The sequence below is a fragment of the Zingiber officinale genome, chromosome 9A, assembly GCF_018446385.1.
Source record: "Zingiber officinale cultivar Zhangliang chromosome 9A, Zo_v1.1, whole genome shotgun sequence".
Classification (NCBI taxonomy): Eukaryota; Viridiplantae; Streptophyta; class Magnoliopsida; order Zingiberales; family Zingiberaceae; genus Zingiber; species Zingiber officinale.
This window is the reverse complement of record NC_056002.1, coordinates 46,557,744-46,629,832: the sequence shown is the minus strand read 5'-3', so window position 1 is coordinate 46,629,832 and position 72,089 is coordinate 46,557,744. Positions and strand designations below refer to the sequence as shown.

Here is a 72,089-nt window from a genome sequence, read left to right as displayed (position 1 = left end):
TCAGAGTATCTGATAGTGGGGTATTATATTTCGGTGACAGGCTATGTGTTCCGGATCAGGAGGAACTACGTAGGAAGATCCTAGACGAGGCTCACAGGACTCCTTATGCGATGCATCCTGGTTCCACCAAGATGTACCAAGACCTAAAGAGACATTTTTGGTGGCCTAGAATGAAAAGGGACATCGCTAGATATGTCAGTACTTGTCTGACCTGTCAGAGGGTCAAGGCAGAACACCAGAGACCAGGAGGAGTTCTGCAACCTATTCAGATTCCAGAATGGAAGTGGGAGGATATTTCCATAGATTTCATAGTGGGACTACCCAGAACCACGAATGGTTTTGATGCCATCTGGGTAATAGTCGACAGATAGACTAAGTCAGCCCACTTCTTAGCTATTAGGATATCCTACTCTATGGAGCAGCTAGCTCAGTTGTATCTCAAGGAGATTGTCAGACTGCATGGAGTTCCATGGACCATTATCTCATACAGAGACAGTAGATTCATGTCACACTTCTGGGAGTGTGTACAGTCAGCATTGGGCACCAGGTTAAAGTTTAGCACAGCTTTCCATCCTCAGACAGATGGTCAGACGGAGCGAGTAAATCAGGTACTCGAAGATATGCTCCGAGCATGTTCCCTAGACTTCAAGGGAAGTTGGTGCAAATATTTGAGTTTAGTAGAATTTGCATACAACAATAGCTATCAGGCCACTATCGGTATGACACCCTACGAGGCTCTCTATGGGCGGAGGTGTAGATCTCCAATCTGCTAGTATGAAAGTGGTAAACAGAAAGAACTAGAACTTCAGACAGATCTAGTGGCAGATACCACGGCAGCTATACAGCAGATCCGCCAGAGGATAGAGACAGCTCAGAGCCGCCAGAAAAGCTATGCTGATACACGACGTCGACCCTTAGAATTTTCAGTTGGGGATACAGTATTTCTCCGAGTGGCTCCCATAAAGGGAGTAATGCATTTTGGGAAGAAGGGCAAATTAAGTCCCAGATATGTGGGACCCTACCTTATCACTAGAAGAGTTAGCAAGGTAGCATATGAGCTAGAGCTACCCCAGGAGATGTCAGCTATTCATAATGTATTTCATGTCTCTATGCTGAAGAAGCATATCCCAGATGCCACCCAGGTGATTGAGCCCCAGTCGGTACAAGTCCGTGAAGACCTTAGCTATGACAGTCGGCCTATTCAGATAATAGACCGAGCAGTTAAGAAATTACAGAATAAGGAAGTACCATTAGTAAAAGTTATTTGGCAAAATCATACAACAGAAGAGGCAACTTGGGAGACAGAAGCTAGTATGAGACATAAGTACCCAGAGTTATTCTAAGTTCGAGGATGAACTTTTTATAAGGTATGGGGGATTATAATGCCCAAAAATTCTCAAATTAATTTTAGAAATATTCTATTATTTTTCTGAGATTTTAGAACATTTTTATGGAATTTTTGGAGTAGCAGAAGTAGCAAAAATAAATAAGGACGTAAAACAGCATAAGCGGGAATTGAACCCGAGACCTATTAGACTCTACGAATTTTATATGACTCTAGTAACCAAGAAGCCCCAGCAGGGGTGTGCTGAAAGGAAAGGAGAACAATTATATTTAAGGTTTAGTTGGGGTGTATTTACCACTTAATATAAATAGGGAAATTAAGTGGAGAATTATTATCTCGAACGATAATTTCCCTTAAACCCTCACCGCCAAACCTCCTCCTCCTCACCCTCTCGGCGCCCAAGCCCAAGAGAAACCTAGGGTTCCACCCTAGGGTCGTAGGAGTACCTTCCGGTGACCACTCCGATACGAGGACGCTCCCCTCCGCGAGAAGGAAGAGTAGACGCAAGAGGATCACCAAAACGATTATCTTCTCCGGGAATCTAGCGATCGGATTGTAAGAATATCTAGTGCAGGATGTAAGTAACCCCTCACCTGCAGTATAAGTAGCTAATTGTAGGTTTTTATGCCCTTAGTTCGCATTTATGTTCTCAGTTTAGCCATATGCAGAATTAGAGCACACCAAGTGCTCGATAAAATGCCTAGTATTGTTAAATGCTACAGTAGGCATTTTAATAGCTCAGTTAAATGGCTAGATGCATTTTTAATAGCATACATAGCCTTGCTTCAGTTATATAGGACTACGGTCCAACGGGTGGGCTCCCATAGTCGCCTCTAGGTTCAGATAACCTAGTAAAAGCAAGATATGATAAATCAGTTATAATCAGTATTTTACTTTATCAGTGGCACTGTACTGGACTTCAGTTGTCCTTGGGTTGGGATCCCATAGTCGTCCCTAGATTTAGATAACCTAGTAATCCTACTAGATTTGGGACTTGCTACCTCGGGCCTAGTTAGGGATGCGTGCATAGCAAGTACAGTTGTCGGGCCCATCAGCAACATGTTTAGTATTTTTATCTATTTATGAAAATAGTTTTCAAACTTCACGAAAAAAATATGTGAATAAAGCTTAGTTTCAGTTTAGTTCTTATTGTGATGATAATTAGCTTAGCTCATGTATCGGTTTAGTTCTTATTGATACACAAATAGCCATGTTTCGAAGTTGACTGCCATGTTTAAGTATTCTAGTGTGATTCTCATCATGTTTATTAGCACAACATATTTTAAAAGAAAGCATGATTTCATTTAATGCATGTTTTTGTGAAGTAGATGGTTTCTTACTAAGCTCTCAAGCTTATAGTTTCCCTTTTTCCTTATGCTGCAGATAAAGGTAAAGGGAAGATGGAATAGGGAGGCTGGAGGCAATGCGATGAAGATGTATGTGAGAAGGAACTTGGAGAAACTAGCAAACCTTCAAACTTAGCATTTCTTTATGTTGTTACTTTTCTGCAGTTTAGGATGTTAAGTACCTTGAATCATGAAAGTCATGCTTAGATTACTTATTGTTTGGATGTTAGATAGCTAACCATGAGTAATGACAGGCCTAGAGGTAGTGTTGTGTTTGTAGTTGCATTTCTGAGGATTCTGTACAAGATCGGGTCTGATTTCTGCAGAAATCAGAAACCCAATCGATCAGCCGATCGATTGAGCAGTCCTCAATCGATGAGCCGATTGATTGGAAGAAGTCCCTGCGTACAAAACACAATGGAATTGATCATCTGATCGATTGAGGAGCCCTCGATCAATCAGCCGATCGATTGGGAAGCGATCTGCAGAGTACAGAGAGCTGATGAGTCGATCTTCTGATCGATCGGCCATGGATCGATCAACCAATCGATCGGGAATTTAAATCCCGCGAACAGAGAGCTTCTGAATCGATCTCTGGATCGATTGGCCAGACTGGATCGATTAGCCGATCGATCCAGATGTGACTCTCGTGCACAGTAGCACGTTGAATCGATCAGTGGATCGATCAAACCACTCCAATCGATCAGCCGATCGATTGGAGAGTCTGATCACAACCAGAAGTGTCTGATTTCAGTTTTGATCAAGTAGGAAGGTTAGGTTCCCTTCTTAGCATATGTATAACTTCAGAAGTGTAATCTGAATGTAGAATTCCATATTTGGTAGCAAATAGCAAAATATTAAATTAGTCCAGTTTTCCGCACCTTATAGTTCAGTCTAGCACAATGATTGTAACCCCTAGCCTCACAGCCTAGACAGTAGGAGGCGGGGCGTTATAGAATGCCCCTTCATGCAGCTCAAGGAACTTTTCCCACAGTTCCTTTGCTGAGTCGTAGTTGCCGATCCGGTTGACTTCTTGTGGTGGAAGGACGCTTAGCAGATGGAATTCTGCTTTGTCGTTTGCCACGTAGTCGGCCTGCTCCTTTTTAGTCCACTGATATTTTTCTTTGCCCTTCAGTACTACAAAATCGAATTTCATTACTACAAGTAAATCAAAGTCAGTTTTGAAAAATACCTGCATTCGCTTTTTCCAGCTGGCGAACTCTCCCTCGAACTTCGGTGGGTATATGCTTGGTCCGACCATTTGTTCAGTGCTTCGATCGGCGGTTAGTCCTCCTGAAGCATCCTGGCTCTGATACCACTTATTGGACTGCGTTGGGTCGGCTAGAAGGGGGGTTAAATAACCCTGCACAAATTAAAAGCAAAACCCTTCTCGAACTTTTAAAATAACACTTGCATATAATTAAAGAAAGAACTAAAAAATAGAGGCACATGAATTTTTACTTGGTTACAACCAGGGAGGTTGTTAAACTAAGGAATGAATCGCACTAGTATCTCCTTCAGGCGGAGAAGCCTCTTACAACAATAACGTACAAGAAATGAGAAGCTAAACTAAACAAGAGAAGCACACAAGTGTAGAATTTACAATTGCTTGTTTTGATTAGCTTTTTGGACCAAGGCTATATTTATAGCCTTGGTCGGGGCACCTGGAAGCGTTCCAGGCACCTAGAAGTGGATAAAACTTTATCCCTTTCGCATAGATCATGTTTGACTGTGATTTGGATAAAATCCAGGTCCGGGCGCCCCGGACCAAGAAAGTCAACAATGTTGACTTTTTTCGGTCTGGGCCCTCTGCTCCGATTCAGCTCACCTCAGTCCGAGTCTTCCGTTCCGGCTCCTCTTGCTTGGGTGATCTCGGCCATCCGGAATAGGGCTCACCCGAACCCAACTTCTGGGCTTCTCGAGCAACCTTCCGCTCCGACTTCTTGTCCCTCGGAAACGCCGCGTGCCTCCTTCTTGTCCGCCCGCAAACACTTCCGCAGCACCTCGTCCCTCGGATGCACTGAGTCCGTCGGCTCTCTCCCGTGCCGTCCTTCTCGCTAGCTGCGTCTTTTGCTCGACCCCCTATGCTCCTAAGCTCCTGCACACTTAGACACAAGGTTAAAACACCACAGGACCTAACTTAACTTGTTGATCACATCAAAACAAAATTGAGGGTTCCAATAGTTAGTGCCGCTGACACTGGGCATGGCCAACCAGAAGATTGTATGGCGGAAGTTTCCACTGTCACATCAGAGATATGCTCGACCTGTTAAGGTATTGTGTTAGGGATACTTTACTGACAAGTCTTTTCAGGAAAAACTTGGGGAAGTGTGCTCGCCTAGGGGAATGTGCACGCATGCTATAGGAGCTCTATATAAAGGGGGGTCTAAGTATCAGCAGAGGTACGCAATAGACACTATTGGATCGTGAAACGTCGATAGAGGGGGGGGTGAATATCGATTCGAAAAACAGCGTTTAAAAAGAGTTAAGCGCAGCGGAATAATAAAAAAAAATAAGACAAATGAACACGGTGTTTTTACTTCGTTCGGAGCCTGTGACGACTCCTACTCGAAGGTCCGTACTCCGTGAGTACTTTCGTTGGGCAATTTATTAGCAATTCGATAAGATAAGTACAAAGGCAGTACAAGAAATGCTAATAAACAATAAAACAAAGCTATACCGACAGAAGGAAAGCTATAAAGAAAAGATCGCATTGTCGGAACTTCGTTAGCTTCGTCAAAGCGTAGAGCAGCAGAGCAAGCAGTCTAAGAATTCTGAGTTCTGAATTGATCTTGAAGCTCCACCCCTAGGGCTTCTTTTATATGCTGCTCCGGGCGCCTGGATCCCTTCCCGGCGCCCTGGTACGATGTGGCAGGTCTAATCAGTGAACTCCACGTGACGATGACTTGGTTTGGATAAAATTCACCTCCGAGCGCCCGGACCTCCTATTTCCAGAAATTCCTTCTCCTGCAAAATAGAGTTAGTCCGAGGCAAATATATATCCTGTAAAATAGATTGTTAGCACAATTAAAGTTCAACAAAGTAATAAAAAAGAGTATGACTTAGATTCCGTCTTTTCGAGACCGGAATCTAGTCACGATCTCGACTTAGATATCTGAAATGGATCTAAGCCGGATCGACGCCTAATGTTCCCTTCCCGGGAACGCATCCTCGCAGTCACTCCCCTCTAGTGACTTACCTCACTTACCTGCCAGACGTCCGGTCAGCCCGTCGACCCATCTGGACTTCGTGCCAGCTATCTGGTCAGCCCGTCGACCTAGCTGGACTTCATGCCTAAGCGTCCGGTCAGCCCGTCGACCCGCTTGGACTTCGTGTCAGCTATCCGGTCAGCCCGTCCACCTAGCTGGGCTTCGTGCCAGACATCCGGTCAGCCCGTCGACCTGTCTGGACTTCTCCTGCACACTCGATCAAAGTGTCAGACAACAACAAACTAACTTAACCTGATTTGTCATTCATCAAAACCTAGGTTAAATCGTTAGTACTAACCGCACCAACAATCTCCCCCTTTTTGATGGAATGACAACCTGGTTAAGTTAGTGAAAACATATGCAAGTAACAACATGCATTTATGTGGTTTTAAAGTTAGTTTGTATTTTTTAAATTGGTTTAGCTAACTTAACCACCTAACCCTCCCTCTTTGGCATTCATCAAAAGTAAGCATGGATTAAGTAAGCATAAATACAGACTTCAAACAAAGTCAAGTTAATCTGGGGGAGTTTAGAACATAGATTATTTAGCTTTTATTTCTTAAATCTTTTTAAAAAAAACTAAGTCTTGAAAGATAGCTGATTTTTCAAGTGTAGTTTATAAGGTCAAAGTTAAAAATTCAAGTTTTCAAACATAAGTTTTCAAAATCAAAATTCCAAAACTAAGTTTAAAAAATTTATTTTTCAAAATGCAATTTTCAAAATTAAGGAAAATGATTTTGAGAAACTTAGTTTGTAAACTTAAGTTTTGAAAAATCTAATTTCCACAATCTTTAATAACAAAGCAATTTTTAAAACTAATTTTTGTAAAATTTAACTTTCAAATCAAAATGTCAAAATTAAGTAAAGTCAAATTTTAAGAACTAGAGTTTTAAATTCAATTTTCAAAACTAGGTTAAATTTTCAAAATCAATTTTCAATAAAAAGTAAAACTCAATTCTTAAAAACAGCTTAGTTTTTTAAAAATAGGTTTAAGAAATTTTTAAGAAAATATTTTTCAAACACAAATTTTAAAATAAAGGGAAAATTTTAATTAATACCTCCCCCTGAACCTAACATAACATGTTGAAAGTATTTGCTAAAAATATTCAAAGTAGAATAATTTTTAAAACAAAGGAGTTTTCAAAATAATTTTGTAAAATTCTTTTTCCAGAATCAAATTTTCAAAGTTCAAGAGTACTAGTTTTAAAACCATGGTTTAAAATACTTGAAAAGTTCGGTTTTCAAAGATTAAAAAAAATTTTGTGATTCATCACAAAAAAAATTTTCACACTTTTAACCAGGTTGATTTTAAACTTTGATTTTCAAAATTAAGTTTAAAAATAAATTTGAAAAACTGAAGTAGTTTTATTACTCCCCCTGAACCTGGCATTAAATCAAATGTCTAACCAGTTTGTTATTGACTGACTTATCAGAAGATAGCAGCTTTCACTTGGTTAGTCAAGTTAAGTTTAACCTTAACTTGATTAATGTATATTTTGTATTTAACGCCCAGACTTATATCGATGCACTGAAATAAGCATCTTAAGTCTTAGGCAAGTGGCCTATACATCTCACCCCTTTCTATGTTCGTCAAACACAAGCAAGGTAAGCCTAGGGTTTTGGTGAGATGCTCAAAACTAGTCCTATGGGTACATGCTTTCTAAGGATTTTGAACTAGGCTAAAGCTAAAAATATTTTTAAAGACTAAAAATAGGAAATTTTTGAAAATGAAACATGTTTTAACCTATAATTTGAGAATAATCATTTTTGAAAATATTTTTGAAATTCAAAACTCCTAGTCTATTAAGCACATTCCTAGTTTTCTACGCAAATTGCTAAATTCACTTTCAGGGAGTGGTTTGGTGAATATGTCAGCTAAGTTTGACTTGGACTCAATGTATTTGAGCTCAATGTCACCCTTAGTAACATGGTCCCAGATAAAGTGGTGTCTGATTTCAATGAATTTGGTTCTTGAGTGATGCACTAGATTTTTTGTTAAATTGATTGAGCTAATATTGTCAATTAAAACTTTTACATTTGTGATTTTTAAGTTGAAATCTTTTAAGGTATGCATCATCCATAATAATTGGGCTACACATTCTCCTATGGTTATGTATTCTGACTCAGTTGTAGATAGTGCAACACAGTGTTGCTTTCTACTAAACCAGCTGACAAGTGATGAGCCTAGTAGTTGACATCCACCACTTGTGCTTTTGCGGTCTAATTTGCATCCAGCATAATCTGAGTCAGAATATCCTATTAATTCAAAGTTATTGGTTCTAGGATACCAAATTCCTACATTTGTTGTTCCCTTAAGATATCTAAAAATTCTTTTGACTTGAGTCAAATGGGATTCTTTAGCACAGGTTTGGTATCTAGCACACATACTGACTGCAAATAAGATATCAGGTCGGCTTGCAGTTAAGTAAAGTAGACTACCTATTGCACTTCTATACTACTTTAGATCTACTGGTTTTTCATTTGGGTGATTGTCTAAGATTGTGTTTACTGCCATGGGTGTTTTTATTTCTTTTGTATTTTCCATTCTGAATTTTTTAAGTAATTCTTTAGTATATTTATGTTGATAAATGTAATTTTCTTCATTTGTTTGTTTGATTTGTAATCCAAGGAAATAGGTCAATTTTCCTACTAAACTCATTTCAAATTCTTGTTCCATTAGGTTAATAAATTCTTTTAAAAAATCTGAGTTAGTTGAACCAAAGATTATATCATCTACATATATTTGTGCTATAAATATGTCGTTATTTAGTAATTTAACAAACAAGGTTGGGTCAATTTGACCTTGGTTGAATCCTTTGGATGTTAAGTAAGATGTTAGTCTTTCATACCATGCCCTGGGTGTTTGTTTAAGTCCATATAATGCTTTCTTTAACTTAAAGACATAATCAGGGTGTTCTAGATCTTCAAACCCAGGAGGCTGACCTATATAAACTTCTTCTTTTATCAGTCCATTGAGAAAAGCTGACTTAACATCCATTTGATATAGTTTGAATCCCTTATGTGATGCATAACTTAGTAACATTCTAATGGATTCTAATCTGGCTGCTAGGGCATAGGTTTCATCGTAGTCAAGTCCTTCAACTTGACTGAACCCTTTGGCAACTAGCCTAGCCTTATTCCTAGTAATTTCCCCAGTTTCACTTAATTTGTTTCTGAATACCCATTTTGTTTCTATTATTTTCTTATCTTTAGGTGGTGGTACTAGATCCCAAACTTCATTACGCTCAAATTGAGCTAGTTCCTCTTGCATAGCGATGATCCAATCTGGATCAAGTAGGGTTTCAGCTACAGTTTTGGGTTCAATTTTTGAAATCAGGGAAATTTGACTTAGGTTCCTAAAGGATGATCTGGTCTGAACCCTTAGGTCTGGATCACCAATTATTTGATCAGTTGGATGGTTAGGGTTGATTCTTATAGTTTTAGGGGGTTGATTTACTTGAGTGTGTTCATCTTCTTCATGATCTAGGGATTGATTATTGTTTTCTTTAGGATTATTATTTTCAATTGGTTGAAGTTGAGTTTGTCCTTGGGTTTCTTCAAATTTTACATTTGTGGTTTCCTCGATTTTTAACGTAATTTTATTATATATTCTGTAACCCCTACTGTTTAGAGAATATCCTATAAAAATTCCATTTTCTACTTTAGAGGTAAATTTTCCTAAGTGTTCTCTAGTATTTAAGATGTAGGCTGGACACCCAAATACTTTAAAATATTTTATGTTGGGTTGTTTGTTATAAAATATTTCAAAGAAAGTTTTATTATGTCTTTTATTTAATGTTGTTCTATTTTGCACATAGCAGACTGTACTAACAGCTTCTGTTCAAAAATATTTAGGTAAGTTATATTCATTTAACATAGTTCTAGAGGCTTCCAGTAAAGTTCTATTTTTTCTTTCTACAATTCCATTTTATTGAGGAGTTTTAGGACACGAAAATTCGTGATGATAGTCATTCTCAAGACAGAACTTGTTAAATTTATGATTTTTAAATTCTCCCCTGTTATCACTCCTAATTCTTTTAATTTTAAGATCTTTTTCATTTTCAATTTGTTTGCAAAAGTTTGTAAATATTTCAAAAGTTTCATCTTTATGTTTTAAGAATTTTACCCAAGTAAACCTAGAGTAATCATCTATTATTACTAAACAGTATAAGTTTCCATTTATGGATTTGACTCCATGGGAGTCAAAAAGGTCTAAATGTAGAAGTTCTAATATTGAGCTGGTTTCTTACTGATTGGTTGATTTGTGAGTGGATTTTGTTTGTTTACCTTGTTGACAAGCATTACATATGGTTGAATCTAGGTTAGGTAATTTTGGTAAGCCTCTCACTAGTCCATTTAATTTGCTTATATTTCTAAAGTTGGTGTGAGACATTCTCCTATACCATAACCAAGTTTCTTCTTTTTGTGTTAAATAACACTTAATTGAAGAGGTGGTTAAGTTGATAGCATAGATGTTGTCTTTTCTAAAACCTTTTAGGCTTATAGTAGGATTATCTAGATGTTTGATTAAACACTCTGTGGATAGAAATTTAACCTTATACCTAGTATCACACAATTGACTTATACTCAGGAGATTGTATTTAAAATTCTCGACAAGTAGAACATTTGTAATTATGAAATCTATTTTTAATTCAATATTACCTATCCCAATTACCTTGAGTTTGTCGTTGTTTCCAAAGGCAACTGTTCCTAAGCTTTTGTAAGTGAGTTGAGTGAACTTGGTGTGATCTCCAATCATGTGTTTGGAGCAACCACTGTCTAAAATCCACTTGGTTTCCTCATCCGGGCCTTCGGAAATGAGTACGGACTCGTGGCTTGATTCGGGTTCGGACCCGTCCTCTGATTCGTCTTCCGTTTCAGCTTCGCGGGCCATCAGCGCGAGATGGCTCTGGTGCTTCTGCTCTTCTACCTCCGATTCATCCGAGGAGGAGTCGTCCCATGTTGCTTTGAGGGACTTCTTTTTGGTTGACTTTGGTTTGTCGAATTTCAGTCTTGGGCATTCGTTCTTGTAGTGCCCCTTTTTATTGCATCCGAAACAAGTCACATTCTTTTGTTCCGTGGGAGAACTGATCTTTTGAAGGTCCTTCTTGCTGAAGCTCCTTTTTCTCCTGGTGAACATTTTTCTTACCAAGTTCACCAGGTATTCTTCGTCTTCGGAATCTTGACCGGAGTCTTCTTCAGATTCAGACTTGCTCTTCTTTTCTTTGGATGAACCTGCAAATAAAGCAATACCTTTCTCGGCTCCAGCATTAGTTTGTTCATGTAATTCTAACTCACAAAAAAGCTCGTCTAATTTTAACTTAGATAGATTTTTCGAAATTTTGTAGGCATCTACGATCGATGCCCACAAACTATTACGTGGAAAAGCATTTAGTGCGTACCTGATTAAATCTCTATTTTCCATCTGGTGACCTATCGCATGGAGTCCGTTGAGGATGTCCTTGATCCTCGCGTGCAGTTGACTTGCCGTTTCCCTTTCCTGCATTTTTATATTAAATATTTTATTTAAAAGTAAATCTCTTTTTGTTACCTTTGCGTCGCTCGTTCCTTCATGCAGCTCAATCAATTTGTCCCATAATTCTTTAGCATTCTGATGCGATCCGACCCGGTTTAGCTCTTCTCGTGTTAGGTCGCAGTGTAGCGTATTGATTGCTTTATTTTCCGTCGACGCCTTTTTCCTCATGTCCGGAGTCCACTGTTCCGTGTCTAGTGGATTTCCGGAGTTGTCGGTTGGAGCTCGGTAGGCCTTTATAACGCTGAACTATTGATCGTAATCCGTCTTTAGGTATACCTCCATTCTTTTCTTCCAGTACGAGAAGTCATCCCCGTTGAATAGGGGAGGATGTACTGTGCCGAAGCCTTCTAGTTGAGACATCCTGCACACAAGTAAACAACGAAAAAAAAATATCCCAAGACTTGGTCTTGGATTAGTAGTGCTGGAAAAATAATAGATGTATCTAAATTGGTGTTGCACCAATTTAGACTTAAATGCAACGAAAAAATTTCAAAATCAGGTAATAATACCAGATTGGAATTAAGCAAAAAAAAAATGAAACAAAAAAAATAAAGGTTAATTTTTCACCCCCTGTCTGATTGGTGGTTGCACCAAATCAGAGCGGTACCTGCTCTGATACCACTTGTTGGATCGTGGAACGTCGATAGAGGGGGGGTGAATATCGATTCGAAAAACAATGTTTAAAAAGAGTTAAGCGCAGGGGAATAATAAAAAAATAAGACAAATGAACACGGTGTTTTTACTTCGTTCGGAGCCTGTGACGACTCCTACTCGAAGGCCCGTATTCCGTGAATACTTTCGTTGGACAATTTACTAGCAATTCGATAAGATAAGTACAAAGGCAGTACAAGAAATGCTAATAAACAATAAAACAAAGCTATACCGACAGAAGGAAAGCTATAAAGAAAAGATCGCGTTGTCGGAGCTTCGTTAGCGTCGTCAGAGCGCAGAGCAGTAGAGCAAGCAGTCTAAGAATTCTGAGTTCTGAATTGATCTTGAAGTTCCACCCCTGGGGCTTCTTTTATATGCTGCTCCGAGCGCCTGGATCCCTTCCGGGCACCCTGGTGCGACGTGGCAGGTCTAATCAGTGAACTCCACGTGACGACGACTTGGTTTGGATAAAATTCACCTCCGAGCGCCCGGATCCCTTTCGAGCGCCCAGACCTCCTATTTCCAGAAATTCCTTCTCCTGCAAAATAGAGTTAGTCCGAGGCAAATATATATCCTGTAAAACAGATTGTTAGCACAATTAAAGTTCAACAAAGTAATAAAAAAGAGTATGACTTAGATTCCGTTTTTCTGAGACCGGAATCTAGTCACGATCTCGACTTAGATATCCGAAATGGATCTAAGCCGGATCAACGCCTAATGTTCCTTTCCCGGGAACGCATCCTCGCAGTCACTCCCCTCCAGTGACTTACCTCACTTACCTGCCAGACATCCGGTCAGCCCGTCGACCCGTCTGGACTTCGTGCCAGCTATCCGGTCAGCCCGTCGACCTAGCTGGACTTCGTGCCTAAGCGTCTGGTCAGCCCGTCAACCCGCCTGGACTTTGTGCCAGCTATCTGGTCAGCCCGTCGACCTAGCTGAGCTTCGTGCCAGACATCCGGTCAGCCCGTCGACCTGTCTGGACTTCTCCTGCACACTCGATCAAAGTGTCAGACAACAACAAACTAACTTAACCTGATTTGTCATTCATCAAAACCTAGGTTAAATCGTTAGTGCTAACCACACCAACAGACACTACTCATGCTGTTGTTCATTCTTGTGGTTGCTCCGCCTTCTACTTCATCGTCGGTGATTGACTTGAGCGTCGGAGGGCCAACGCCGGAGACCTCTTCCCTGGCTCGGCATTGACGTAATCTGTGTTGCAAGTCGAAGTGGAGTCTACAGGCGGTCAGCGAGAGCGCCACATCTCCAGCTTTCCATCTCATCGACTTTCGGACAGGATCATATTTGGCACTGTCTGTGGGAACTTAACCTGCATCCGAGTTGAGAAGATAGAGGACGCTGGACAACTCACCACCATGATGCTCACCAAAGAGGAGCTCGACGTGCTCATACAAGCCCGGGCGGCAAAGATGTTCGATCAACAGCAACAGCAGACACTAGCCATCGGCTAGTACAACAGCCGACAACGTTGACAGCAGGAGGGCGAGCAAGATTGGAAGACCGACCGGAACTAGTTTCCATATGAGGGCAGAATAGAGGTTCGATTGGCATGCAGGAAGAGCCGCTCGCGCCCATCCTATTTCATTGTGCCTTGTTCTAAACCCCCTTAGAAATAGCTCAGGCAAACCAGGAAAGGGAGTCATCTTTGGATGACGCTCTTGTTCGAGATGCGCGAAAAGAAAAGGCGCCTAGAAGTCACGCTTTGCCTGAGCAGATCAATCTATAGTTCTCTCAAGCGATCTTGTGTGACCCTCTACCCAGGCACTATACCCCACTGGCGATCGGGAAATACAATGGAACGACTGATCCAGATGATCATATGGATAAGTTTGATAACACGACCACACTGCACCAGTATATGGATGGGGTGAAGTGTTGAGTCTTTCTCACTACTCTCTCCGGCTCGACGCAGCATTGGTTCCAAAGACTACCGGACGGATCCATACATAGCTTCAAAGACTTCCAAGTTGCATTCCAACACCATTTTGCCAACAACCGATACTATCAGAAGATGCGCGTCAACCTCTTTGCCCTAAAGCAGGGGCCCAAGGAAGCGCTCTGAGCGTTCATCAGACACTTTAACCAAGTAGCCATGGATATCCCCTTGGTCTCATCCGAGACGATGATGAACACCTTCACTCAAGGGCTCGTCGAAGGAGAATTCTTCCAGTTGCTCATCAGGAAGCCCCCCATGGACTTCGACCACCTGCTCAGGAAGACCAATGAATACATAAATGTGGAAGAAGCCTAGGCAGCGAGGAAGAAAGAAACACCGGCCGAGCCCGCGCCAGCGCTCGAGCGGTGACCGTAGAGCATCCACCAATCGCCCAAAGGGCCAAGAGCGGAGGGAGCGTGGCCACACTAGGAGGTCAGGGCATGCTGTGCAGCATGTGTCCTCCAGTCGACAGAAGATGACAAGAGGCAAGCTGACCGACGTCAAGAGGATACCGCCACCGATCTCCAACACCCGATCGACGACATAGATAACGATCTACCGAGAGATGAGAGGACAAAAGAAGGGTGCTCGAGCGACACCATCAACATCAGCGGAGGGATAACGTTGATCCCTCCCAAGTCCTGGCTGAACGAAATAAACCCTCCGCTTGTAACAACCCAATTTTCCCTATTTCAAGTTCTAAAAGTCCATAAAAATATTTGGAAATGCTTTTAAAATATTCTAGAGATTTTTAGAAATTTTTAGAGTATTTTTACGTAAATTTTGGAGGTCGTTTAGTATGGTTACAAAAAGAAAGAAGTTTTGAAAAAAATCATTGAAGGTGAGACTCGAACCCATGACTTCGGGTCGAACCCGACCTAACCGGACACAGCCAACCAACTGGGCTGTGCACGCTTTGTTAACCAAGTATGAGGAGAAATAGGTTTAAGGTATAGTATAATGGGAACCCAAAATTAGACCTAGCTATAAAAGGTTAAGTGAAATGGAATTTATTTTTATTCTTCTTTTTCTCCCGAAATCCTTTCTTCCTCTCGTTCTCGCGTGCGACGGCGTCGACGTGAAGACGAAGCCGAACTTAGGGCTTCACTCCGGCGGCCGACGAGCACCCTTCTCCACGGGTTCTTCACATATCCGAGCTCCCCTCGGCAAGGAAGATGCGCGGACACAAGGAGAACTCTAAGACCGTGAGCTTCTCGCGGAACCCTAGCCGCCTCTCCTCTTCGGTTGTAAGTCCAAGAACGCTAGGTAAGTACTACTCACCTGTGGTAGGAGTTGCTCCGAGCTTTCGGTTTTCATTTCCTTGCTTTCGGATTTTTCTGCGCCGAGTAGAACTATATGCTAGGGCTTCTCTCCAGGTTCTGTTTATCTAGCCGAATTGCAAGGTTAGGTTTGCTATGCCGAATTTAAAGTGCTAGGGATATAGTTTCTCTTGTTTGGATCATGTGTGCAGAATTTAGGGACTTAGGGAAACATCCGAGACTTGTTTGCCTCTTGTTGTATCTGCCGTGGCATGTTTCAAAGAACTTGGTTTGATTTAAAGTCCGAACCCAAGGATTATACAAAATAGGCACAACATAATTCAAGTAGTTGTTTTTTTTACCAGCGTGGATGTTCCCTTGATAGTTCTGAGCATGAAAAGGGGCCTTAGTTCATGGGTATAGTTTAGATTCCCTATGGGATCTTGTTTAGTTTCACAGCATGTTTATGTACTTGACTTTCACTCTGTTAGGTAAGGAAATTGGAGGTGCCTTATTTCCATGAGCCTCTTAAAGCATGCCATCTTAAGTCCTTTGCTTTATGTACTTGACTTTCACTGTGTTTCATCTTTGACATTACAGTTTTGAGTTCTTGCTGTTTCCCGTGAGCATGAGTAGCTTTTAGCTTGCTTCGTGATTCCATACACATGCAATTTTGAGAGTTTCTGATACTTGTTGATTATGGTAGTATAAACATGGATGAATACGTGCTGTAGGTTTTAAAGGTGTTTCCTTGAAGCATGGAAACTTAATAGCATGAGTAGGCAGTTTAGATATTTCTGTTGTAGTTTCATAATGTAATTTTGTAATCTTCCTATTGCTACTGTAAGCATGAATAGCATACATACCGTGAACAGCAATTTAGTTTTTCTTGCTAACTTCATGTTAGCATATCAATTTAGTTTTGGTGCTATTTCATGAAATGAACATCCCTCTAACTCTAACACATAGTTTCTATTTTATAGCATGATTAGTAAGTTCAAAGTAGCTTTCTTTTGCTTTATTTTACAGCATGTTTAGAAAGTTTGAATTAGCTTTCTTTTGCTCTATTTTACAGCATGTTTAGAAAGTTTGAATTTGCTCTCTTTTGCTCTATTTTATAGCATGATTAGTAAGTTTAAAGTCGCTTTCCTTTGCTTTGTTTAATAACATGCTTAGAGAGTTCAGATCTGCTTCCCTTGTGTATTTTCATGTAGCATGCTTGGTTAGTTGTAATCCTACACTTGTTAGATATATCTAAAGGATTCTAATAAGCTCTAATAAAGGATTATGAGAAGTGTGAGTAAAGAAAAAGACCAAGGTCTAATTAAAAAGAGATAACAAGTAAATTAAAGTAAGAGGCTAGTACCCGACATCCAAGAGTTTGTCGTTAAACAAATCCAGGTGACCATTTCCGAGGTCTTGGCCCTGGTAGACCGAGGTCTGCTCTTTTAGGATTGGTGGCTCGCAACCCCAACCTATTAGGGAACGCGCATGAGTTGGTACTAGGCCTGGGCCCAAGAAAAGAAAACCTAAGAAAGAAAAGAAAAGTTAAGTAAGAAGGAAGAAAGAAAAGAAAAGTTAAGTAAGAAGAAGAAAGTAAAAGATAGAAGTTAAAAGATTAATTTCTAACACAAGGATACAAGAAATGAAATAAGTTCCAAGCTTAGAATAAATAAGAATGGTTAGTTTTCTTTGATTCTAAGTTTACATTGTTAGTTTCTTGTTATCCTGCTTGATACTGAGTATGATTTGTATTCTGTTCATTTTCTGTATACCATGAGCACATGCAGATAGCTTTATTATTTCAGTTTCAGCACTTATGCATTTCGTTTATGCATTTCGAGTTTTGTGAGATAGATTAGTACTTACTAAGCGTTTTCGCTTATAGATCTTGTCTTCTTTCCTCCTACTGCAGATAAAGGAAAAGCTAAGATATAAAGGGAGGTGACAGGGTGGTGGTGATGATGGATGTGTGTGGTGACTGAACTATGGAGAGGTCCAGAGGGGACTAGCAAGACTTATTTATTTAGAGTTTATGTCTAGTTTATTTTCCTTATTTCTGTTATGAAATTATGAGTTTATGATTGAGTTTGATGTGCATGGTAGCTTATTATGCTTCATTCTGGGAGCTTGAGTTTAGTTCATGTTGCTAGATTAGTTTTTGATTATGATATGATTTATTACTGCGTGGTTGTGAATAAATTGTGATCCAGCCGCATGTGGCTGTGTATATATCTTGTGTATTATACAGGGGAGACTCTGCCGAAATTTTTCGGTAGGAATTTCTCTGAACCGTGATAAATCTAAGTGTCGCTAATAATAGCATAAGTGACACTAGTAAGTAGAGTAGGACTTAGGTAACGGTCGCCCTTAGAGAGTAGTAGTAAGAAGGGTGGTTGTTACAGTTGGTATCAGAGCAGTGTTCCATTCTCCAACATCACACACACATCAGCATCATCCTCGCCGTCTCCAAGTAAGAAAGTATTTAAATTCTTTCTTTATTCTGCTTTCCTTATTATTAACTGCAGTATAGAGTACTTGTTTTTTTTGAGTACTGAAGTAAGATAGAAGATTTAGTTTCCCTTTTCTTTATTCATATTTATGTATGATTAGAAGGGTTAGAGAGAGGATACCAAGTCTTTTTATTTGCATAATTAGATGTTAAGAAAAAGGATGTCCCCGTACTGTTCGTACTGAGAACCAAGATCAGGAGAACGAAGAGCTTAGATCAACTGAGCCCAATCTCTCTGAAGTTGTTGCCTAACTCCATAGACAAGTAGCAGAACAGCAGCAAGTGATTGCCAATCTAATGGCCAATCAGAAGCCAGCTCCTCCCCCTCCTCCAGCTATCACTGCAGAGGCTCCAGTAGTAATTGAGACTCCACCAGCTACTCAGGGAGTCGGCACCGCACCCCAGAGACTAGAAGCTTATCTTATACAGTGGCTAAAGCTGAAACCAGAGAGCTTCTTAGGCACGACTGAGCCCTGGGATGGCCAGGCTTGGTTTAAACACTAGAGAGCACTATGGAGTTTCGTGACTGGCCAGAAGTCGAGAAGGTCAAGTGCACCTCTTTCTGCCTGTCTGGAGATGCTCGTATGAGGTGAGAGAGGATAAAGATCAAGAGAGAAGCTGATCAGATGAGCTGGGCAGATTTTCAGTTAGAGTTCTATGAAGAGTTCTATCACCAACAAGCACTATGAGGAGATTATAGAGTTCAAGCCAGCCAAGATAGAAGACAAGACAGTAGGGAGCCCGGAGCCCCAGTCAAGTAAGTGCAGAAGAACAGAACGAAGGTAAGAAAGAGGGGGTTCGGGTGGTCTGCGAATATCCCGAAGTATTCCCAGCAGATCTACCTGGACTACCTCCCAATAAATGGGTAGATTTGAGATTGAATTGGTTCCTGAAACCGGTCTAATTTCAAAAGCTCCGTATCGCATGTCTCCAGCAGAGCTGAAGGAGTTATAAGAACAACTACAGGAGTTACTTGACAAAGGCTTCATTCGCCCTAGTCATTCACCCCGGGGAGCTCCAGAGTTGTTCGTTAAGAAGAAAGACGGATCCGTGCTAATGTGCATAGATTTCAAAGCGCTAAGAAAAGTAGCAGTTAAGGACAAGTACCCCCTTCCCAGGATCGATGACTTATTTGATCAGTTAAGAGGAGCAACGATGTTCTCAAAGATAGACCTGCGCTCTGGGTACCATCAGCTGAAGGTGAAAGAAAGAGATATACCCGGAACGGCATTCAGAACCAGATATGGACACTACGAGTTTGTAGTTATGCCTTTTGGAGTGACCAATGCACCTGCGGTCTTCGTGGACTTAATGAGCAGGGTGTTCAGAGAATATCTTGACAAATTTGTCATTGTATTCATCGATGACATTCTGGTCTATTCAAGGACCCCAGAGGAGCATGACACGCACTTGTACTGCAGACTCTTCAGCAAAAGCAGCTTTATGCTAAATTCTCAAAGTGCGAGTTCTGGTTAAATCAGGTGGCGTTTTTAGGTCACATTAGTTCTAAAGAAGGTATTCAAGTGGATCCAGCCAAAGTAGAAGCGGTCAACAACTGGAGTAGACCCAAGAACGTCAGAGAGATCAGAAGCTTCCTTGGTTTAGCAGGGTACTACAGGAAGTTCGTGGAGGATTTTTCCAGGATAGCTTCTCCACTAACAGCCCTCACCAGAAAGAACAAGAGATTCGAATGGTCAGATAAATGTGAGCAGAGCTTCCAAGAGCTAAAGAAGAGATTGATCAGTGCTCCCATTCTGACTGTCCCACAGAGTGACAAGAGTTTCGACATCTACAGTGATGCTTCCAAGATGGGCTTAGGAGCTGTACTCATGCAAGAAGGAAAAGTCATAACTTATGCTTCCAGACAACTCAAAGATTATGAGAAGAATTACCCTACGCATGATCTTGAGCTGGCAGCTGTGGTTTTTGCACTTAAACTCTGGCGACATTATTTGTATGGAGTTCAGTGTAGAATCTTCACAGATCATCAGAGTCTCAAGTACTTCTTCACTCAGAAGGACTTAAAAATGAGACAGCGTAGGTGGCTGGAGTTGGTCAAAGATTACGACTGTGAAATTCTCTACCACCCAGGCAAAGCTAACAAAGTGGCAGATGCACTCAGCAGAAAATCTAGTGCATCACTGATGTCTTTGTCATCACTAGCCCTGCCACTGCAGAAGGAGTTGTCAGATTTTGGGTTTGAAATTATCGAAGGACAACTCTCTACATTGACCTTAGAGTCTACACTGCTTGTGGAGATACAGAGAAAGCAAAGTGAAGATCCGGACATCCAGAAGATCAAGCAAGGGATACAGAAAGAAGACAACTCAGAGTTTAGAGTGACAGATAGCGGAATTCTTTATCAGGGGAGTCGCATTTGCGTGCCCAATGATGAGGAACTGAGAAAGAAGATCTTAGAGGAAGCTCACAGTACACCATATTCCATGCATCCTGGTTCTTCCAAGATGTACCAAGATGTGAAACAGAGGTTTTGGTGGTCAGGACTCAAAAGAGATGTAGCTAAGTATGTCAGTACCTGCTTGACATGTCAGAGAGTCAAAGCAGAACACCAGAGACCAGGAGGAGTTCTTCAGCCTCTTCCAATACCAGAATGGAAATGGGAAGACATTTCCATGGACTTCATAACAGGTCTTCCAAGAACCACCAATGGATATGATGCGATATGGGTGATAGTAGACCGATTGACTAAGTCTGCTCACTTCCTAGCCATCAAAGTGTCCCACTCCATAGAGCAGTTGGGCCAGCTATATGTTAAAGAGGTAGTCAGACTTCATGGAGTTCCTAAATCTATCGTTTCTGATAGAGATGGGCGCTTCACCTCACACTTTTGGGAGTGCGTTCAGAATGCACTAGGCACTAAACTCAAGTTCAGCACAGCTTTCCATCCACAGACTGATGGACAGACAGAGCGAGTGAATCAGATTTTAGAAGACATGCTCAGAGCTTGTGCGCTAGATTTCAAAGGAAGTTGGTGCAAGTATTTGTGCTTAGCTGAATTCGCTTACAACAATAGCTATCAGGCCACCATCAAGATGGCACCTTATGAAGCACTATATGGCAGGAAATGCAGATCACCCATATGCTGGCAAGAAGCAGGAGAGAGAAAAGAGATGGAAGCAGAGTTGGGCATTCAGACAGAGGTGATAGACGAGACTATTCAAGCAATCCAGAAAATCAGACAGAGAATTGAGACCGCCCAGAGCAGACAGAAGAGTCATGCTGACACACGCCATAGGCCATTGGAATTCCAAGTAGGAGATTCAGTTTTCCTCAAGGTCGCTCCTATGAAGGGAGTGATGAGATTTGGCAAGAAGGGCAAATTAAGTCCTCGCTATGTAGGACCTTACCTAATCATAGAAAGGATTGGGAAAGTAGCTTACAAGTTGGACTTACCACAAGACATGTCAGCAATGCACAATGTATTTCATGCCTCCATGCTAAAGAAGTGTCTCCATGACCCGAGCCAAGTGATTCAGCCTCAGTCAGTGCAGATCCAAGAGGATCTTAGTTATGAGAGTAGACCTACACAGATAGTGGACAGAGCAGTCAAGAGATTGAGAAACAAAGAAGTACCACTAGTGAAGGTCGTCTGGTAGAACCAGAAGCACGAGGAAATCACTTGGGAGCAGGAGGACAGTATGAGACAGAAGTATCCAGAGCTATTCTAAGTTCGAGGACGAACTTTTTATAAGGTATGGGGGATTGTAATAACCCAATTTTCCCTATTTCAAGTTCTAAAAGTCCATAAAAATATTTGAAAATGCTTTTAAAATATTCTAGAGATTTTTAGAAATTTTTAGAGTATTTTTACGTAATTTTTGGAGGTCGTTTAGTATGGTTACAAAAAGAAAGAAGTTTTGAAAAAAATCGTTGAAGGTGAGACTCGAACCCATGACCTCGGGTCGAACCCGACCTAACCGGACACAGCCAACCAACTGGGCGGCGCACGCTTTGTTAACCAAGTATGAGGAGAAATAGGTTTAAGGTATAGTATAATGGGAACCCAAAATTAGACCTACCTATAAAAGGTTAAGTGAAATGGAATTTATTTTTATTCTTCTTTTTCTCCCGAAATCCTTTCTTCCTCTCGTTCTCGCGTGCGACGGCGTCGGCGCTACTTGGTGCGAAGACGAAGCCGAACTTAGGGCTTCACTCCGGCGGCCGACGAGCACCCTTCTCCACGGGTTCTTCACATATCCGAGCTCCCCTCGGCAAGGAAGATGCGCGGACACAAGGAGAACTCTAAGACCGTGAGCTTCTCGCGGAACCCTAGCCGCCTCTCCTCTTCGGTTGTAAGTCCAAGAACGCTAGGTAAGTACTACTCACCTGTGGTAGGAGTTGCTCCGAGCTTTCGGTTTTCATTTCCTTGCTTTCGGATTTTTCTGCGCCGAGTAGAACTATATGCTAGGGCTTCTCTCCAGGTTCTGTTTATCTAGCCGAATTGCAAGGTTAGGTTTGCTATGCCGAATTTAAAGTGCTAGGGATATAGTTTCTCTTGTTTGGATCATGTGTGCAGAATTTAGGGACTTAGGGAAACATCCGAGACTTGTTTGCCTCTTGTTGTATCTGCCGTGGCATGTTTCAAAGAACTTGGTTTGATTTAAAGTTCGAACCCAAGGATTATACAGAATAGGCACAACATAATTCAAGTAGTTGTTTTTTTTACCAGCGTGGATGTTCCCTTGATAGTTCTGAGCATGAAAAGGGGCCTTAGTTCATGGGTATAGTTTAGATTCCCTATGGGATCTTGTTTAGTTTCACAGCATGTTTATGTACTTGACTTTCACTCTGTTAGGTAAGGAAATTGGAGGTGCCTTATTTCCATGAGCCTCTTAAAGCATGCCATCTTAAGTCCTTTGCTTTATGTACTTGACTTTCACTGTGTTTCATCTTTGACATTACAGTTTTGAGTTCTCGCTGTTTCCCATGAGCATGAGTAGCTTTTAGCTTGCTTCGTGATTCCATACACATGCAATTTTGAGAGTTTCTGATACTTGTTGATTATGGTAGTATAAACATGGATGAATACGTGCTGTAGGTTTTAAAGGTGTTTCCTTGAAGCATGGAAACTTAATAGCATGAGTAGGCAGTTTAGATATTTCTGTTGTAGTTTCATAATGTAATTTTGTAATCTTCCTATTGCTACTGTAAGCATGAATAGCATACATACCGTGAACAGCAATTTAGTTTTTCTTGCTAACTTCATGTTAGCATATCAGTTTAGTTTTGGTGCTATTTCATGAAATGAACATCCCTCTAACTCTAACACATAGTTTCTATTTTATAGCATGATTAGTAAGTTCAAAGTAGCTTTCTTTTGCTTTATTTTACAGCATGTTTAGAAAGTTTGAATTAGCTTTCTTTTGCTCTATTTTACAGCATGTTTAGAAAGTTTGAATTTGCTCTCTTTTGCTCTATTTTATAGCATGATTAGTAAGTTTAAAGTCGCTTTCCTTTGCTTTGTTTAATAACATGCTTAGAGAGTTCAGATCTGCTTCCCTTGTGTATTTTCATGTAGCATGCTTGGTTAGTTGTAATCCTACACTTGTTAGATATATCTAAAGGATTCTAATAAGCTCTAATAAAGGATTATGAGAAGTGTGAGTAAAGAAAAAGACCAAGGTCTAATTAAAAAGAGATAACAAGTAAATTAAAGTAAGAGGCTAGTACCCGACATCCAAGAGTTTGTCGTTAAACAAATCCAGGTGACCATTTCCGAGGTCTTGGCCCTGGTAGACCGAGGTCTGCTCTTTTAGGATTGGTGGCTCGCAACCCCAACCTATTAGGGAACGCGCATGAGTTGGTACTAGGCCTGGGCCCAAGAAAAGAAAACCTAAGAAAGAAAAGAAAAGTTAAGTAAGAAGGAAGAAAGAAAAGAAAAGTTAAGTAAGAAGAAGAAAGTAAAAGATAGAAGTTAAAAGATTAATTTCTAACACAAGGATACAAGAAATGAAATAAGTTCCAAGCTTAGAATAAATAAGAATGGTTAGTTTTCTTTGATTCTAAGTTTACATTGTTAGTTTCTTGTTATCCTGCTTGATACTGAGTATGATTGTATTCTGTTCATTTTCTGTATACCATGAGCACATGCAGATAGCTTTATTATTTCAGTTTCAGTATTATGCATTTAAGCGTTTTCGCTTATAGATCTTGTCTTCTTTTTCCTCCTACCGCAGATAAAGGAAAAGCTAAGATATGAAGGGAGGCGACAGGGTGGTGGTGATGATGGATGTGTGTGGTGACTGAACTATGGAGAGGTCCAGAGGGGACTAGCAAGACTTATTTATTTAGAGTTTATGTCTAGTTTATTTTCCTTATTTCTGTTATGAAATTATGAGTTTATGATTGAGTTTGATGTGCATGGTAGCTTATTATGCTTCATTCTGGGAGCTTGAGTTTAGTTCATGTTGCTAGATTAGTTTTTGATTATGATATGATTTATTACTGCGTGGTTGTGAATAAATTGTGATCCAGCCGCATGTGGCTGTGTATATATCTTGTGTATTATAGATTTGGTCACCGGTACAGGGGAGACTCTGCCGAAATTTTTCGGTAGGAATTTCTCTGAACCGTGATAAATCTAAGTGTCGCTAATAATAGCATAAGTGACACTAGTAAGTAGAGTAGGACTTAGGTAACGGTCGCCCTTAGAGAGTAGTAGTAAGAAGGGTGGTTGTTACACCGCTTGGGAAGAAGAAAACAGAAGCAATGCCGCCCGAGGAGAAATAGGCATGATCGCTGGTGGGCCAACTGACAGCTACTCCAACAGAGTCAGGAAGTCGTACGCTCGACGACTGGAGATCCACACCGTGGGATGCAGCAGGGAGAAGGTAGAAGGGCTCGAGATCAACTTCGGCCCCAACGATTTGGAGGGAGTAGAGATCCCTCATGATGACGCGCTGATTATCCGGGCGGTAATTGCTAATTATACTATTCACCAAACTTTTGTTGATATAGGGAGTTTGGTGAACATCATCTTCAATAAGGCGTTCGATCAATTACAAATCGATCGAAATGAGTTGCAGCCTATGACGACCCCTCTTTACTGTTTCACGGGCAATGAAGTACTACCGCTCGGACAGGCCTGATTGGCCATCTCACTCAGGGAAGAGCCACTGAGGAGAACCAGGATCACAAACTTCATCGTGGTGGACGCTCCGTCGGCCTACAACATCATCTTGGGCCGACCAACCATCAACGAATTCTGGGCGATGGTGTCTACATACTGCTAAAAGATCAAGTTCTCGGTGGATGACCGAGTGGGCGAAGTCAAAGGCGATCAGCTGGCTACTCGGCGATGCTACGTCGAGATGGTCAAATTCGAAGCGAGAAGCATTCGGAAGAATCCGCGCTTGGAGATGAACGCAATCACTGAAAAACCTCCTATATTGGTGTACGAAGAAAAGGAGGAGGTTCATATCCACCCCAGTCGAACGGAAGCAACCACCTTTATCACCGTCGACCTGGAGGTGGAGAAGAAGGCAGAGTTGGTCGTTTGCTTTAGACAAAATCATGATGTGTTCGCATGGTCGACACACGAGCTTCCCAGTATCTCCCTAAGTGTGGCTCAGCATAAGCTTCATGTCCGACCGGACGTTTAGTCGATGAAGCAAAGAAAGACGGACTTCAGTGCGGAGTAAAATTTGATCATCCAGGTGGAGATAGAGAAGTTACTGGAGGCCAGCCATATTAGGAAAGTTTAATTCCTGAGCTGGCTAGCCAATGTCATGTTAGTCTCCAAGCCGGGCAATAAATGACAGATCTGCATCGACTTTCACGATTTGAACAAGGCATGCCCAAAAGACTTCTATCCGTTACCCAGGATAGACTAGATGGTGGACTCAATGGCGGGTTGCGAGTTAATTTGCATGCTCGACGCATATCAAGGGTATCACCAAGTGTCACTCGTCCGAGAAGACCAGGAGAAGGTCAGCTTCATTACAGTCGATGGAACGTTCTGCTACAACGTCATACCGTTTGAACTCAAGAATGTCAGAGCCACTTACTAGAGGCTGATGAACAAGATGTTCTGACGACAGATCGACCTTAACATGGAGGTATACGTCGATAACATATTAATAAAATCTCTTCGAGTTGCTGACCTATGCACATATATCGAGGAAACCTATCGAACACTGAGGGCTTATGGAATAAAGTTAAATCCGAGTAAGTGTCTGTTCGATGCGAAGAGTGGTCATTTTCTGGGTTACATCATCATCGAGCGGGGCATTGAAGTCAATCCAAGCAAAGTTAAAGTTTTACAAGACATGTCGCCGTCTCGAAACTTGAAGGAAGCTCAACGGCTGACCGGTCGGATAACGACACTATTTAGATTCACATCGAAGTCATCCGACTAGAGCCTGTCATTCTTCAAAGTGCTTCGCCGAGCTACAAAATTTCAGTGGGACGCTGAGTGTGATCAGGCATTAGAAGAGCTTAAAGAATATCTAAACTCCTTTCCTGTATTGGCCAAGCCGATTGTTGGTAAGTCACTCTGAATTTATCTATCATCCAATGAACATGCCATTGGATCGGCTCTAGTTAGGCAGAACGACCAAGAGCAACATCCTGTATACTTTTTAAAGTATATATTGAATGATGCAGAGTCTCGCTACACCGGTCTGGAAATAATAGCTTATGTTTTGATTCTCGTCACTCGAAGGCTTCGTCCATATTTCCTCACACACTCAATCATCGTTCTGACTAATAGCTCCTTGGGACGGGTTCTTCTCAACCCCGAGGCATCAGGAAGACTGATCAAATGGACGACCGAGCTAAGTGAATTCGACATATAATATCAATCCCGAGTGGCAATCAAGACTCATGCCTTGGCGGATTTCATCATAGAGGTCCAGAATGTCGACCCGGAAGCAACGTGGAAGATATATGTTGACGGCTCGTCCACTCGGCAAGGTAGCGGAATCGGCATATTGCTCATCTCACCACAGAAAGACCGAATTTAGCTTTCCGTTCGGCTAACTACCGCGCCGCCAATAATGAAGATGAGTATGAAGCATTGATAGTCGGCTTATAGGTGGTCAGATATGTGGGAGCTGTTAAAGTCCTCATCCACTCGGACTCTTAGTTGGTCGCTCAGCAGCTATCCGGGATGTTCGAGACAAGCAATGCCTGACTCAAGCTCTATGCGGAAGCTTTCGAGAAGCTGAAGACTAACTTTTAGGAGGTCATTATACAAAAGATCCCTCGATCGGAAAACCAGGTGGTAGATGAGTTAGCAAAATTAGCCAGTTCATTATCACCAATCGTCATAGGGCAACCGATCGAACAGATCTCGCTCGTGGCACATATTGACCGAATGGAAGGAATGACCTTCCCAAACGATTGGAGGATGACTTTAACAAAGTTTCTGCGGTCGGTAGTTACCCCCGCTGATCAGGAAGAAGCTCGCTTGCTGAAGAAGATGGTCGGATAGTTCACTTTGGTCATGGACCAGCTTTATAAGAGAGCCTTCTCCAGACCCCTACTCAAATGCGTCGGATCGAAAGATGTCAAATACATTCTGCGGGAGGTGCACCAAGGTTCCTGTGGAGGCCATCCGAGTGGCCGTGCGTTAGCTCGAAAGATACTCATGACTAGATATTTTTGGTCGACCCTCCAAGAAGACGTTGCTCGAACGGTAGCCACCTGCTTGTCCTGCCAAAAGTATCATAACCTTCTGCACCTACCGACCGAGGAAATGAAGGTGTCAACAGTATCTTGCCCGTTCGACCAATGGAGCCTGGGTATCGTTGGGTCATCCCCCATGGCGACAGGTCAGCGGAGATTTCTGCTCATCGCGGTGGACTACTTTTCGAAGTGGGTGGAAGTCGAGCCGCTTGCAAGAATAATCGAGCATATGGTCATTAAGTTCATTTGGCAGAACATCATATGTCGATTCAACATCCCACGCCTGCTCGTATCAGATAATGAGAGACAATTCGCCGATTAGGGGATCAGAGATTGGTGCGAGAGCTATGATATCCAACAAGCCTTCACCTCTGTGGCCTATCCCTAGGGCAACGGACAAGCCGAAGTCTCCAATCGGGAAATCCTTAGAGTTCTATGCGCTCGGCTTGACCACGCCGGAGGCAGTTGGGTCAACAAGCTCCCCAGTGTGTTGTGGGCCCTTCGTACGACCCCGAAGGAGGGGACCGACATAACCTCCTTCCACTTGGTATACGGGGGTGAAGCAGTCGTCCCCGTGGAGGTCGGGGTAGAATCCGATCGGGTGCAGTACTACAATGAAGGAAACACCAAATGGAGACTCATGGAGCTCGACTTGATGGACGAAATGCGGGCTAAAGCAGTTGCTCGGCTAGCAGCGTACCGGCAACGGATGAAGCAGAACTACAATCGGAGGGTGATCCCGAAGTCCTTCCAGGCCGGTGACCTCATATGGAAGAAGGTGATGTCAATCTGCAACATCACCAAGATCGGAGCCCCATGGGTGGGACCTTTCAAGGTCGTACAAAAGCTCCGCTCAGGTGCGTACTACTTGGAGGATGAGGGGGGAAGGCAGCTCAAGCGACCGTGGAGCGCGAATAATCTCCAACCCTACAGGGCCGCATGAGAGGTACGCGAGTGAATACATGTATTTTTGTGTGTTTCCTGAACGCAGGGCAAATATGAATAAAAGCGAAGAATGTCACTCTTGAGATGCGTCTTCCCCAACGGTTGAGCAGTGACCTTAAACCCTAGTCTTCATCAATAGTCGAGCGGTGACCTTAAACCCTCATCTTCACTGACGGTCAAGCGACGACCTTAAATCCTAGTCTTCAGCAACGGTCGAGCGACATCCTTAAACCCTGGTCTATATCAACGGTTGAGTGACGAACTTAAACTCTAGTCTTCACTAACGGTCGAGCGACGACCTTAAACCCTAGTCTTCCCTAACGGTCGAGTGACGACCTTAAACCCTCGTCTTCCCCAATGGTCGAGTGGCAACCTTAAACCCTAGTCTTAATCAACGGTCGAGCGGTGACCTTAAACCCTCATCTTCACTAACGGTCGAGCGGCGACCTTAAACCTTAGTCTTCACCAACGGTCGAGCGACGACCTTAAACCCTCGTCTTTACCAATGGTCGAGCGGCGACCTTAAACCCTAGTCTTCACCAACGATCGAGCGGCGACCTTAAACCCTCATCTTTACCAATGGTTGAGCGGCGACCTTAAACCCTAGTCTTCATCAATGGTTGAGTCGCGACCTTAAACCCTGGTTTACATCAACGGTCGAGCGATGACCTTAAATCCTAGTCTTCGCCAAGGTCGAGCGGCGACCTTAAATCCTAGTCTTCGCCAACGGTCGAGCGACGACCTTAAATCCTAGTCTTCCCCAACAGTCGAGTGGTGACCTTAAACCCTCATCTTCCCCAATGGCTGAGTAGCGACCTTAAACCCTAGTCTTCATCAACGGTCAAGCGGCGACCTTAAATCCTCGTCTTCACCAATGGTCGAGCGGCGACCTTAAACCCTAGTCTTCATCAACGATTGAGGCGCAACCTTAAACCCTAGTCTTCATCAACGGTCGAGCGGCGACCTTAAACCCTCATCTTCACCAACGATCGAGCCGCGACCTTAAACCCTCGTCTTCACCAACGGTTGAGTGGCAACCTTAAACCCTAGTCTTCCCCAACGGTCGAGTGGCGACCTTAAACCCTCGTCTTCCCCGATAGTCGAGCGGTGACCTTAAACCCTAGTCTTAATCAACGGTCGAGCGATGACATTAAACCCTCATCTTCACCAACAGTCGAGCGACGACCTTAAACCCTAGTGTTCACCAACGGTCGAGCGGTGACCTTAAACCCTCGTCTTTACCAATGGTTGAGCGGTGACCTTAAACCCTAGTCTTCGCCAACGGTTGAGCGACGACCTTAAACCCTTGGCTTGATGAGTGGTCAAGCGACGATCTTTTAACTCAAGAATGATGAACGACCAACCACGAACACGAGCTACTCAAAAGCTCCAAGTCTTCAAAATATAGTGACCGTTCGGGACTATTCTTCAAAATACTCCCATCATCAATCAGAAGGTCACATAATCATAATGAACAACTCTGAAAATAAAACAGATCAATCGGCTAGATAGACTAGTCGTCGCTGATCAGAGGAGTCCCGAGGCCACGAGTTTTTACAATGTTTGAAAGACGAGTTGAAAAAATAAATATTAGAAGAAGATAAAGCTTAGCTGAACGGACAAACATTCATTGAAACTTCAAAATTTTACAAAGGCGGAACTCTCAACTTCACTCAAGGTAATCTAAGGCATCATCAGGTAGCGATTCAATCAACTTATCCCAACTGATGACCTTATTTGATAAAGCAGCAAAGATGTAGTCGCCTGCCTAGAGTTGGCCAAACGTCCCTTCGATCGCCAGGTCGAACATGCGAAGTGCTCGGTCGGCGACCTTGTCGTTGAAAGCGTCCGAGCGGATGTAGTTCTTCTTCATAGCCTCAAACCGGCTAGGCTCGGCATCTTGATAAGTTTTCAAGGCCGCACGAAAGGCCTCCAGTTCGTCCTTCGCGGTGGCCAGTTCATCATTTTTTGCGGAGAGTTGGCCTCGAAGGGCAATTTCTTCGGCTGACCGACTTTTTCCGTTCGGCGACCAAAAAATCTTCAGCTTCTTTGAGTTTCTTAGCAAGGGTCCGGACCTCTTTATTCTTCAGGTCCAGGTATTCGATGGCCCGGAGTTTCCTCGCATTAGCCGATTCGATCTTGGCGTCAAAGGTGTTGACTTGCTTGTTAAGCCGAGCCAGTAGAGAGGCCTACTCTGCTCTCTTTCCTCGCTCGACCTCGAGCAGCTCGATGCTCTTCGCCAGATCGGCCCTCAGCTTATCCACCTCAACATTCGTTTGCTCTTGAGAGGAAGATGATTAGCCGCTCGACACCTTCAGTTTCTTGACCTCCTCGTCCAGAAATGTGAGCTTCTGGCACATAGTCAGACTCTCTATCCAATACTGCGAATAACCAGGAAAGTATAAGTGTCGACCGTGGATAAATTGAGAAAATACAATAAAACACAACACTTACCCCAGTGGACATTTGAGTGTGGTTGTCCGCAAGCGCTCCTAGAGGCATCATCGTTGCACGGGCTTGGGCGTAAGCCCATATCTGTGCTAGCGACCCTTGGATAATTATTTGGTGCTTGGGAGCTCGGGATTTAGCGTTAGCCGACTCGCGTCATTCCTCAGTCGGCAGATAAAGAACCACAGTTATATGGCGCTGGCCACTCGGGACGGATTGGGTGGAGGTCGCTCGATCGGACGGTCGAGATGAAGAAGTCGGACGTCCTCGAAAAGATATTCCTTGTGTGTTTTATTTACAAGACATGAAGTTGGAGCTCATTGGAGAAAAAAAAAAAAAAAAAAAAAAAAAAACCTTAGAAGCATGTGTTCCAACATGATGCACTGTCTAATCGTGACACCTACCATGACCGTGCATCACCCCAAAGGCATAATCAAGATCGAAATAGCAACTGGGGAGTCTTGCAAGAAGCACAGACAGACCTTGATAGCCACTACGGTCATGCCCCATTTGGTTGCATAGACGAGCACGTTCTATCATGCACCACGGTATGGCCATGACAATTGCCACGGTCATGGTGTGTCACATGATGATGGCAGCACCCTTAATTATTTAAGAAAGTCAATTAATGTTTGGTATCTTTTGAGGCTATAAAAGACTAAGGGAAACACATGTTTGGGGAGAGAAGGTTTACCATGATAAAGAACTCTAGGAAAAAGCCATCTTCCAAGGGTTACAAGGATTCCATCCACTAAAGAGACATGGAGATATTCTGAAAAGAGCATTGACATCTACAACTATGTTATGTTTGCATTTCTTTTTTACTGTGTTGTAGAATGCTTAGCTCTATGTCTTTGGCTTGTATCTCTTTCTCTATCAAGTAATTTCCTTAATTTTAGGATTAGTGAGTAATTCAACATTGAATTGATATTTGTAGATAAATTTTTTTCTCTTTTATCGCATGATGCATGATGATATGTTGATTCTTGATTTAATTACTAGCGTTCATAATGTGTTAATATGTCTTAATAGACGTTAGCACAGACCTTAGGGTGAGAAGGAATAATTCAAAAAAAATGAACTCTAATCTTGAACCTATAATAACTAGACTTGAGGGATTGGCAAAGTAATTCAAACCCTTCCAAGGATGCGTGTCATATTTGGCACAACCTAATCCACATGCAAAATATGACTTGATTAGGTTGTGCCAAATATGACATAGACCTATCATTAAACTAGTTTTGAATATTAAAAGAATATAAAAAATAAAGTTTAAAATTAAAATAAATAAATAAATATAAAAAAATATTTATAAAAATTAAATATATTATTTTAATATTATATATATATAATTATTTTTATTGAAAAAAATTATTTAATCAGCATTATACGGGTCAATCGAACCTATGGCAGGTCGGGCACTAAACCTATGTTTACGATGGTTCATGCGGCGAGGAGGTGAGCGTAATTATTATTATTATTATTATTATTATTATTATTGATCTGTGGCAATGAATCACTTTGATTCATGCGGTGAGAGAAGAGCGTAATCAGTTTGTGTTCCTGCTCCAGCCTTCAAATTATCATCAACGAGGGAGAAGCCGACACGTGGTTTCTACCCGTGTTTCTCCCTGACCTCGAAATAATGAAGAGACAAAAATCAATCGTCCAGAAATCACCACGGCGGCAATGGCGACTGCTTATCTCCTCTCGTCTCCCTCTCTTTCTCTCGGCCCTCTTCCTCTTCTCAAAAGAGCGCTTCCGTTGCCTGCTTCTTACGCAATCCTTCCTCTTGTCTCCTCCTCCGTGGCTTCTTCTTCTTCTTCTAGAAGGGTCTCCTCCACCTCAGCTTCCACCTCCTCCTCAGCCATCTCCCGGGCACGATCCTCCTCCAGGTGCGGCGCCGTTGGCGGCGGATCACAGCCTACGCTCGACGATTCGACTGCAGTTTATCAGGGGAGTTACGGGCCCTGGTCCGTAGAGCCCTCCGACGTCCGCGAGGTACATATGCCCTATACTCTTCCCACCAATCTGAGCATAAAATTCTTTTGCAAATGGGGCAAATTATTGCATCTCTTTGCTGCTTTATCAAAAATTTATAAGGGATAAGAAAAGTAATAGTTCAGATGATGATGTTTTCATAAATAGAAATTGCCTACTTATTTTTTGGATGACGTTGAAGGTTATGAAAAAGCATGTAGATAGAGGTCTAATGGAGGGGTATTGAGCAGAAAGATAATGCACGACGTGTTCTATTGCACAATCTTATAACATCTAAATGAGGCATGCCATAGTATTCTTAGGATAAATGTGGATGACTTTGTTCACTTGTGCGAACTATTAAAGCACAACACAAGGGTAAAAGCCAATAGGAATTTAAGTGTTGACGAGAAGGTTGTTAAGTTTTTATATTTGCTTAGTCATGATGTCATGCATCGAGAGTTGAATTTTTTCTTTCGTCAAAGTACAAGGACTACTAACAATCATTTTCATGAAGTCTTGAAAGACATTATTGGCCTTCATGTTGAATTTATAAAGCAACCAGTTGGATCCGAAATTCCTCTGTTTATGTATAGTATATTTTACTATTACTTCAAGGTAACACTCGTTTTGATCATTTTGAATTTTAAATGTTTGTAAGGTACTTTATAGCCGAATATGCTTATTGTCTCCTAATTGTATGATTGTATCAGTGCATTAGATGGAATTCATATGTGAGTTAAGGTATTCGATGTAGATGCACCTCGATATAGAGAAAGAAAGGATTTATCAACTACCAATGTGTTAGCTGCATGTTTCTTAGACACGAAGTTCACATATATCTTATCTTGGTGGGCAAGAATTGCATCTTATTCTTGAATCGTCAAAACAAACGTATGTCTCCACTTTTTAATCGATGGATTAGCCTAGACAAAAATAAACTTAATGATAAACATAATAGTTATATAAACTGACAAAATACAAACTAATATCTGTTATTAATACTTATATCAATAAGTTGCTTTCAAACTTCTTCCTCAGCCTCAAATCTCTTGCTGTCAACATGCCATTGAACTCCATTTGCAGTCTTAAACAAATTATAATAGGTTATTCTTTAATGTTTTAATTTTATTCTTCAAATGGTCCTTTGTCAATGGAATTTTAGTCTTTTCACTGCAAATGGTAACTATTTCTTTGTAAACACTAGATGTGAAAGTGCTACCTACTCGATTACCATTAACTTCTTGTTCTAACATAATATCTATAAAGATGTTATTCATGTCATTGGTCTACTTAATTATATCTTTCTTGGCTTGTTTAGCTGAGAAATTCATTTCTACTCAATACCTGCATCAAATTCACACATGAACATGAAAAAAATAAAATCATATCTAGTAAGCATAGAAGTAAACTCATAACATTCATTTATAGAATATTGGACTAACAAACATAATCAATGCATAAAAAAAAACAGTATCCAATTGAAGAACATTTAGCATTAAGATTTATCAATGGTATGTTCAATACATCACACTGTTTGAATCAAGCATTACTAGCATATGAGAAGTACAATATAGTCACATATACTCAATGTGCTACATAACATTCTCGAAATTTTTCTAATAAAGCCAAATAATCCTTCTTTAGTTGATATTGCAATCTGACCACATAGCATTAACTATGTTATCCATAATCATATTCCTTTGCCTCCCGTCATCATCCTACCTCTCATTGCAAATCACTTGATATTAGAATTTGACCTCAATTCACGATCCACTTCACTAATAAACCTTTCATATAGGTCCACTCCCATTAAGAAATTACGAAGAATACAACATGTTAAGATAATTTATGTACGAGTGTGAGTGCTAATGCTAATTTCATAGTGAGGTTCTCTTCCGCTAGCAATAATTGGAAATCTCTTCTTTAGATCCAAAGTTCTGAATTGGATTGCGAAGCGATGCATGTTGAAGATTGAATAACTCTTTTGCATTTGTAGAGCCACACCTCGAGTATTCCTTCGAGTGATACTGAATACCTTAATAAAGGATAATCAAACCCCTCTTTAACATAAACTCGGAGTCACCTAAATAGTAGTTTATTTACCAACAAACCATAGGTTATAGTTAATCATATTTATTTCCAAACATTGTATACTAATGAATATTAAACTAAATTATTATATTTGAGAGACGTCTTAAGGTAATTGCCTTATGGTATGTACTATTTATTGGATAAATAGAGATTCATTATTTGAGTGTACATTCTTTATGTATATTATTGGATCTTAAACTCATTTACTGAATGCCCGCAATACGATTCATAGCATGAGAGAACTTGTGATTTGATCACAACTAGTGAGCATCTCTACATGTGTAATTATGAATGTATTGAAATAATCTCTAGTTGATGAATTGATGAGTTCAAACATTATCGATTCTATGAGACTAGCACGTGTTACTCTTTGGTTTACCCAAGCAGCTATTGCTCACTGGTTAGAGACATTTGGATGTCGAGAGTTAAATGTAGATGTTAGTTAAGGATAACTAGTGGCTTGCTATGAGACTTTATATGGTTCTATGCATATATGAATATGTCAATGAAGATCTCATTGTAGCTTAAATGCGAGTTTCCTTTGACTTACGTATTCAAGTCATCTTGATTATGGAGATTTATACTTTAACATCTTAAATGAGCATATCTTTATAAGAGTGGACCAAAGATGATGGGGTATAAGTCAAAGTGTCCAAAGGTGTTTGGATATCTCACAGATGATTCACCGCTCCTTGCAGAAGGAGATACCCTACAACCGCTTGTATTCGAAGTCTTTGGCCGAAACATTATATGTCAAGAGTATAGTACTCTTGGACACATGTCTGAGTAATTTGAATCCACAGGATAAGGAAGTAAGACTTGGGCTAGGTGTGACGTAGTCAGCCTAGTGGGGATTGACACATAGTGGGGATAGACATATAGACCATGTCTTGAACCAAGTGGTATAAGATGGTGAAAGGAATGAGACATGACTCATTATGTCTGTTGAACGGTTCAGAAAGATCAATTGTTAATTTCTGGTCAATTGGAGATGATGATGTGCTACTAAGTGTCATTCACGATCTATTCGTAATTAATGATAAATTACGAATGACCAACATAATCAAGAATCTATTAGGTCACACACACTATAAATTTATCCGAAACGAGTTTGAGAATTAAATTCTCAGATCGAGAGAGATTGTATGGTTGGACCATACGAAAGGTAAATATAGAAGATATTTTGTCGGAATAGAAGTGCGGATGGGCCATGTCTTTTGAAGATGAAATGGATCCTCTTTGATTTATTTATAAACCAAATTGGTTTGGTTTTAATTAAAAGATGTTTGGTTGTTGAACCAAATGATTTGGCTTTGATTCAACTTGGTTTGGTCATGAACCAAACTTGAGGCAAATGGGGTTGGGTCTTGGGTTAGTGGATATGGTTTTAGATTGGATCCAAACCCAATAAGGGGATCTATATATGATATAACTTGGAGAGAAAATGGGGGGCTTTGATTAAACCTAAGTGTTAGGGTTTTAATCATTTCCTCATTATTCTCCTCCCCTTCTCTCTTGCGCCACCACCCAAGGAAGAACTGCTGACCACCCAAGGAGCTCCTACCGGTCAACAACTATCTCCGTCCAACACCTCCCTCCAACTAGCAGAACGCCGGTAGCACCCAGCCTTCTGCCCACCGCCGGATAGCAAGGAGGATTCCTCCTTGCACTGCAGTGCCCGTCGCTGCCCAAGGAGACCGGCCATCCTTTAATACGACGGAAGGTGCAGTCCTGAGCAAGGGTTGCTCTGGTCATCCTTCCACCGTCCACAGTTGTTATCTGCAGCTCCGACAGAAGGGAAAGCTACCGCCTAGCCTGTTTTTTATCGCCCCAGGTGTTGTTCCGGCCAGCAAAGGTTGTTGCCGAAATTCCCAGTTGCTCGACTTGCTGCACACCATCGGCTGCAAGCTTCCCATCCCTGAATATTCCGGCTGCCGTTCACCATGCTTCATGTCGTCGGGTTGCGAACGCCACTAGGCATCGAAGCAAGTGGGAGATTCTCCGCGTTTGGAATCGTCTAGTTGTTAATGTCGTTGGATACCGAAACGTTGGTTAGATCCTCTCTCGGATCGCCTTGTTTCTAATCGTTGGTTAACACCGAAGACAGAGACACGACTTGAGGCTTTGGAAGTCGTCTTGACGATAACTAGCTTGGCATTGATACAGATGGAGGTGAGGCTTGATAGCATCGCTTGGTTGATGTCATTCCTACTCCATGTCATCCATCAAGTATAACTAGAATAAAAGCAATTTCATAAAATTTTATTATACGGTTATATCTTGTTTGTGTTGTATCCTGTATGCATGTGATGTGTGTGTTGTAATAATTAGTGTAATTATTATTTGTCTTCTGCTGCTCATGTTTATGAAATATGTTTTAGAATGCATCCGTGTTGCATCCGTGTCGGGCTCCTTAACAATGGTATCAGAGTCTGATCATGTTTCGACATAATCGTAAAATAGTTTTACAAGTCGTAGTGGGTCATAAATATAATTTTGGAAATATTCCTATTTAATTAAGAAATTCTAATTATGAAAATTTCCTAATTGGTTAGGAGATTTCAAATTAGGGAAATTGTTTCCTAATTAATTATATTTTCTTGATTAAGAATAATTTTCTAAATAAAATATGTAATTAGATTTGAAAATTATTTCCTAATTTAATTAAGGAATCTGGATTTATGAAAACTAGATTCTTAATCATATTTATTTTCAAATAAAATTTATGATACATTGATTAAGTCATGATTAGTTGCATTAATTATGCCATGTCATGTCATTTGCCATTTGCCATTTGCCATTTGCCATTTGCCATTTGCCATTTGCCATGATTGATTGCATAAATTATGCCATGCCATGTTTATGTCATGCCATGTTTATGTCATGCCATGTAGATAATTTAATTATTTACATGAAAAGAGGATGAGACCGGAAAACCCTCACTAAATAATTAAAGTCTACACCTTTCATTAATATGGTAAGAACCAAAGTTTGATTTATTGTTTGGGTTGTTGGATTCACTCCAAGCTCAACCTAAAATTAGATATGTTCGAACCATTGAGATATGATCTCATGATTAACGGGCTGGTTTTAACTTGAAGCATTGATTTATTGGACTCACTTCAAGGTCAATGTGGATAGAGATAAAGTTGGATGATATACATATAATGTATACATGTTAATGTGTTAACAGCCCGATGTTTATGCGAATATCAATTAATTGATAACGTAATGTGATAGTTATGTATAAGTGATATATAATTGATATATTTGATAACTACTACTATAGCTAAGAATGACTTGTTGGACTCATTCCATGGTTGTTCTTATCTATGGTGGATATCAATCCATTTGGAGAAAACCTATGATCTCCCAATTCAAAATAAGGGCTCTTGAATTCGATGAATGAATGAGATTCTTAAATGTATATAAATTGTTTACATTTACATTGTAAAATCATATCTCTCATACTTGCTCGATTGGGTATTTCTAGGTTAATAGATTACTCATGATTTCTTTAAACTTGAGCTCGATTTTGGACACAAACAAGCTAACCAGGCTGAACTTCATGGACTGGTATCGGAATTTGACAATTGTTCTCAAGTATGAAAAGTTTGCCTATGCCCTCGAAGATCTTCTTCCCTAACTTCTTGCAGATGATGCTACTAATGACCAATAGTTGGTCCATCAGAAGCACTTGGTTGACTCGGAATTGGTCAGCTACATCATGCTAGCCTCAATGTCACCCAAACTACATAAACAAAATGAGCATATGGATCTTTACACGATTGTTTATCACCTTTGTGAGTTGTTTGATGAGCAAGCGAGATCTGAACGGCTCGACATCTCCAAGCTCCTCTTTTGCTCACGAATGCAGGAGGGTTCATCTGTAGTACATCATGTATGAACGGGTGCATTGAGTGGTTGAGATCACTTGATTTTCGATGAATCATGAATTAAGTATTGACTTAATTTTACACAGTCTGTGTTATTCACATTTTGTGATAAACCGCATTGAATCCACGATTCTAGAGCTGATCAACATGCTCAAGACTGTGGAGCCATTTGCTAAGAAAGAACAGAAGATGGTGATGTTAGTTGACTCTTTAAAGAAAGGTTCTAAGAGGAAGTCAAAATATCAAGCCCAAGGGAATAAGGCCAAGATAGTAGAACTGGCTTCAAAGGACCCATGTCACCATTGTGGCAAGATGGCTCACTGACGAAGAAACTGCAAGCTCTATCTTGAGTCCTTGAAGAAGAAGTCGGCAACTGATGCCCATCTGCTTCAGGTATCTATGTTATTAAATGTCATGCTATTTCCTCTAACACCTGGATATTGGATATTGTGTGTGGATCATATAATGATATACAAGGGCTAAGGACTAGTAGAAGACTAGTTAAGGAAGAATCAAATTTGCGAGTTGGCAACCAATCAAAGGTTGCAGCTATAGCCATCGGATCTTATTTGTTAAATCTTCTTAATAGACTAGTTTTGGAATTGGATAACTGTTATTTTGTTCCTGCATTGATAAAGAATATTGTTTCTATATCTTGCTTAAATAGAAAGGGTTTTAATTTGACTTTTAGTAACAATTGTTGTTACATAACTATGAATGACGTTCTTTATGGAATTGGAACATTATGCAATGGTATATACATGTTAAATATATCTAGGAATGGCAACGGGTCCGGGTTGGGGCGGGTTTGGCCAAATTCGGAACTCGCCCCGCCTCCCTTTGGACCCACCCCGCCCAGCGAACCCGGTGGGGCGGGTTCGAGTTAGACTCGTTAGACCTGCCATATTTTTTTTATTTTTTTTGAAATATAAAATAATTTTTTTAAAAAATTAATTAAACATTAAATTTATTTTCAACATTTATATTAATAATATTTTGTAACCAAAAAATATTATCACAAATTAAAATCTATCAATTTTGATTCAATTAAAAATTAATTATCAATTTTTATTTAATTAATAATTAATAAAAAAATATTATACGAGGCGGGTACAGTTAAACCCGGGACCCGCCTAGAACCCGCCTGAGACCCGTTTAAGCGGATTTAAACCCGCCCCACTGGGACGGATTTGTTACGGGTCCGGGTTTCAACTTGCTCCATTGTCATCCCTAGATATATCCAATGAGGTATTCAATATCGAAACAAGCAATAAGCGTACTCTAATGGATGATCAGTTAACCTCCTACTCGTGGTATTATCGCCTTGGCCATATAAGCAAGAGACGTATGTCCGAACTACAAAAAGTTGGCAGTTTGAAATCATTTGAATTAGATTCATTTGATACATGTGAATCATGCTTAAAAGACAAGATAACTAAGTTTCCTTTTTCTGAAAAAGGTGAACTAGTGGGAGAGTTGCTCGACCTGATACATATTGATGTATGTGGACCAATGTCAATTCAAGAACGAAGAGATTATAGTTACTTCATTATCTTTATCAATGATCACTCGTGATTTTGGTATATATATTTATTGAAATACAAGTCGGAGGCCTTTGAAAGGTTCAAAGAATTCATAAATGAAGTAGAGAAACAACTTGACAAAAATATTAAGATACTTCGATCAGAACGAGGTAAATGAATACTTAAGTCAAGAGTTTCAAAATTATTTAAGGGACAATATAATATTGTCTCAATGGATTCCACCTTATATGCCATAACATAATGGTGTATCTAAAAGGTGAAACTGAACCTTGTTGGACATAGTTAAGTTGATGATGAAACATGTTTTAGCACACATTTGAGCATTTTTGATGATTCGAGAATCAGATATAGTTCCTTCCCACCCATATATATGAACTTAAGGTCGAAGGAACATGGAACCAACACATTGGTAGTTGGCTAATCCTTTCTTCTTCTATATCGAGGTGTGTCTACATCGAATACCTTAACACATATATGAGTTCCATCTAATGCACCGACACAATCCTATAATTAGGAGAGAATAAGCATATTCGGATACAAAGTACCTTACAAACATTTAAAATTCAAAATGATCAAAATAAGTGTTACTTTGAAGTAAGGGTAGATTCTACTGTTGCTATGTATAAGCCAAGGAATTTTGAATCCATTTGGTTGCTTTATAAGTTCAACATGAAGTCCAATAATGACTTCCATGACTTCATGAAAATGATTATTAGTACTTCTTGTACTTGAATGAAAGAAAAAACTCAATGCTTGACATCATGACCAAGAAAATATAAAAACTTAGCAACCTTCTCTTCAACACTTGAATTCCTATTGGCTTTTACATTTGTGTTGTGTTTTAATAGTTCACACACAAGCGAACAAAGCCATCCACACTTATCCTAAGAATTCCATGGCATGCCTCATTAGATGTCATAAGATTTTGCAATAGAACATATTGTGTATTATCTTTTTGCATATTACCCTCCATTAGACCTCTATCTGCATACTTTTTCATAACCTTCAACATCATCCAAAGAATAAGTACACAATTTCTATTTATGAAAACTTCATCATCTAAACTCTCATCCGAACTACCATCATTCTTCTCATATCAATTATTAACATTCGGAAAATCTCCTTCACCACTGTTCCACTCCATTTCATTTTTTTTGTGGCAAGATAATGACTTCTGGTATAGAGTCACACATGTTCTTGTATTAATTAGCATTTTAAGAAATTATCTATTGGTTTGCCGAAATGATAGTTAGCAACTAAACTTTCTAAATACAACAGTATGCTAGTTCTTGTATTAGTATTTTAAGAAACTATCTATTGGTTTGCCAAAATGATAGTTAGCAACTAAACTTCCTAAATACAACAACTTTCTAAATACAACAATATGCTAGTTCTTTTATGTCAACCAAGACATGTCTGGCTATTCAATAGTAAATTGGAGAGTCTTCAATATAAATTGTTGAAGCTTACCTCAGGCATTGAATGCTAAGCAAACACAAATATACAAAATGAACAAAGGAAATATAAACAAGACTTAGAAATAAGTTGAGTAGGAAATATACTTGTAAATTCACTTTGACCATTTTTGTTGATCATAAGCAAAGTGATGTTCTATAAACAATGAGTGTGTGCATCCAATAATGCAATAGATTTCTTGTATGGAAAATCTTTTACGATTCTGATCAAGGAACTCTTTGTTGAAATTTAGCTACAAGGGACTTCTTTATGGGGGAAAAGAAAACTATAATAATTTGTGTTTTTCATTTCGATATTATTTAAATATTTTTCACATCACGAGGATCATTTCAGTCAGGAATGTTTGTTATTTATTACTTGATGCTTCACTGCAAGTTGCTAAACAATTTCTACAGGAAGAATTGGAATCTATATAAACTTCCAATAGATAGTTGATATTGAAGTCACATTCATTTTGTTATCCATGGTGATTCATAGTTCTAATTCCTTTTAGTCCTCTTGGTTCTCCATCCAACTCCTGCTAATTATTTCATCTTCCAAACAAGTAAATGAAGAGTTGACCACCAACCCAAACTAGGAAATATATTCAACAAGGTAGAAAATTTTACACACATGCAAGTAAACGTTAAGCACACCACAGAAAGGATTCCTTTCCTTTTCCCTAGGGATTCTTTTCTTCCTTAGATTCCTTTCCTTCTTCGATCCACACCTCCAAGTAAACAGGGAGTTTAGTCTCATAGTTTCAAGGGATTCAAGAGTTTTTATTCTCTTAGGTTTTTTGTTCCTTCCTACAGAGTTGGTTATAATTGACGCACCATAGGATTGAGTTTATCATCTGTGTTCCACTTTCAGATTGGAATACCACAAATGAGATTCTTTTGTGCGTCAAGATTTTGTGATGTGCATTATTCTTGAGTGTATGCCTTATTGTTCAATTAAATGCTTACAGGTTATATTATATAGGTCAGGATTGGTCACTGCTGCCATATCATTCGTTCTTGCTGCTTCTTCTGCTTTTATACCTGAAGGCAACGTAGTGGGGGATATCATCAGACAAGATAGAGATTTCTTGTATACCATTGGAGCTGGAGGACTTGGTCTATCACTTCTACTAATTCACATTTATGTCACTCCTATCAAGAGATTTCTACAGTTACTCTGGATGCTTGGTGTGTGTGGTTCCCTCGGAGCTTATTTAACTGTCGCTAAGCCTCTTAATGAAAGTTTGATAGATTATGTCATAAACAACCCAACTGCTGTATGGTTTGTTGGGCCTCTCTTTGCAGCATTGACTGGTCTGGTTTTTAAAGAAGGTATAAGTGCTTCACATTCAATTATTGAAGTTGCTCTGCTATTATCGGCAATGATATCAATTCTTGACATTTTCCTAATCTAAATTCCATCTGGATTCTGGGCATATGTTTTGCTAACTTTATGCGGCACTGACAAGTAGGATGGAAATACAAGTAACAAACCAAATTAACATCATAAATTCACCTATGTGAAAAATCTTCATTTGACTTACTGCTAGAGCATACAACCAAATGGGGTGTGCAGGAACCGAATGGGATGAAATATTGCAATTATATCTCCTTATTAGAAGCCTTAGTTGAATAATGATTCATTTGTTGCATGCTTTTTTTAAAAATGATTTTTTATGTTTGTATTGATTGTCATAGCCAAGAAAGATGATTGATTGTTTTGCTTGTATATGTATATTTATTGTTCAGTTTATAATTAAACTGCAATATTTTTGTTTAATTTTAATGTCCTGGATCTTTCATTTTATTTAAAATATTCTTTATTAGTAGCTCAACCTCTGTATGTAATCCAATACTTTACATCCTTGTAAAAATCCGGCAAAACACTCAGAATCTTTTAGTCATTCCCTTCTGTTCAGTAGGCTTGAACGGCTTAGCTCAAATTTAGGATTCCAAGACACTACTAGTGTGCTACAGCGTGTCCATGTGCTTTACTACACGCATACTGGGATCTCCATATCTATGCATTTGTTCCAATTCATTTTTCAATTTTTAAGTTGTATATCCAACCTGAAACTGGTTTAATGCATGCCATTCTCTCATTGCATTTTTGTCAGGTCATGTCTGCACTATGCAAGTAGGCATGTGGTATGATAGATCTTCTTTCCACCTTTTCTGCCGCTTTTCACAAGTTGAAACTTGTTTCTAATTCGCACTCGGCAGGTCTCTGCTATGGGAAGTTGGAAGCTGGCATCCTGACTTTCATCATCCCAGGACTCCTCCTTGGACATCTGGTATGCTTCTTCTTCTAGATTTTAACACATTGTGTAAATCTTTGACAGCACAAAGAACTCCGCGTGGGAAAGAAATTAGAAAATGGGAAAGAATTAAGAGGGGAAAAGTTTAAGAATATAAAAAAAAAAAAAAAATTGAAAAAAATACTCAATCTCACGTGGTTGTTACATACTCGCACGAGGCCTTTGCGTGGTTGTAGGGCTTGCATGAGCCCTCCGTACGACCACTTGCGAGAGTCGTTCATGCGGCCGTAGGGATTCCTGTGAGGCGTCCGCGAGGCCTTGCGCAAGGCCTTCGCGGCCTTGCGCGAGGCTGCGAGACCTCCACGCAGCCACGAGGCGTTGCACAGGGTGTGCCATGTTGGTGCTATGCCGGTTGGAGGGCGGAACGATATGTTTCGCCCATGCCGCTAGGTACGACACGATTTTAAACCATGATACTAGATAAATATGATAATTTGTTTCAAATAATGAATGATTGTTAAATTAAATATGACTGGATACTACTTAAATAAAGGGTAGCCTTGGCTCAACGGTAAAGTTGATGTCATTTAACCTAGAGGTCACGGGTTCAACTTTCAAAAATAGCTTCTTGCAAAGCTGGATAAGCCTGCGTACAATAAACCTTTCTCCAGATCTCCGTAGATACTAGATACTACTTAAATGATGGATGATGATTAAAGTAGGACAAATAGTTAATGCACATGATTCTTTTTGTATTTTAAAGGATATAGGGTTACAAATAGAACTTCTATGGGAAAATCTAACTAAATGCTAGAAATATAATTTCTCAAGTAAATCAATAAAAGTAATAAGTTGGAGCAATAAGAGAAACATGATTCAAATTCTAAATGGGACGAATATCTTGAAGGTTAGGTTCAGAGTGTACATAACTTGTGCTCCAAATTTATCTGGTAGATGAACTAGGGGAAAGGTCGTCTATTTCCAAGATTAGTCGGGCAAAGCTCGGACACTGGGATTTTTTTCCAAAAAAGAAAAAAAAAAGTAACTTTTAGAAAATAGGAGCAGTAATTTACTAGGATTGCATGAATTGATATGATGTTGAAATCGTCACAAGGTAATGCGGCCAAAGTGAACAAGGGTTGTTTCTTGTGGTTGATCGCTGAAAATTGTAGTTCATCTACCAAGTCCATCTAAATGAACATAATATGGAGGAAACATGCATTTTCAGATTTTCCATTTATGATGGTTTATTGTTCCACTGTCGCATTCTCGTTGTTTACTATATCACTTAGTCTGTAACGCTTCTTTGGATCGATGCTCTTCTAAAGCAACTGCCAATACGCAGACAGGTCTACTTGATGACGGAGCAAAATTAGGCTTGTTGGGTGTATGGATGGCACTCTTTGTGGTTTTTGCAGCAAGGAAGTTTCAACAGCCAATTAAGGTAGGTTCTCCTCTTAAAGTTTAACTAATACCTCAAAGTTTAATGTTCTCAGCTTGAAAATTGATCCACTCTGTTTTTTCCTCTCTTGAAGGACGATATCGGTGATAAATCTGTGTTCATGTTCAATGCTCTTCCTGAAGAAGAAAGGAAGGCTTTGCTCGAGAAGCTGGAGCAGCAACTTGAATAAACACTACCGAAACAGTGTCCAAACCACGACATCAAAAACTTGGCCTTTGAATCCCACTGCCTGCAGAATAAAAGTATAGTTGGTTTTAGCAGATGATAATTTGTAAATAGTCAGCTATGTGTTGCAGTTTGATACAATCTGTGGATCCATGAGCCATAGTAGCGTTCTATGTTTTTCGTCAGTGATGTTATTCTGGAGATGTTGTAGATTATACTCCATAATGCCTTTTCCAACTTGCCTTGATTTGTTTTCGTATGACACTACTTCTGTTGTTCGATTTATTTTATTTTTATTATTTTTGACAACCTTTCGAATAGTATCGTTAAAGTAAATGGTAGCTGCAGTCCGATCCTCTGTTGGAAAAATCTATGCTTTGTGGCCTCGGTTGAAAAATATTGCGAGGCTGAGTATGCGGTGTGGAAAATATTGCAGTGTCTTCGCAAGCTGAGTACGTGGTTTGGCGCGGGACGATGTGATTGGAGGATGCTAGATTATTAAATAAATAAAAGTAGATGGTATATCGTTGTTAAATTAGCAATGTTTGAGCGCCGTCAAACTAATTAATAACACTGGTATCAATGGAAAGTTCTTGCTGAATCGTTTTCTCTACCTTAATAATAGTGAATCTTTGGAGGCAAACTGATTTGTTAATCAACTTTCATCGTTAAAATGAATGATTTTCAACCTATTAGATTTCTTTATATTTTTTTTAATATATATATATATATATATATATATATATATATATATATATATATATATATATATATATATATATATATATTAAAAATTGTTTAATGAGACAGCTTAGATCTTTTTTATTGATCAATTTTCAAAGTAGAGAAGCACTTTTTTTATTTATCAACTCTCAAGTATACCTCAATTACTCAGTAATCTGATGTCAATTAAAAAACTCTTAAAATATAAATTAATTACAATTTGGACCTTCGGAATAAAATTTCTTAACCTTTATATTAATCCTCTTATTTTTCTAAAAAAGTTTATTGTAATAAAAAATTAAATATAATAATATAAATATTCTTATTTCAACATTATTATAACTATATAACTACTATAAGGGCACATCTAGTAGGAAAATCTCCATTTTCGAGATGCCACATTAGAAAACATCATTCCTCTCCATAAAAAAAAAAAAATCCCTATAATTTTTTATGACCTCATACTCAACAATTCACATATGTTTAAAAAAAAACCTCAATTATTTCTTAATGTATCACTCTTATATCACTTAATTTGTGAAAAACAAATAATATTAAAAATTTAAAAATTTAAAAATAAGAAATACAATATTAAATAATAAATTATTATAAACAATTTATAAAAAATAATCTTTTACTGATTACACTCGTAACGTATCCAAATATACTCAATCAAGTTGACTTGAAGTTGATGATGTATTTTATTATCACGTAACTAGCAATTTCTTCAAAGATATACTTCAAGTCCTTGGATAGAATCTTGAAATATCTGTGCCAAAGGATCTTCTTCAGCATTCGACCAATTACTTACCGTATCCCCTCATCCTTAATAATTACGATGTGCAAAATAATACACGTACACATGATATCCTTCAAGTTATTCTTATACCAAAATCACTCTGGACCTCTGATCATTGCCCAACGAGATTTGAGCACTCCAAATGCTCGATCGACGTCATTTATTGCAGCTTCTTGTCTTTATTTGAACATTTTTCTCTTGGAATCTTAGGGACACGAAAAGCTCTTAATGAAAATAACCCATTCAAGGTAAATTCCATTAGTTAAATAATAACCTTCTGTATATTGTGTGTCATTTATTGTAAAATTAATCTCTAATGCATTTCGTTGTAGAACTTCATTGAATAAAAGTGATTAGTTAAGCATATTGATATTTGTAGTAATCCACGATTCGATTTCAGAATGTTTGTTCCTTTTGATTATTTTCAATGATGGGATCGGTGCTAATATTAATCAATTCCTTTGCAAGGTGTATCTCTTCGTCCATTGACTACTTGACTCGTTTGATGTTACACACACCCAAATTCCCTTCATTGCTCAACTCCGAAATCTCATATGGTGTTACTGATTCTTTGTCGGTCCCGAATACATCTATGCTATCCTTTCTTGATTCGTCTAAGAGTATGAATGAGGATTGTAGATAAGAAATTCCATAAGATAACATTACAAATTTATTTGTTATAGACTATCAATATTCAGAAGGATACATATAAAATAGAGATTAAGAAACATTACTCAAAGAAGTCAGTAAGTTTTAAGAACTTTGAAAATTTAGAAGAAATTATGAAATGTATGGAACATTTAGAAAATTTTAAGAATAATGTGTGGAAGTGAAAAACTGAAAATATTCAAGACGATTGTGTGAGCTTTATGAAGTTGCATTTTTAGAATTAAAAAAAAAATTCTAAAACCTCAATTATAATTTGGATCAATTTCGAATGAATTTTTGAAAGAACAATGATGAAATGGATTAAAAAAAATAAGAATGAAATGACTTTTGAATATAGATGAATGAGAAAGATAGAATTAATATATATATATAATCCAAAATTAACCCACTCGTTGGGGAAAAAATTGATTAGAAAAACGGATAGAAAAAACGTTTAAAAAAAAGTTTTAAAAAAAAATTTAAAAAAACTACAGAAACAACTGTCAGAAAAAAGGTAAAACAAACGTTCGAAGAAAAAAACAATAGAAAAGAATTTATCAAAAAAAGGGTAAAAAAACAATTAAATCATATAAAAAATTATTAATCTTTTGTACCCAACACTTAAAAACCTAGATTCTATAAATCAAACCCAGCTAAAAGTTTTTAAAATAAAAAACCTGCCCATAATGATGTTGGCACAAGTTTCAAAAAGAAAAAACCCCAAAGAAACATTCGTTGGAGATGCCCTAACACATAAAAAATTAATTTAAATTATGTTCAAATGATTTTAATGAAAATAAATTTTTTGATTTAAATATACTCTATATAAAAATTTTTAAGCAAATTAAATTAATTCATTTTTATATATTATAACAACTATGCCGTTACTACTAAATAATATTAAAATAAAAATATCTTCGAAAAAAATATCATTCCATTGATTCAAATAATTTAAAATACCTTTTTAATTTTCACCATAAAAAATTACCTAATCCCTAGAATTCCGGAGAGTTAGATTGATGTACATAGATAAATCTTCCAAATAGTTCTACGAGTATAATATTATATGTACACATTAATATCATTGTGCAGTCTAGCACCTTGGAATATCGCTAAACTTTAATCACGACTCTAATCAAACCAAAGTCTACAGGATGTTATATCAACACAAATTAAACAAGTCTAATACTCATGATTTTTCCCAATCAAGACACCAATGCACAGAATGTGAGGTTCATAAACGACAAAAGACAAATGTTAGATTATCTTAAAAATCTAAAGGCAGCAAACAACATACAAAAGTAAGCCTCTTACCAGATCCTTGAGCAACTCCCATGCAAAGAAGGTAATTCTTCCCCACTATTTTCCATGAGACTTGAGTCACACAAGATCAATTTGGCCAGCCTCCACTAGACCTTTTATTGATTTATAACGGACGACATTTAAGTCATCAGCAACCAAGTCAATAATCTCATCCCCGCTACAGTAAATAAAGTAAAAAATGAGCACAAGATAAGCATATGAGAAAAACAAAGAATGAAGGCTGTCTTAGATAATTACACGTCATCCAGCTGAAAAGCTCCAACTGCATCCTTGGTCTTGCAAAAGACGAAGGTATCTAGCTGGGGCTGGGGAACTAAATATTTCAGATGAAAAATTGATTTAGAAATGGTTAGGAAGACAAAATTGATCAATATGGATTTTAAACTCATGTGCTTATATGTATATATATAACAATTATAATAAATAAAAAGAAAAACACAATGAGTTCTTATACTTGAGGCTATGGAAGTAACTCTTTCTATGGTCCAAAATCAAATATCAGGAATAGGGTGAAAAACACAAGATGATGAACAAGGAGGTAGTGAGGGCAGTGATGCAACACGAAAAAGCACATTGCCCAAAAAAAAAAAAATTCAAACGACTCAATTCACCAAACAGAAAATACATTATTAAATTAGAAGTTGAATTAATACATGAGATCTTAATCCTTTATGGGCACAAATCAAATCATCTAAAAACTCTTATCTATAAAAAGATAATAAACTTTTAACATCTCTTAGAAATAAAAAAAAGAATTTTTAAACTCTAAAATTTTAAAGGAAATGTTTAAATTTATCCTTAATTTTTGAACTACTCATCGTCCCCACCAAGGATACGAGATTCTCCCGTCAATAGATGTATCATTCTCCCCGACCAAGGAAAGCTTGACTCCAATTGTCATTTCCAAAAATAAGTTGTAATAATTAAATTTACTGAACGTGATTTCTTCAATATTTTGTCATAGGTGGCCAATCCAATGAGTGAAATTGGTGGGTCTTTATCTTTTCTTCATTTCTTGAAAAGACAATTTTTATTATCACCTTTTTCTGCAAACATCTTCTCTAACTAATTAAGAATGGTTGTATCTTATCTCATCTTGATTTTTTATGATGGAACCTAATTTTAGTTTTCTTTCTATTCAATTGCCTCATTCCAATGAGTAAGAAAATTGTACGACTGCTCTAGAACTAAATACCTTCTCTGTGGCTCTCTTGAAACAAAATCAATACACATGGCTCTCCTACAACAATATCAACATACAAAAATACAGACTCAAATGTCTCCCAGCTGTTTAGCATACAATGTAATTTGAAATTGAGTTAATGTTTATGAAATTGATGAATTTACTAAGTATTGGCATTAATATTTCTCATATAATGAATGGTATAATGAGTGCTTTCAGGGAGTAATTATGAAACGATTTATCATATTATTGACTACTTTATACTAATCATTACTCAGTACAATTTCAGTATTGATATGTGTCTAGTGAATAAAAGTAGACAAGAAATTTTCTAGGCCAACAAGCTTTAGGGTCATGAATAACTATAACCAAACATAAACTGACTAAAGTGTTAATTGTTTTATAAATTTTAAAACTGATGTCTTACTTCCTTGTATGATTATTCTTATTTTGTTCCATTTGTTCTTTTGGTCTTTTAGGATAGTATGGTAGCATTGTAATTTGTATGGTTATATTTAATTAGTAGCATTTTGTCAAAAGTTCTCTCATGTGCACAGTGAAATCTTAGTCTATTGGATAAAAGAAGAAGAAAATTAACTATTTAAGCTGACAAATTTTATAGACATGAATATGTACCAACTAAAGTCTTAATTGATTTATAACGGTGTTCTAATTTATAAGACTATATTCTGATTAGTAGCATGTTGACCATTCTTTAAAAAAGACAAATTAACAAGAGGTTATTCGAAGATTATAACATCAAGGCACTCACTGAGGTGTCACCAGAACTCTTTTTTAAGGTTAAGCCATCAAGGAATATTCTATAGTCAGTCATCAATTGAATCTCTTAAGGTTAAATCATTAAAAGGATCTCTAAGCTTAGATCAATAGAGGATTAATTTTCTAAGGTTAACTATTATAGTTCAATTACACATTGATGAGTTTTAGATAAGTTAGGAGCTTTGGTTGTTATTTTCAAAATAGGTGTTCCTTTTCAATAATCTACTTCCCTATTCCCTTTTAACTTGAGACTGTATTTTTGGTCTGTGATGTTCTAGATGTAGAGTAGTAATCATTCTCTAAAATTTTCTTACTTATGTTAGTATTCAATCCATTTGGCTTTAAATAAAATAGCCCACGTCTAAATCACAATAAGACACATTTCCTTTGAATTTCTAGTCTATCTAATAAATCAAAGAATCAAGCTAAATTCTTTGTTAAGATCACAATGCCCGCATAAATGTTCAAATTAAGACCAATCTATGCTGCCTTCTCATTTCAAGAAAATGTTTATTAGGTGATTTTCCATATCAATCTAAATTAGCTCTAACACTATTAAAATTTCTTACCTGCTCCAATAAGTTTATACAAATCATAAAATAGAGGTCATGTCATGATTCCAATTAATCAATCTGAAACATATTATCATTTTTTTTTAAAAAAATGACAATTCTTCTCAAAACATAGGGTAATGTGATGGCCGATAAGTGTCCCTATTATCTATAGAGTTCCATGCCTAGAAACAATAATATTCATTAAAACTATTCGTATGATCCACTTTAATTTCCATAAATTTAAGCTCGGCCTTTGAGTGTAGTTGCTATAACTCTCACTTCTAAAATTTGCATCTCTCATGTATTGGTGATAACAAACTCCACCCATGACAAACCCGTCATGGCCGGTCCCAAGCCCGAATAAAAGAGGAGGGTTGCGTTAGGTTGTTGTGTTAAAACTAAGACAAATGTTCAATGAATGAATCGATGATAACAATAGTATTACCACTCATAAACATATTAACAAAATAAAATAAAGATGATGGATGACAATATAATTTAATTAGGGGGGTGATAGCAGTGTGGCAAAGTAATGATCGAAAAACAAGCTCAAGGCTGCTAGGCTTGAGTCACAAGCAGGAGCAAAACATGTTGAAAGGAAAGGAATCAAATAGGATAACTTATGGGTGAGATTCTGATCAAGTTTGTGTTCATGGGAGGAACATAAGGTGCCTTGGTAGAACAAAACACAAATCTGGCATTGGAGGGGGTTGGCTCACCAAGGAACCATGGAATTCCAACACCAATATAATTTGATGTGACGTGAGAAAATCACATAAAAAAGATTCAAATAGCTTAGCTTTCTGAAGAGGAAAAATATTATTAAATTAGAAGATAATATAAAATATCGGATCTTAACCTCATTTCTGGACTTGAAATAAGATCAAGTCATCTAAAGGCTATTTTATCTCAAAAAATATAACCAACTTTTAAAATGACCAATTTTATTTCTACTAGGAGAGCACCTAAAAAATGTTAAATTTGTAATTGTCAATACCTTGCAAATCATGTTTCACTATCCTTCCTTTCCCCACTTGGCCTCATGTTGAAAGCACCACCATGCTCCTAATATCATCAACAAATTCCATTTTCATACATCTTTCAATTTATTTATATTAAGAAAGGAGATTAGTTGTTCTCTTTCACTTCCAATATCTTCTCTTTCTCCTCACTCAAGTAGTTGTGAGAACATTCCTCTCTCTTTATACATCTCCTATTTTGATAGAATTAGATAACCGTATTTACATTACTCTCTCGATAGTTTGTTCCTTTTATCACTTCAAAGAGTAGATGTTGGAACCCTGATATCACCAATTTTCCTTTCATTTATTGCAAGTTAATTTATCTCATCAAGAAGATGCTAAAATTTTACTCTTTCTTAATTTAAAATTTCATTCATGTTTGAAACCTTTACAAGAGCAAAATCTTTTCCTATAATAACCTTAGTAAGGTTTTAGAAAGTGTTTGTAACTGATATGAAATTTGACCCATTGCATAAAGCCTATGTTGTATGCAAGGGCATATGTGCTCCATAATAAAAAATTATTTATATTGACAAAAATACTTAACATATCTATAAGAAAGTATACTAATCAATTTATCCAACTAATAATTCCTGATAAAATAAATACGCAAATCATACAATGTAAAATACATTATAGCAACCTACAACTGTGTGGAATAAAAACACAAATCAATTTGCTGACTTCAATCCATACAAATAATTTTATGGGACTCTTTTGTTTTGTGTAACAAGTCTAGCATGATTGTTATCATGCACCAACTTGAAGGGAAGTGTAAGAATAAATTATTTAGTTTCATACAATCAATTAGGCTATGTGTTAATTAATCAAATATAATATTCTTTTCTCTATAGAAATCCCCTTAAGTCAGAATCAGGCTGAATTATGGGGTCCTTGACTGGCCAATAGAAGCAGCAGTTCACAAGTCAAGACCCGAGGCATGAATATAGAAATCTAGCTTTTTCATGAATGATGGAATGATGAATTTCTTTAGGAAAATACTGTTACCACAGCATGAATCATATGACCATCTTAGTACTAGTCCTTGGAAAGAATCAGTGGTTTCTAGGAGTATATGGAATATGAAATGATTTCGGCACCAGCATAGGAACTAGTCATGATGGTGAACCATTAGACAAAAGATCAAACAATCCCAATTATTGTTTGAAAATCAATAAAAGAATACTTAACTCCTAACATATCCTCAACCTGAGCACAAAGAAGTAGGTTGCAAGAGTAAAAAATTGAAGAAGTAGAACTAAATACAACATTATACCCATGTCATCTTCATCACTTGAGATGGATTGTTTCAGAATGGACTGGTATCCATAAGGCAACCTTTCTAACACTGATTCGTTAAGATGCTTCTCCATTATATCTATGCACCTTCAAAATGCATCACCATGTAAAATCACCAAACCAAAAACATAAACAGGGTATTTCTTCTTTTGAAAAAAAAGCTTTACTCATACCTTTTTGTGAACTTCTGCTCTTGCTCAGACAGTTTGTTCCAGAGGTCAGTCTTTGATATGTGGATCATGTACTTCTCAATCTGTATTTGTTTTTCTTTAGAAAGCATTTTGAATAAAACATTTTGCTGTAAATTTTCATGAATATCTGAAGTGGTGATTACCTTTTGTAGACGAATCCGAAGATATGATCTCAGAAGAAATAAACTGCGATCCAAATCCATTTGGTAAAGAGAAACAATGAGATCATCAACACCATTATCCACAAATTCCTCCACAGTTTCTTCCTAGGATAAAGTTACACAGTCCATGATATTGAAATTAAAAGTGGTATAATAAAAACTAAGATACGTTACTTAACAGTATACTTTTAGCCATGCTTATTAACGTGATTGTACCTGAAGGACTAAGCACTATAAATTCAATTTCAACACATTTCCATTATTAATCAAGCAGCTCATAATAAAATGAAAGAGAATAATCATCCATAATCATTCATAATTTTTATTGATCCTTCCAAATATCATATTATCAGCTCAGACGATTTACCAAATTCTCAGAGAAGAGTAATTACATGCTTCCAATTTAACCTGAAAGTGAATCTAAATAATAAGATTATATTTCCTGCACTCTGGAAAAGTGTTATCCAGTTAGTTACTCAGATTCTTGATGAAACACTATGATTTCCTACAAAGGCGAAAACTGAATAAGGGAGTCCTGTGTTTGCCTAATTTTGGATAGATGTTGTATTTATTGTAGGAGAAATCCAGAGTGATTTCTTCATAAACAAATCCAGTTAAAATATATTAGACTAGGACCACCATGATTCTATAGAAACACGTAAAGTTCTTAAGTGCTCCAGAGATAAATCTGGCACGAAAAATTAAACCCTATCATACTGCATTTGGTAAAGGAAAAGAGTTTTCCAACATCTACTCAGAAATTAAATTCTCGTTCTCCAGTATTTTGAGCTTTCACTCCATCCATTAACTAAAACGAAACCAGAACATCGCATCAGATCTATTACAGAAGATTAGCCATTGATTACTTCGCCGGTAAATAAATCACTCACTATCAGCTTGATTTGCTCCCGGATGCGGAGGACGAGGGAGGCCTCGAACTGGAGGATCTCGGGAGCCGCCTTCTCGTTCCGCCATGCCCGCTTGAGCAGATCCACGTCCGTCGTGGCCGCCAGCAGCGATTCGTCCACTTCCGCCTCCGCGCTCCACGTTCCCGACCCGGATGCCATTGCGCTCGCGGACAAGAAATCCCGCAGGACGATTGGGATTTCCGTATTTAAATCGGGTCCAGGCCGGTGTACTCGCCGAACCCGGTCCGATTTTTTTTTTTTTTTTTAAGAGGAGAAAAAGAAAATTTTCATCCTCCAAATTCACATTTTCTAAAACTACCCCTGAAATTTTGAGAATTAATTTTGAGAATTAATTTTGAAAACATTTTATCACCCGCCCATTTTTGATATTTCACAGAATGACAACATAGCATTTCTTCCCTAGTAGTGAAATATTAGATGAAAATATATTTTTGCACGAAAGACTTGGCAGATAGGAGACTGTTGTTATATGAAGATACACCATCAATAAACAGTCTTTTCATTTCTCTTGACCCTCTAAATTCATATAATGTTTTTTTTCGATTTAGACTCATTTAGATTTATGCAGTAGTTTTAAATAAAAATTACAATGGATTTAAAGTAGTCTAAATCAAATACTCCTCTACATTTTCTTGGATCCTCGACTCATACAATGTCTTCTCTCTTTTTTTTTTTTTCTTTCAATTTTGAATATTTTAGATCTACATATCAATAACAACAATAATCAATGAAACTGCTTATGTCTGAAAGTCGAGATGACGAATACTGGGGATGTAGTGCTCCTGTTGATCGTACATGGACCTCCAACGAGACTAGCCTGCAAGCACAAAAGCGTTAGTGCCGAGTCAGGGAGTGGTTCCTTGGCGATGACCCTCCGACGCTCAAGTCAGATCTCCGGTGAAGCAGCAAGCAAGCAAAGAAATGAAAGTGACAGCGTAACTGTAGCTACAATAGAATGAGCATACCTCCGTCGAAGCCTCTGAGGTCCTTATATAGGGCTCTCAAAAGATGCGTACATGCTTCCCAAGGCATGCCTTGAAAGGACATGTTAAAAAAGCATGTCTGGCGCTATACCTTAACAGCCCGAGCATATCCCTGACGTGACAGTGGAAGCTTCCACCGTACGATTCTCTGTCTGACCATGCCGGCAGCCATGCCGCCTGTCGGCGACACTGGTTCTTAGGAAGATATTCTCAGCTACTCCCTTTGTCTGTTACTGGTCCAAACGGGAGAGTGCCGAGCGGGAGAGCTGCTCAGCCGATCTATGTCCATCAGATGGCTACTCTTCATGGGGGCAGAGTGGAAGAGCCACTTGGCTAACCATCCCGCCTTTAGGGCCTAGTGGGATGACCGCTCGAGCGCTATTCGCCTGATCTGACCCCTGTTGCCGAACGAGGGAGCCGTGTCTATGCGTTTACCTAGTGAGAGTCCGAGTGGGACGGTCGCTCGGCACACGCTTCGGTGATGGACTGCTCTGAGCGTCGGAAGCTTAGTACCTGGTCGAGTAGTAGTGATGTTAGTCAGACAATTCCTTGATCCGACCAGACGAGTAGGGTGTCCGGTCGGACGATGATCCAGGAACGTTGACTGCCTTGATCCTGACCTTCCACGTGGCCATGACCTTATCCAAGGCGGGCCCTACCTTACCACCGGATTACATGTCTTCCCCTCAAGTCTAGTCGAAGGAGGCTACAAGTCCGACTGACTAAACAAGTAGTTTGGTGTCCGACTGGCTAGTATACTGGTTGGATCTTGATCGCCCCGTGTAGGATTGATCTTCCTATGCCGATCAGCGCTCTGAGCATTTGTACTTTGAGATTTTTCCCTCAGTGTTCCCGGCCGGCCGCGAGCAGGGCGATCAATGCTGACGTCACCCGAATCACCTCGGAATTCATGCAAATCATCTCCATTAAGGTTGAGCACGCGGTCGCGCCCGGTAAGGGTGCTCATTAAATGTCTTCCTGTAAGCGAACGCCACGTGGCACTACCACCGTCACCGCACGATCGAAGCGACAGGGGTGATGTGACGTTTGGCGGTTCAAATTCAACGACTGGATCTATATTTTAGATCCTGTGCCCTAGATCGGACGGCTCTGGTCGGCCGAACCCCATCTTTATAAAGTCGTAGTGTCGGCTTCTGTTCTATCGCTGGCGTCTTCTTCGTGTGCTCCGGCGATATTGCTCGTGTCCAGTGCTTCGACGAACCTCGGCTTCTCCCCTAAGTGATCCCCTTCTGTAAGCTCTTTGATCTTGCCCCCGCTTGGTTCTTTTCCTTCCGCTACTTTCCCGCTTCTGCTTTGGTGTTTTCCCGTCCCCTTTTCCATCCATCTCCCTGTTATCTTGTTTTCCGATGATGGCTAGTTCATCGCAGCCATCGGACCCTGTTCCCGGCCTGTGGTACACCACCATGGAGACCCGGTTTGATGCGGGCGATACTGCGAGCCTTATAAATGCTTTCGACATTCTCTCTGACCACGAAATTATCTTGGCTTCTCCGTCCGATCGACCGAACGACCCGCCGCTCGGCACGATCTGCCTATTCAGAGACCAATTCGTGGTCAGTCTCCGTTTTCCGATCCATCCATTCATAACAGAAGTTTGTAATTATTTCCGTATCCCGCTCCCCCAGCTCTTCCCTAACTCCTTCCGTCTTTTGTGTGGTGTCGTCATACTGTTCCGGCTGCACGACATCCCGCTTACTCCACAAGTGTTTCATTATTTCTATTATCCCAAGCAGTTCGAACTAGGTACCTACCTCTTCCAGTCTCGGGTCGACCTGGTCTTTTTTGAAAAAATGTCTACTTCTAATAAACACTAGAAGGAGTACTTCTTTTTCCTGAGACTTCTCGAGCGGCCGAGCTTTCGTACAACCTGGCAGGTCAGGCTTCCACCTCAGCCAGATTTGAAGAAGTACAAGACCCGACCGGAATACCTCCATATGGCGAACATGCTGTCCAGCCAAAAATTTGACATCAACAAGCTGCTGTCGGAGGGTGTCATGTACATGTTCAGGCTGAGCCCGATCCGAACGAAGCTCCCGAGCAGCCTAGGTATGAAATTTCTCGACATTCTTCCCTTGAGTCTAATTGATTCTTTCCTTCTTTTGCAGCCGACACCATGATGCACGCTCAGACGACCGGTCTGATGAAGCTCAAGTAGGCTGAGATCGAGGCGGCTGTGGCAAAAGAGATGGCGAGTCTCGGCCTGACTCTGGTCAGCTCTCATGAAGGCAAGAGCGAGGCGATGCCAACTGAAGTAGAAGGCACTACCGATCAGACGCCCCACACTGAACCGACTGTGGACCCACTCCCGCTTGAGTCGCAGCCTGCCACCCAAGTCGAAGGCTCGGGGTCCTCTGGTGAGGTTCCTCTATCCATGCGCAAGAGACGCCGCATGACCCCTTCGGCTACTTCGGTAGTGCGTTCGCCCGAGAGGGGTGGCACCTCTTCTTCGGTCGTTCTTGAGATAGTTGAGGCCATTTCTTCCGATCGGACCCCCTCACTAGACGATCTGCCTTTGGATCCGATCGCAACCCAGCCAATCACGTCTCTTCCTCCAGCTCGGTGCAGGATTCTGTGATCCGACATTCTTCCGGCTTCAGCCAGTTAGTCTTCTGGCCCTGCAGCGTCGGCTCAATCGGCCCTGAGCGGTCGTCGATCCGTGACGACCATTCTCCACCTCCCAACGGAGGAGTTCCTAGCGGCCGACAATCAACCACAGACTCCCGAACATCATATACTCATTCGCGGGCCGCTCGCTAAGGTTTTAGAGGAGGCTAGAGCGCACGCCGCAACAATGCCGCCCGGGCTGCTTGCCAACAGCCACCTGCAAATGTCCACTAGAGTATGTATGCAATGATCACTTCGTGTTTTTACCTCCATTCAGTACTAACGTTTTTCAGCTCGACGGCAGTACTGGGTGGAGAGTGTGGTGATGTACAACCGCCTGGCCTTTGTGGAGGAGGAGCTGAAGAAGCTCAAGATTTCTAGGGGAGCCTCCTCCTCCCAGGGGCCATCCATGTTGGCGCTGGGAGTTCCGTTTTGTGTAAATCCCCTGTACAAAAATTTGTACAAGCACAGAACCTTTCCTAGCAACCCACATGCTCAATCAAACATGTGTTTGATCAATTAAGCAAGTTCTTGATTGATCAAAGCGCACCTTGATCGAAGCACAAGATCGTTGACCTCTTGTGTTGGTGTTCAAGATCCATACAAAAAAAATAAACTAATTGCGCTACGGAATAAGAATTAGTTGTACCTTTTCTTGTATGCTAAGACCTCTTGATCTTCTGTTATATTTCTCTCCTCCTCTTGAACGTCATGTGGGCGACGATCTACCAAGACAAAACCACCCGACTCCTTCTTCTTGTTTCCAATCTTTCGGCAACCAAGAGATGCTAGAATAGGATGCCTCCTTCTCTTCTTCTTCTCCTTCAAGCAACTGGCCACAAAATAAACTCTTCTCCAAAGGGGCGCCGACCCTAATGAAGAGGAAGGGAAAGATGTCACCAGCCCTAGGGAAAGAAGCAAGGGGAAAATAAGAGAGGAGGGGCGCCGACCACAAGAGAATAGAAGATGATTCTTAGGTTAGTTTTTGGGCACCACCTTCTCTTCTTTTATAATCTTTGTTGGTGGCTAAAAAGGAAAGATTTTAACAAAATTCTGTTTTATATAAAATTTCCCTTTTATTCCTATTGTGGATGGTTACAAAAACGAAAGATTTTAACAAAATTAAAATCTCTCTTTTAAACCATTGTAAATAGCTATAAAAGGAAAAATTTTAACAAAATTCTGTTTTAAATAAAATCTCCCTTTTATTCCTATTGTGGTCGACCCCTTGCTTGGGCACCAAGCAAGGCTTAGCCGTCCCTTATCTTGGGCACCAAGCAAGGCTTGACCGACCCTATGGTTGGGCAACAAGCAAGGCTTGGCCGGCCCCTTGCTTGGGTAAGAAGCAAGGTTTGGGTGGATGTGAGGCTTTATATATATAGAGGCTACAACAGGGACCGAGAGGAGGAATTGATTTTGACCTCCTGATGGACTTGAGCTTCATGTGTTCGACCCGAACACTCAACTTAAGTTCATCAATAATAACTCATACCACTAAAGGGTCATTATTGAACTACCACATCAATCCCATATTACAATATGAGCTCCTACTTATCATGAGTGCGTTAATCTCCTTGTGTTTAAGATATCATATGTCCGTTAATTAAATAAGTTACTGACAACTCATTTAATTAACATCTGACTCCAAGAGTAGTACCACTTAACTTTATTATCATGTCAGACTAAGTTCATCTGCAGGGTTTATATGATAATCCTTATGAGCTCCTCAAGGGGACATCATCAACATAAATAAATAGGACACAGTTTCCCTTTATAATCAACAACACACCATATAAATGGTACTATCTCCCAACTTATCGGGCCTATTGATTTAACGAATAAATCTCACCCATTGATAAGTAAAAGAAATAAAAACTAAGTATATGTGTTTGTTATTATATCGGGATTAAGAGTACGCACATCCATAATAATAGAGGTTCTGTTCTTTTATATAGTCAATATAAATCAAACAACCTCAAATGGTTCTGCTCAATACACACATAGTGTACTAGTGTAATTATATAGTCAAGATAAACTAATACAAATTACACTACAACTGTTCCAATAGTTTGTCCCTATCTATCTTGGTTGTGAGCTACTATTTATAATTTATAAGGAACCGATAACATGATCTTCTATGTGGCACCACACACCATGTTATCTACAATATAAATTAAACGGACAACTGCATCGACATATATATAAATATAAAATACATACATTTGACCAAAGTGATTCTCATTTCAAAATATCTCAAAAACAGATGTTCATACAAAAGCTAAGCTTATAGTATACATCCCAATAATCTTCCACTTATACTAAAAGACTATGCTGCCATATATGCTGTCATACATCTGATTCCCATCCTCTCAACATGCCCATCAAAAGCTCTCGTCGGAAGGGCCTTAGTGAAAGGATCTGCTAGGTTATCTGCTGATGTAATCTTAGCGACAACAACTTCTCCTCGCTTTATGATGTCTCGTATCAAGTGGTACTTGCGCTCAATGTGTTTACTTACCTTATGGGCTCGTGGTTCCTTCGAGTTTGCTACTGCACCACTATTATCACAATAAATTATAATAGTTTTGAGCAAACCAGGAATCACATCTAAGTCCATCAAGAAGTTTCTGAGTCATACAGCTTCTTTGGCTGCCTCAGAGGCTGCCACATACTTAGCTTCTATGGTGGAGTCCGAAATGCATTTCTGCTTAACACTCCTCCATGTTATGACTCTACCTCCGAAAGTAAATACATACCCTGAGGTTGACTTACTATTGTCCCTATCTGATTAGAAGTCAGAATCCGTGTAACCCACAGGGAGCAAATCATTTGCCTGGTAAACCAGCATATAATTTCTAGTCCTTTTTAGGTATTTTAATATATGCTTTACGGCAGCCTAATGTCCCTGTCCTGGGTTACTTTGATATCTGCTGACCATGCCCACAGCAAAATAGATATCTGGTCTCGTACATAGCATCACATACATTAGGCTTCCTATAGCCGAAGCATAAGGAACTGCCTTCATCTCCTCTATCTCCTTTGATGTTTTAGGACACATCTCTTTAGATAAAGGTACTCCATGCCGAAAAGGTAGAAAACCTTTTTTGGAGTTTTCCATACTAAAACGAGCTAGGATAGTATCGATGTATGAAGCTTGGGATAAGCACAACATCTTTTTCTTGCGATCTCTTATTACTTTGATCCCAAGAATATGTCCACATTCTCCCAAGTCCTTCATATCAAACTCCTTGGACAACCATACTCTTACGTCTGACAACACTTTGACATTATTGCTAATGAATAAAATGTCATCTACGTATAGTATAAGAAATACCACCACGTTTCCGTCACTTTTCTTATATGCACAAGACTCATCTGAATACTGAATGAATCCATAAGACTAGATCACTTCATCAAACCAGATGTTCCAAGATCTCGAAGCTTGCTTCAGTCTATAAATGACCGATTGACCTTCCATATAAGATGTTCTTTACCCTTCGCAATGAATCCCTCTAGTTGCTTCATATAGATGTTTTCTTCAAGACTTCCATTAAGGAAAGTTGTCTTGACATCCATTTGCCAAACCTCATAATCCATATGAGCAGCAATAGATAAAAGAATTTGGATAGACTTAAGCATAGCTACTGGCGAAAAGGTTTCCTTATAATCGATTCCCTCTTTCTGAGTATACCCCTTCGCAACAAGCCTTGCTTTAAAGGTTTCCACCTTCCCGTCTGCCCCTCTTTTCCTTTTGTAGACCCATTTACATCCAATGGCTTTTACATCATTTGATGATTCTACAAGCTCTCAGACTTGATTAGAATACATAGATTCTATTTCAGAGTTCATTGCACTTTGCCAAGATGCTGCATCTTTATCTTGGAGTGCTTCATCATATGTCCAGGGATCAGGTCCATGTTCACCAGGGATCAAGTCCGAAGACTCTCCAAAAAACATGAATCTATCAGGTTGCCGAACAACCCTCCCACTACGATGAGACACTACCTATAATTGTGCATCATTTGTGACACGTGTTGCAGTTTCTTGTGGTATCTCATCTTGTACTGTTGGTACTAAATTAGGCGTGTCCTCTCTTATTTCCTCAAAAATAATTTTACTTATGAGCTTATGGTTCATTACATAATCCTCTTCTAAAAATCGGGCATTGGTACTAACAATGACCTTCTGATCTTTGGGACTATTAAATAAACCACCTTTCGTTCCTTTAGGATAACCCACAAACAAGCGAACTTCTCTACGTGATTCCAACTTATCAGCATCTCCCTTCAGCACATGTGTTGGAATACTCCAAATCCAAATGTGTCTTAGACTAGGATTACGCCCATTCCACAATTCTGTGGGAGTAGAGAGTACTGACTTAGAAAGTACTAAGTTCAGAATGTACGTGGTCGTTTCCAGAGTATACCCCCAAAATGAATTTGGTAATTTTGAATAACTCATCATTGATCTAACCATTTCCATAAGAGTCATATTCATTCGTTCTGCCACACCATTCTGTTGGGGTGTACCAGGTGCAAATAAATGGGATTGAATCCCGGCCTCTGATAAGTAATTCTTAAACTCTCTTAAGAGGTACTCTCTGTTAGTTGGTCCTAGGAAGATCATACCGGTTCCACTGTACAAAAATTTTATACAAGTGTCGAACCTTTCCTAAACAACCTATTGTGTTCTTTAGAAATTAAATTAGGAATCGCAAATAAAACTTAACATTATTGATTCCAAATTTAACTTATCTGTTCTTAATGGTTTAGATTTGGATCGTAAACGATGCTTAACATTATTGATCCAAATCCACCTATGTTATAAATTTAATTAAATATTTATTTCAGATATTGGCTCCTAGGTCAAACGTGGTGAGACACATGGCCTTCTTGGGTATGAGAGCATCCACCACTGCTTCGTGAAAGCCTCTTAACAAAATTCAATATTTAATTTCCTAAAATAACATTAGGTTTAACCAAAAAGAACAATCGAATCACAAGATCGAAAAAATAAAAAAAAACACAACTTCGAATATCTAATCCAAAAATCTAGAATCATATGTCTCTTGTGTTTGGAATTCATACAAAGGAAAACTAGCATGATGCGGAAAATAATTACTAGTTATACCTTTCTTTGTATGCAACAACCTCTTCATCTTCTACCGTATTCCTCTTCTTATCTCGAACGACGTGTGGACGACGATCTACCGAGATAAGAACCACCCAAGCTCCTTCTTCTCCAAGCTAGTTTCAGCCACCACAAAAACCCCAAGAGATGTGAGGTTCGGCCACCATCACCAAGCTCCAAGGGATGCTAGAAACAAAGCCTCCTTTCTCTCCTTCTTGTCCTAGCTAGAACCGGCCACCAAGGACTCCTCTTGTGTTGATGCCACCGGCCACAAAGGAGGAAGAGAAAAAGAGAAGAGCAAGAATCAAGGGCCGACCACCACCAAGGAAGAGAGGAAAATAGAATAGAGTTGTTAGCCATGAAAGCACCCTTATCCTCTCTTTTATAATCGTTGGTCTTGACAAATAAGGAAAATTTAAATAAAACCTTCCTTAATTTCTTTGTCATGAAAAGGAAAATTTAATTAATTAAAATCAAATTCCTTTTCTTAAATCATATGGTCGGCCACCTTAAAGCTCCAAACAAGGAAAGTTTTAACAACACAAGAATTAAAACTTCCTAATTTGTTTCTGAAAATTTTAATAAAAATTTCTCTAATAATTTTTCCCTTCATGGTTGGTTATAAAAGAAAATTTTATAAATTAAAATCTTTCTTTTAAACATGTGGATGATTTTCAAAAAGGAAAGTTATCTTTAAAATTAAAATCTCCTTTCAATCTACAAATAAGGAAAGATATCAAATCTTTTCTTAATCCTTTGTAGAAACTTATAAAAGGAAAAATTTATAATTTTAAAACTCTCTTTTAAATCATGAACATGGTTACAAAAAAGGAAAATTTTCTCAAAATTAAATCTTCCTTTTAATCTACAAATAAGGAAAGATATCATATCTTTTCTTAATCTTTTGTAGAAAGCTATAAAAAGGAAAGATTTAAATTTTAAACTCTCTTTTAAAACCATGAAATCCACATAAGAAAAATTTTAAAAATAAAATCCGTTTAATATGATGTGGCCGACCACCTAAGCTTGGACTCAAGCTAGGGCCGACCACCACTTGGTTCATCCAAGGATTAACTTGGCCGACCCCTTGCTTGGGCTCTAAGCAAGGCTTGGCCGACCACCTTAGAATGGGTATAAAGGTGGGTATAGGTGGGTATAATACTTTATAAATAAGAGGCTACGATAGGGACCGAGAGGAGAAATTGGTTTTGGTCTCCCGATGAAATTAAGCTTCCCGTGTTCGCCCCGAACACCCAACTTAATTTCATCAATAATAATTCATATCACTAAAGAATTATTATTAAACTACCGCATCAATCCCAAATTATGTTTTGAGCTCCTTCTTATTATGAGTGTGTTAGTCTCCCTATGTTTAAGATGTCGAATGTCCACTAATTAAATGAGTTACTGACAACTCTCTTTAATTTATATCTTAGTCTAAGAGTAGTACCACTCAACTTTATCGTCATGTCGGACTAAGTCCACCTGCAGGGTTTAACATGACAATCTTTATGAGCTCCTCTTGGAGACATTATCAACCTAGATTACTATGACACAATTTTCTTCTATAATCAACAACACACAGTATAAGTAATATCATTTTCTAACTTATCGGGCCTATTGATTTATCGAGCTAAATCTCACCCTTTGATAAGTCAAAGAAATAAATACTAAATATATGTGCTTGTTATTATATTAGGATTAAGAGCACATACTTCCATAATAACTAAGGTCTTGTTCTTTTATTAAGTCAGTATAAAAAGAACTTACTTTAAATGGTCCTACTCAATACACTTAGAGTGTACTAGTGTAATTTATTAGTCAAGATAAACTAATACCTAATTACACTACGACTATTCCAGAGATTTGTTCCTTTCCATCTTAGTCGTGAGCTACTGTTTATAATTCATAAAGAACCGATAACATAATCTTCTGTGTGTGACACCACACACTATGTTATCTACAATATAAATTAATTGAACAACTACATTTAGCATATAAATGTAGATATTGACCAATATGATTCTTATTTCTAAGTAAATGTTTATACAAAAAGCTAGGCTTTTAGTATACGTTCCAACAATCTTCCACTTATACTAAAAGAATATGCTGTCATATATCCTGCCATACATCTGATTCCCATTCCTTCAACATGTCCATCAAAAGCTCTTGCCTTAAGGGCCTTAGTGAAAGGATCTCCCAGGTTATCACCTGATGCAATCTAGGCGGCAACAACTTCTCCTCGTTATACGATGTCTCATATTGGGTAGTACTTGCGCTCTATTGTGTTTACTTGCCTTATGGGCTCGTGGTTCCTTCGAGTTTGCTACTACACCAAATAATTTTGGGCAAAGCAGGAATCACATCTAAGTCCATCATGAAGTTTCTGAGCCATATAACTTCTATGGCCGCCTTAGAGGCTGCCACATACTTAGCTTCTATGGTGGAGTCCGGAAAAGCACTTATGCTTAATACTCCTCCATTGTTATGGCTTTATCTCCTAAAGTAAACACAAAACCCCGAGGTCAATTTACTATTGTCCCTATCTGATTGGAAGTCAAAATCCGTGTAACCCACAGGGATTAAATTATCTGTCTTGTAAACTAGCATATAATCTCTAGTCCCTCTAAGGTATATGCTTTATGGCAGTCTAGTATCCCGGTCCGGGGTTACTTCGATATCTGCTAATTATGCCTTGGGTAAAACAGATATCCAGTCTCGTACACAACATTACATACATTAGGCTTCCGGTAGCCGAAGCATAAGGAACTACCTTCATGCCCTCTATCTATTTTGATGTCTTCGGTGACATCTCTTTAGATAAAGATTCTCCATTCACAAAAGGTAGAAAAACCTTTCATGGAGTCTTGCATGCTTAAACGATCTAGGATAGTATGAAGCTTGGGATAACCACAACATTCTTTTCTTGTGATCCCTTTGATCTCGAGAATATATGCGCACTCTCTCAAGTCCTTCATATCAAATTATTTGGACAGCTATACCCTTACTTCGGACAACACTTTGATATTGTTTTCAACTACCAAAAATGTCATCTACGTATAGTACAAAAAATACCACCACGTTTCCATCACACTTCTTATATACACAAAACTCATTCGGATACTGAATAAATCTATATATAGATTTGGATTACTTTATTAAACCGGATGTTCCAAGACCTTGAAGCTTTTCTTCAGTCCATAAATAGACCGATTGAACTTACATACTAGATGCTCTTTGCCTTTGCAATGAACCCCTCTGATTGCTTTATATGGATGCTTTCTTCAAGACTTTCATTAAGGAAAGCTGTCTTGACATCCATTTGCCAAATCTCATAATCAATAGATACAAGAATCCAGATAGATTTAAGCATGACTACTGGTAAAAGGTTTTTCTTTTTCAACAAGCCTTGCTTTGAAAGTTTCCACCTTCCCATCTGCCCCTCTTTTTCTATTGTAGACTTATTTCCACCCAATGGCTTTTACACCATTTGGTGGTTCTATAAGCTCAGTATTCATTGCTCTTTGCTAAGATACTGCATCTTTATCTTGGAGTGCTTCATCATATATCCGAGAATCAGGTTCATGTTTACCAGGGATCAAGTCCAAAAACTCTCCCAAAACATGAATCTTTTAGGTTGCCTAACAACCCTCCCACTACGACGAGACACTTTGTCCAATTGTGTATCATTTGTGATACGTGTTGCAGTTTCTTGTGATATCTCATCTTATACAGTTGGTACTAGATTAGACGTGTCCTTATTATTTCCTTAAGAACAAATTTACTTATGGACATGTGGTTCATTACATAGTCCTTTTCTAAAAATCGGGCATTAGTGCTAACAATGACCTTCTGATTTTTAGGACTATAAACTTCCTTTCGTTTCTCTAGGATAACCCATAAACAAGTGAACTCTTGTTCTTAATTCCAACTTATCAGTGCCTCCCTTCAGCACATGTGCTGGACTATTCCAAATCCGAATATACTTTAGACTAGGCTTACACCCATTTTACAATTCTATGGGAGTAGAGGGTTCTGATTTAGAAGGTACTATGTTCACTTCCGTTTCTAGAGTATATCCTCAAAATGATTTTGGTAATAACTCATCATTGATCTAATTATTTCTATAAGAGTCCTATACCTTCTTTCTGCCACACCATTCTGTTGGGGTGTACCAGGTGCAGTCAATTAGGATTTAATTCCGACTTCTGATAAGTGTCTCCTAAACTCTCCTAAGAGGTACTTGCCACTACGATCTCACTGCAGTGTCTTGATACTTTTACCTTGACGTTTATCCACATCAACCCTGTACTCTTTAAACTTATCAAAGCATTTAGACTTGCGGCACATCAAGTAAATATACTCGTATCTCGAATAGTCGTCTATAAAAGAGATGAAGTATTCGAAACCACCTCTTGCCTGGATAGTCATAGGTCCTCACAAATTAGAATGAACCAATTCCAACACGTCTTTGGCTCTATACCCCTTAGACTTAAAAAGCTTCTTGGTTATTTTTCCTTCTAAGTAAGACTCGCAGGTTGGAAAGATTTCCACTACCAATGAACCCAAAAGTTCATCGGCTATTATCCTTTGAATCCTACTCAAGTTAATATAACCTAGCCTTAGATGCCAAAGATATGATTGGTTCATTTCCGAAAGTTGCTTTCTCTTATTAGAGTTAGAAGATAGGTCATTAATTTTCATTTGTTGCATCATGGGAATTATTGGATTTATAAATTGCCAACCAACGTACCAGAACAGATAACTTCCTTCTTTTTCTTGATAACAACTTTGTTATTAAAAGAGGCAGAATATCAAGTTCTTTGAATAGTTTGGAAACTGAAAACTAGTTCTTTCTAAACTTGGTACATAAAAACAATTTCTTAAAATCCATATTTTATTCCTATCGGAAGATAAACATCTCCTGCTGCAACAGCTGCTACTTTTGCAGTAGTGCCCATGTAGACGGTGTTTTCCCTTTCATATAATTGTCGGGTTTCCTGGAACCTTGCAATGAATTGCATACATGATTAGTGGCTCCCGTATCTACACACTAGGTACCGGTAGATAATATCACTAAACATGTTTCAACAACTAATGAATAAAATACACCTATATTATTCTTAGTTCTGAAAGGATAGTCCATCTTAATGTCCAAGTCTTATTTATAATCTTAATTAGGACTACTAAGTCTATTCCATAGTATAACAACTAGGGGATTGACAAACATTTGAAATCCTAAGAATCACAAAAATATTTGGTCAAGACCAACACCTTAAAATCCCCGTGAATTTTGTATGCCATGATAGTGTGGACGTATACAAAATCAAAGAGGATATTTTATCCATTAATTTTATTATCTTGTCAACCTAACTTTATGACAAATAAAATCAATAGTTGGTTTATCTCTGATCAAATATTTGGTCAAAACTTTGAATTTAAAATAATATTGATTCCTCAAAAAAATATCATTTAAATTCATCAACACCTCAAACACTATGAATTTTGCATGTCACGATAGTGTGGACGTATACAAAATCAAACATTTGTAAGAGGAGGGTTTTACCCATTAATAACCGTGTCAACCTATCTTTATGACAAATAAAATTACCTCAAACATCGTGAATTTTGCATGCCACGATAGTGTGGACGTATATAAATCCAAACTTTTGTAAGAGGGGGTTTTAATTTTATTATCTTGTCAACCTATCTTTATGACAAATTAATAGTTGGTTTTCCTTCATTCACATAAATAATAGCAGTGACTCCGTTGGGGAGGATACTATTAGATGTGCCTAAGTGTATACCATTACTTGACACTTAGTCCATTAATTAAGATTGTGCCCCTTCCGATGGGGAAGATCACATGCACCTAATTAATTTTCTATAATCGTCAAAAATGGAAGTTTGATCTAGTGATCCACAAACAATGCAACTATTCCATGAAACAATACAATATCTACAAACGCAATCAAACTGTATCGATTAGTGGTCGAACATACTCAGATTTATTTTCCTTTTTTTAAGAAACAAAAACAGTTGACAATTTGACTACCACACCACCATTCAATATTGTGTGCATTAAACTATTAAGAAAGAATCACTGATTAGTTAGAAAGACTACATTCAAAGAAGTTCTACGCTAACTGTTACTTCCACCCGGATCGCCAAATGGAAATCATCAAATCGCAATCAGCAACAACTTACAGGAGAAGGAACCACCGGCTTGCTGACGAGAATGGAGTCCGTGATCAACCAGAAACCCTACATCCATGCAAGGAATGCAAAATAAACCAAATCCTGACAAAAAAAAAAACAAAGAGAAACCCGAGAAGCTCGGAGGATGCGCGGATCTGGCCAGAGGAATCACCTGAACGAGAGCTGGGGACTGAAGGGCTCGAGAGGCAGAGCAAGGAGTCGGTATCGAAGGAACAAGAGCAGACGACAGCGAGCGATTATAACAACGCCGACGAAGCCAGTGAGAGACGAGGCATGGGAAAGCTCCGTCGCTACACCATGTCGTTTTATTCCTTGTTCCGTTTTCCTCCGCTACGTAATAGTTCTTTTATTAGGTTTTGGTCGAACCGACTGGAACTTGAGCTCAAAGCCTCCTACAGCAGTGAACAACACAATCTGCTCTCCTTCTTCATCGTCGGCTGCTGCCTCCGCCGCCGCCGCCGCTGCCAGTGTTGGGCTCCGCTTTTCTGGTCTCCTCCGTGACGAGATGTCGAGATCCTCGAAAAAAAGAAGATCGAAAACTTGGAATTTGATGGAGAGGGAGAGAGGAAAGAGGGCAGTGGTGAGGTTCCTACAAACTTAGAATTTAGAAATAAAAGGCACGATTTGATCGTCTTCATCGGATCGGTGGAACTTAGTATCACCTTTCCCCCTAGTCGTCTTCATCTTGCCTCCCTCCGCTGCTACTACTCTGAAACCCTAGAAAACAAGACCAACTCATCACCTCTCCTTTCTTAAAATGCGAAGAAGGGTTCCTCTTCTTACCCAAAGGGAGGAGGTGGAGGAGATGCGTCGTGAGTCAATCCTGATCGAGAGAGGAAGAGGCGTCAATCTAAGAAGGGGAAGAGGAAGATGAAGCTGAGAGAGATGGTTGGACGACCTGCGGTGAGGAGGACGGCGCGATATAGGTTTAGGTTTGGAGGGAAGAGTGAAGTGTTGCAAATTTCGGCTAAGTATTGGTGGGAAAAATAAATTATTTTATTTTATCATAGACATTGAGTTTTAAAAACCGCTGTTAAAATCGGTGTCTATTAACAGAAAAAAGGCGCTCATAGACATCGGCTTAAAAACCGATGTCTATGAGCGAAAATCTGCGCTTATAGGCACCGATTTTTGGAAAAACCGGTGTAAAATACTTAAAGACATCGGTTTTTGCTTAAAACCACTGTTGTTCCACCGATGTCTATGAGGGTTTTTCTTGTAGTGAGTATATAAAGGCAATAAATATGAAAATAAATTTTCAACTATTATGGCCTCATCCATCGCTGTTCTCCGTATGCCACCAACCCTAGCCGCCGCCAACCCTAGCCAATTGAGGAGGAGAAAACCTAGCCGCCGGCCCTAGGGTCTATGTCGTCACGTCTATCTTGCTTCCTTCTTCGCCGCACCTCCGGTCCTCAAGGTAGCACCACGTATAGCAAGCCACAACAATAAGAAATAAAAAATTACATTTATCGATCCTATATTCCATAAAGGAATGCATATATAATCTAGATCGAACAAAATGTAAAATAAACTAATACAGCTCCGTAGGTTGTCTCACTAGCCGAACGGGCAAGAGACAATTGATGTCTTCAATTCTTCAGTAGGTTGGTGCGGTATGTTTTGGTATCTCTGACATGATAGACAAGTAGTCATTGTTTGAGCTACATTTTCTTGCAGGGCGAGCCAAAAATATCCAGCCAATACGATCTTTTGGGCCAACGAATAACTGCCTAGATGATTGCCACATGAAGCTTAGTGTACTTCCTGTAAATGTATTGGATGTCCTCCGATCTGACACATTTAAG

The 72,089-nt window shown here is 39.1% G+C and overlaps 2 protein-coding genes across 3 annotated transcripts; one reads left to right on the top strand and one right to left on the bottom strand.

The window, feature by feature from the left end:
- The first annotated feature begins 32,501 nt into the window (after positions 1-32,501).
- Positions 32,502-45,959, top strand: LOC122020337. 2 transcript variants are annotated; one of them, XR_006122192.1, is made up of 6 exons: positions 32,502-32,857; positions 42,796-43,159; positions 43,945-43,975; positions 44,051-44,121; positions 45,431-45,529; positions 45,621-45,959. XR_006122192.1 is itself a non-coding variant. In XM_042578224.1 (5 exons), the coding sequence occupies exons 1-5, from the start codon at positions 32,546-32,548 to the stop codon at positions 45,714-45,716; spliced, it is 942 nt and encodes a 313-aa protein (XP_042434158.1). In that variant the 5' UTR covers positions 32,504-32,545; the 3' UTR covers positions 45,717-45,959. The 2 variants fall into 2 exon arrangements, 1 of the variants encoding a protein (XP_042434158.1); XM_042578224.1 differs by lacking the exon at positions 43,945-43,975 and having other exon boundaries at positions 32,504-32,857.
- A 3,030-nt stretch (positions 45,960-48,989) lies between these two features.
- Positions 48,990-55,483, bottom strand: LOC122021318 (DNA replication complex GINS protein SLD5-like). Its single transcript, XM_042579434.1, has 6 exons — positions 55,286-55,483; positions 54,378-54,500; positions 54,217-54,296; positions 54,021-54,130; positions 49,443-49,518; positions 48,990-49,362 (listed from the first exon to the last, which is right to left on the bottom strand). Exons 1-6 carry the CDS (start codon positions 55,460-55,462, stop codon positions 49,263-49,265), a joined length of 666 nt encoding a protein of 221 aa, XP_042435368.1. The 5' UTR covers positions 55,463-55,483; the 3' UTR covers positions 48,990-49,262.
- Between the last annotated feature and the right edge of the window lie 16,606 nt (positions 55,484-72,089).

Bases quoted from the DNA above. Each gene is read 5' to 3' on its own strand.
- LOC122021318 (XM_042579434.1), bottom strand. From the start codon at position 55,462: ATGGCATCCGGGTCGGGAACGTGGAGCGCGGAGGCGGAAGTGGACGAA. The intron at 54,501-55,285 runs GTGAGTGATTTA...ACTTTATCCTAG, and splicing joins GGGAGCAAATCAAGCTGATA to GAAGAAACTGTGGAGGAATT. The intron at 54,131-54,216 runs GTATGAGTAAAG...TGCATTTTGAAG, and splicing joins GAGCAGAAGTTCACAAAAAG to GTGCATAGATATAATGGAGA.
- LOC122020337 (XM_042578224.1), top strand. From the start codon at position 32,546: ATGGCGACTGCTTATCTCCTCTCGTCTCCCTCTCTTTCTCTCGGCCCT. The intron at 32,858-42,795 runs GTACATATGCCC...AAATGCTTACAG, and splicing joins AGCCCTCCGACGTCCGCGAG to GTTATATTATATAGGTCAGG. The intron at 44,122-45,430 runs GTATGCTTCTTC...GCCAATACGCAG, and splicing joins GACTCCTCCTTGGACATCTG to ACAGGTCTACTTGATGACGG.